We start from the raw sequence: 70,607 nt of genomic DNA on the forward strand, positions 1-70,607 counted from the left end.
GCTAGAACTATCAATCCCAGAGTGCCGTGCGAAGGGGCGGGCTCCCCGGGAGCCGCCGAGTGATTGGCGGGGGGAGGCATTTCCTTCCGGCGGGAAAGGCCCGGGAGGCGGGGACTAGGGTAGGCTTTCGGACGCTATTACCGGGTTGGGCGGGTTCGGCGGGCCGGGTCGGGGAGGGGTTTGTGGGTGAGCCCTGGGTCCCCCGCCCGCTGAGGAGATGGATGAGGATGGGCTTCCTCTCATGGGGTCAGGCATAGACCTGACTAAGGTTTGTAAAAGACGGAGTTGGACTTCGGCGACCTGGGAGGAGGATGGGGAAGGGACGCCGGGTTCCCAGAGAGACACCCCCCCCCCGCCGTGTCTCTTTGCTCAACCCTGGCCTGGGCCTGTCTTCCACCTCTCTCGGGAGGGAGAATCCCACAGTCCACATTAAAAAGGGGTCCCTCCCGAGCTGTCTAAGGGGGGCGGGGGTAATTTTCCTCTCCCAGCCTTCGCTTCCCGGGTCACGAGTCCCTATCCTCAAGGGTGAAGCGCTGGCGACACGGGCCGGTTCAGATCTCTAACCCTACCTCTTTTATTCGGCCCTTGAGTTTTTCTTGGGTTTGTGTTGCCTTTACCTGCGAAAGTTCATACCTGTGAATCCAGAGCCCATTCTCAAACTTTGCAGCCTCTGTCACCTTCGGACACCCCACCCCTACAGTTTAGGAAAACAAGTTAATGACTCTTGGCAGTACTTTCAATAACTCATCTCACACAGCAAAACGCCCCGTTATTAGTAATATCCAGGGGATAGCGTGGTGTACGTTCCTCCTGTATGGATCATGTTTATTTTTACGTGACACAGGTGCCAGCTATTCAACAGAAAAGAACGGTGGCATTTCTAAACCAGTTTGTGGTGCACACTGTACAGTTCCTCAACCGATTTTCTACAGTTTGTGAGGAGGTAGGTCCTGTGATACTCGTTTAATGAGTAGCCCAGATGTCACCTTGCACTTCTGAAGGTAACAAATGAGTAAAACAAGAATTACAACCTATGTATTCATGTACCATAACCTCTTGTCAACCAGTTATTATGTTAACATTACCTTAAATCCTCTTTGATTCTCTTACCATCATTTCTACAGCCCGTCTCTGCTGAATTAATTTTCTAGAAGCTTTGTGAAATAGTTCAGGAAGGTTTATTGTGGTTAAAGAAAGCAAAAGGAATTCCAAGATTTCACAGTTAAAGCCTTTTTTTTTTTTTTTTTTTTTTTTACGGTACGCGGGCCTCTCACTGTTGTGGCCTCTCCCGTTGCGGAGCACAGGCTCCGGACGTGCAGGCTCAGCGGCCATGGCTCACGGGGCCAGCCGCTCCGCGGCATGTGGGATCTTCCCGGACCGGGACACGAACACGCGTCCCCTGCATCGGCAGGCGGACTCTTAACCACTGCGCCACCAGGGAAGCCCCTAAAGACATTTTTTATTTTGAAATTGGTTATGTTTCTCTTACCCCAAAGATTACATTTTAAGTATACATTGTTTCAGTTTATATCAAAATTATTTTACATTGCTTGATCCAAGAGATAATGGGGAAGTAGCCTAGAAACATAACTGGGGCATCAAATATCATTATGGAAATTAAAAAAAATACTTTCTGCAAATGACTTGTGAAATAAGGATTAATTAACCCAGTTACAGGTGAGGTACAAGATCCAGGGACTCCTGTCTTATAAAAAGCTAAAAAAGAGAGTGGGGAGGAAAATGGGAAGCATGGGTTGAAATTGGGTTTAAGAAAGGAGAAAGGGGACAAGGAAATAGAACAACAGTTGTCTGAAACCAAAAGGTGTTGTTCTTTATCAGTCTTCTTTACCACTGGAGGATCATGTTAAACCTTAGGGCTCCATTTTGGTGTCGTGAACTTCCTGAGTGCTGAAGTTACTGTTTGCCATTTGACTGAGTATCCTCCACAATCAGGTCCTTGAATAGAGACTGTTCATAGAGGGGTGGTTGCTGCCTAAAAAGTGTGGGAGTCAAGATTGTTGTCATTGGGGACATTATTGTGTACTAGGAACAGGATACATATACATACTTGAATACTAAAGAGGACCATTGACTGTGCTCTGTCCATAGACTAGAGAAAAGCCCCACACTGGTATGATAGTATTTCTCTGTAGGCTTGCAAATTCTACTTTACAAAAGTTCAGTGACCCCTTAAAGCTAAATACCCTTTAAAGGATGCTTTATACAGAAATTAAAATGACTTCACTCAGAAGTCAAGGCCTGCTGCAGGAAATACCCTGAGAATACCCAGAGACTTCCCAGTCCTAGGCAGTCTCCTACTTTTTTGTACAATGTATGATGTATCTCCATTCCAGATGCATTTTGACTGGCACAATATAGGAATGTTCCCAAGAAGTTAACTAGTGAATACCAATTTTTGTCAGTTTAATTATTGTTAACTTATGCTTGTTAAGCTATTATAAAAGTCCTGTGATTAATTATTTTTATATGTATACCTTTTATTTCCTTTTTTTGTCTTTTTTTTACCTTTATTGGAGTATAATTGCTTTACAATGGTGTGTTAGTTTCTGCTTTATAACAAAGTGAATCAGTTATACATATGTTCCCATATCTCTTCCCTCTTGCGTCTCCCTCCCTCCCACCCTCCCTACCCCACCCCTCTAGATGGTCACAAAGCATTGAGCTGATCTCCCTGTGCTATGTGGCTGCTTCCCACTACCTATCTATTTTACGTTTGGTAGTGTATATATGTCCATGCCACTCTCTCACTTTGTCCCAGCTTACCCTTCCCCCTCCCCATGTCCTCAAGTCCATTCTCTAGTAGGTCTGTGTCTTTATTCCCGTCTTACCCCTAGGTTCTTCATGACATTTTTTTTTTTTTAGATTCCATATATATGTGTTAGCATATGGTATTTGTTTTTCTCTTTCTGACTTACTTCACTCTGTATGACAGACTCTAGGTCCATCCACCTCACTACAAATAACTCAATTTCATTTCTTTTTATGGCTGAGTAATATTCCATTGTATATATGTGCCACATCTTCTTTATCCATTCATCTGTTGATGGACACTTAGGTTGCTTCCATGTCCTGGCTATTGTAAATAGAGCTGCAATGAACATTTTGGTACATGACTCTTTTTGAATTATGGTTTTCTCAGGGTATATGCCCAATAGTGGGATTGCTAGGTCATATGGTAGTTCTATTTGTAGTTTTTTAAGGAACCTCCATACTGTTCTCCATAGTGGCTGTATCAATTTACATTCCCACCAACAGTGCAAGAGTGTTCCCTTTTCTCCACACCCTCTCCAGCATTTATTGTTTCTAGATTTTTTGGTGATGGCCTGTGATTAATTTTTTAAAACGAAGCAAATAGGACTTCCCTGGTGGCACAGTGGTTAAGAATCCTCCTGCTAATGCAGGGGACATGGGTTCCATCCCTGGTCCGGGAAGATCCCACATGCCGCGGAGCAGCTAAGCCCGTGTGCCACAACTACCGAGCCTGCGCTCTAGAGCCCGCGAGCCACAACTACTGAAGCCCGTGCACCTAGAGCCTGTGCTCCGCAACAAGAGAAGCCACCGCAACGAGAAGCCCGTGCACCGCAACGAAGAGTAGACTCTGCTCGCTGCAACTAGGGAAAGCCTGCGCGCAGCAACGAAGACCCAATGCAGCCAAAAGTGAATAAATAAAATAAATTTATAATAAAATAAAATAAAGCAAGTAATGCACCCCCCCAAAAAATAGGGAGAATGGGGGAAAATGAGATAATTCACAGTTGAGTCAAACAATATTCAGTTCATTCTGTCTTATAAATAATATGAGGTAGAGCCTTAGCGTATAGTTTTTGTTAGATACATTAATAAAAACTGCATGGAGACAGGAAAACTATTTTAACTTGTATAATGTTCCAGCTGTTGTTTTTGTTTAGTTATCAAAATCACTTCTGCCTTCTCATTAAGACAAAAGAAATTGAAATGTGATATGATTGATAGAGTAAGGGGCTCAAGTCAATACTTTTTATCTAACAGGCTTAGAGTCTAGGTGCTTGCTTCCCTGAGTTTTATCTTGGACTGCTGCCTCTATAAATGGCATAAAGAATTGACTGAAAAGCAGTAAGCCAAGGATTTAGCCCTTCACTTTGTATACCACAGTAGGGTGGAGAAGTATCTGGAGAGAGAGACTGTTCCAGGATTGTTAGCAGAGAAGGGCAAATACTCCATCCCCATACTTCTCATCTCCAGTTTAAAAAGTAAACAACAACAAAACAACCAACAAACATATCTGTGAAAGCAGCTTCATAGAGCTGCCCTGAGGTAGGGATAGCCCCGCACCTTTGTAGGGCCTAACAGTTTTCAGTGCCTGGGGAGTGAGTGTTACTTGCTGAAGACTAGATCAAATATAATAATCGTGTTTTGTTTATTGATTGCTTATGCATTATCAAGGCCTCGTGATTCACTCTTTCCCCCCTTCTATTCCTCTCTCCACTACCCCCCAAAACAGTTGGCTGTTTTGACTATATCACTATTTCCTATTTCTTCCTTGAACTCTAGAAAAAATTTTGTTGGCCAAAAATTCATGAAATTTAAAGATAGCTTATGCCTTTTTCTCCTTAATGGATGATAATCTAGGGTTGACTGTAACTCATTATTTAGAATTCATATTGTAACAGTTTGGATGTTTATGTCAGTTGTAGACTTTTTATCAATACTTGGTGTGATGACAGTAATATTTATTGTGTGCTTATTCTGTGTTAGGCATTGTACTGAGTGCTTTACATGTATTTAATCATCACAGACCAGCTCTTTGAGAGAGGTCCAATTATCTCTTTAGAAATACAGAAACTGAGATGTAGAGAGGCTTAAATCAGTTGCTTAGTCGTTTATTCATTCACTCACCATGTATTTGAGCACATAGTATTTATGGCTGCAGTAGCTGCTCTAACTTGCCCACAGTCACACAGCTAGAAAGTAAAAGAGCTGGGATTCCAACTCTGATCTATTAACTGGTAAAAACAAAACTGTCTCAGTCTTCTGTTCTGTTGCACCATGTGATCTGAGTATGATGCATATTTACATCATTTTCAAGGGAGAGACTGCAGTGTCTTCTTTAAAGCTATTTCAAAATGTAGTTTTTAAATTTGTATTCTCTTCTTTACTATGCCATGTCTATTTGATATAATGTCTTTTTGATATGATAAATTCCAAGGATATAATATAGGTATTCAAACACGAAGTGTCGTTTTCTCCCGAGTTAAGATCAATGTAGTTTTCCAAAATGGGTTGTTATTTGTTTATAGCACCTGTTAGACCTGTGGGCCTTGTTTAGTTAAAGCCTTAAACAAGAACCAAAACAACTCTTGTTTCCCTCAATAAAAAATGAACCTCAGTTATTACTTTTTGAACTGGAAGTGAACTGGAGGAAAAAGAAAACCTGGTAGGTTTTGGTTTGTTTTGGGTGGGTTTGGGGTTTTTTTTGAGGTGGGGGTTGATTTGGGGGTTTGTTTGTTTGTTTTGGTTTTGGTTTTGGTTTTTTCACATAATCTGGTTTGAACCAAACCCAAACAGTAACTTCAGTCACAGCTAAACTCAAACGGGAATTAAATTTGAAACCAATTGCTAGGGCTCTTCGTCACTAATACCGGTTTTAAAGTTCTCTGAGAAAGAGAAAAGTGAAGAACGTAGCTTTTTAAAAACTTTCTGGATACTGAGCCACTTTGTAACTCTTACAATGACTAGAACCAAGGTAGGAGAAAAGTTAGAAGACAGAGAAAGGAAAGTAGTTGAATCAGACCCACGTGGCAGAGTTACTTAGGGTCATCTCTTCTTCCCTCGCAAGTCTCCAGTAAGCATTTCTATTCTGGCCCTTATCAGCAAAATCTTGTGGCAGTCCACTGGGACTGCAAATTTTAAATGGAGGAAGGTGGAGGACGACACAAGGTCTATGCATAGCACAGGTAAGACTGAGCAGAAATTTAACCTTATTGTGAATCTTAAAAGTTAAAAGTACTCAATATCAATAAACAGGGCAGTCAGGTGTGTTATTTTGACTCAGACTTGTAACATGCCTAGAATACTGGGGATTTAGTCATTTTTTAAATATTCTAAAATGTTTCTTTTTAAAAAAATCTTTAGGTACAGGCAAAAAGTGCTGAGAATTTTCATACGACCTAAAAAAAATCTACATCCAGTTTTTAAGCCTACCATCAGACTTAACCTTCAACCAAATAATGTTTTGCTTAAAACCCTATTTTCTGCTACAACTTTTCCAACTGCTTTTATAACTTTTCCAACTGCTGGGTTTAAGTGTCAGATGAAGCTTAGTAAAACCGTGGATTGCTTCCCTCTCTGGTTCCCAGGACATATTCAACCAAAAGTGGTATACCAAGAGATCCATTAATTTAAAATACTGTTTCTCTTTTAAAGAACTGGATATGCAAATTGGATATTTTACAAACCTGAAATACCACAGTGGTTTTTTTTCCCATGTTCAACTGTTAACTCCATATTTTTTCCTTTGTCTTTTTTTTTCTCTTCAATAAAATGCACTGCCTTAGGAATAGGCAGGTGATGGATGCATCAAGAAGTTTTCAACTTATCTGACAAACTAGATACCTTGTATTTTCCCCTCTTGTCCCAAATCAAGGTATTTCAGGTTTGCTTTAAACCTTTATAAAGAGGATGGATGGGAAAGATTGTTACCTTTCTATTTCCTCTCTGCTGAAACTTTCAGAGGTGGGGACAGTTACTGTTATTGATCATGTTACTTATAATATATCCGTGGTCATCTACACTTCAGAGTAGTAGCTCAACCAGGGGACATTTGGCGGGGACAGTTACTGTTACTGATCATGTTACTTATAATATATCCGTAGTCATCTACACTTCAGAGTAGTAGTTCTCAAACAGGGGTCATTTGGCAATGTCTAGAGATGTTTTTAGTTGTCACAGTTGGGGAGTTCTTGTGGCATTTAGTGGGTAGAGGTCAGAGATTCTGCTAAACATCCTGTAGTGTACAGGATAACCCTTCACAACAAAGAATTAGCCAGCCCCAAACGTCAATAGAGCCAAGGTTGAGAAACCTACTTTATGGTGGTCTAGGGGTTTAGAAGGAAAATGCAGAAAACATAAACATCTTAGAAATGAGCTTCAGCAGCCAATTAATGAAGCCAGGTGTGTTTTGTCAAGTGACAGTGGCTTTCTAAAAAGTACATGTTTATGTGTGTTATAGCAATAATTACATGGGAACAGACTCAAAAACATTTATTATGCTGAATAATCTTTGAAAAGCAGAAGTTCTTAATTGTGCCATGGATCCTTTGGCAGTCTAGTGAAATGAAATTAATGTTTTTAAATGCATAAAATGTGTAAGATTACAAAAGATACCAGTTACATACTTAAAAATTCAAAATCGTGATATAGTGATATATCCTTTATTAAAGCATAAAGTTGTATAACAGGTAACATATTTAATATTTTAGACTCTCAAAAACCAGCTCTAGAGAAGATAGATAATACCTTTATGGATAATTTAAAAAACATGATTTATCCACAGCAAAGATCTTCCCTAGCCAAGAGGAAAAGCCTTTTGTTGATCTGATTTTCAGAAAATCATTTACATAGTGGTTCTAAATTTGGGGTATATGAACTTGGATGGGGGAAAAAATCATGTATATATATTTTTTTACCTTTAACTTAAATTTCACATTTTCTTTAAATTTCGTCAACAGAAATCACAACAGTATTAGGACCTATGACTCTCACCAATAGAAAGCACAGATTTTTTTTTATTAAATTACAGTTGTTTCAGATTTCTTTAGACTTCACAATTACCGTTGTTTCTAGATTAGATATCAAGAATATTCAGATAAATTATAACTAATTAAAATATATTGATGCTTAGATCAGTGTCTTTCATGTCTTGCATGAATAAATCATTCATATAATCTTGTTTTATTAAAAAACCAGGTCATTTCATTTTGGTGAGGTTTTGATAATGGTAGATGAAAGTAGGTAAAATGAGTGCCAAAGCAAAAGATTGACATACCAGATGAATCTGCATCCAAAAAAAATTGGGAATTAGTGCTCTGGAAAGTATAACTTTTTTTCCCCTAGCCTCTTTAATCTTCCTTATCAACAGTAGTTTTCTGAATAAACATTTTCATCCTTATTCCCTTATTTTCTAAGACTAGTATTTCAATCCTTAGCCTATCTTGTGTGGACATTTGAGTATCCATTTAAAGACAATTTATGATCTAATCCTGACAAATTTTTTTTTTTTTTTTTTTTTTTTTTTTTTTTTTTTTTTTTTTGCAGTACGCAGGCCTCTCACTGATGTGACCTCTCCCGTTGCGGAGCACAGGCTCCGGACATGCAGGCTCAGCAGCCATGGCTCATGGGCCGACCAGCCGCTCCGCGGCATGTGGGATCTTCCTGGACCGGGGCACAAACCTGTGTCCCCTGCATCAGCAGGTGGACTCTCAACTACTGCGCCACCAGGGAAGCCCCCTGAAAAAAATTTTAATACCTATCTTTTTAAATCCAGGTAAACAGCATCTATTTTAGGAAATTTGATCAGAAAAATTTGATTCCCGGTATTCAGCACAATAGCATCTTAGTTTTAGTGAGAAGCAGGTTGATCATTTATCAGCTTTGAATAACAAAAATTATATCTATGCAATACTCAGGAATTTTTCATCTTTTTAAAAAAATTAATTAAACTTTAATTTTTAGAGCAGTTTTAGGTTCACAGCAAAATTGAGCAGAAAGTATAGAGCTCCCATTTATTCCTTGACTCCTGCTCCCAACCCTTGTGCACAACCTTCCCCATTATCAGCATGCCCCACCAGCATGGTACATTTATTACACTCAGTTTGTTACAGTCTGCATTGACACATCAACACCAAGAGTCTATGGCATCATACTTTAACAAGCTGAAACACTTTCAAAAATATTTAGTATCTGGAGTTGGAGTGTGAGTTCAGATTATTTTACTTGTATAAAGACTCAGTTTTCTCATCTTTAAAAGAGAAATGCAAATCAAAACTACAGTGAGGTATCACCTCACACTGGTCAGAGTGGCCATCGTCAAAAAATCTACAAACAATAAATGCTGGAGAGGGTGTGGAGAAAAGGGAACCCTCCTGCACTTTTGGTGGGAATGTAAATTGATACAGCCACTGTGGAGAACAGTATGGAGGTTCCTTAAAAAACTAAAAGTAGAACTGCCATATGACCCAGCAATCCCACTACTGGGCATATACCCTGAGAAAACCATAATTCAAAAAGAGTCATGTACCACAATGTTCATTGCAGCACTATTTACAATAGCCAGGACATGGAAACAACCTAAATGTCCATCGACAGATGAATGGATAAAGGAGATGTGGTACATATATATAATGGAACATTACTCAGCCATAAAAAACGAATGAAACTAGGTTGTTTGTAGAGATGTGGATGGACCTAGAGTCTATCATACAGAGTGAAGTCAGAAAAATATCGTATATTAACATATATGTCGAATCTAGAAAAATGGTACAGATGAACCTATTTGCAGGGCAGGAATAGAGATGCAGATGTAGAGAACAGATACGTGGACACGGGTGGGGGAAGAGGAGGGTGGGATGAATTGGAAGATTAGTTTTGACAAAAATACACTACTATGTGTAAAATAGATAGCTAGTGAGAACCTGCTGTGTATCACAGGGACCTCAGCTTGGTACTCTGTGATGACCTAGACGGGTGGGATGAGGGGTAAGGAAGGGATATATATATATATATATATATATATATATATATATATATATATATATATATATATATACACACACACATATAGCTGAGTCACTTTGTTGTACAGCAGAAACTAACACAACATTGTAAAGCAATTATACTCCAATAAAAATTAATTAATTAATTATAAAATAAAATTGGCATCATAGGGACTTCCCTGGAGGTCCAGTGGTTAAGACTTTGCCTTCCAATGCAGGGGGTGCAGGTTCAATTCCTGGTTGGGGGGCTAAGCTCCCTAATGCCTCACAGACAAAAAACATAAAACAGAAGCAATATTGTAACAAGTTCAATAAAGACTTTAAAAAATGGTTCACAGGGACTTCCTTGGTGGCGCAGTGGTTAAGAATCTGCCTGCCAATGCACGGGAAACGGGTTCGAGCCCTGGTCCAGGAAGATCCCACATGCTGCTGAGCAACTAAGCCCGTGCGCCACAACTACCGAGGCTGCGCTCTAGAGCCCACAAGCCACAACCACTGAGCCTGCATGCTGCAACTACTGAAGCCCGCGAGCCTAGAGTCCGTGCTCCGCAGGAGAAGCCACCACAGTGAGAAGCCTAAGCACCGCAACGAAGAATAGGCCCCGCTCACCGCAACTAGAGAAAGCCGGCGCGCAGCAACAAAGACCCAATGCAGCCAAAAATGAAATAAATAAATTTATTTATTTTTTAAAATGGTCCACATCAAAAAAAAATTGGCATCATAATAGTTTCTACTTCATAGACTTGGTGTGAGATTTCAAATGATACTTGCATATACAGTGTAGCATACTAAGGTAAATGCTCAAATGTTTACAGTGATGATTATTGCTTAAAAGTACATATTTATATAAATATATTAAAACAAAAATGAATTTTTAATTCATTTTTTCTTTTTCTGTGTTCACTTATTTTAATCAAAACAATGTATGCATTTTAAAATAAGTTAGAAATTATCATTCACTTTACAAATTAACTTGCTGTGGGATTTCTGCAGTTACTAAGCTTCTGCAGTGAATTAAATGACTGATGTGTCAAAATTTAATTTCCGTGATTTTCAGGAAAGCATGTATAATTTGCAGAGGAATTTATCCATATGATGTTTTATAAGCCTGTGTTTATATTTGTATCAAAGCCTTATGTAAACAAATCCTAGAAATCAAGGTTAAACTTAACTTCAAATGCCATTAAAACTAGATTCTAATGTTTTATTTCTAAATTATATCTTTGTAGATATCAAGAATGCTCATCTAAAAAATAAGTGTCTTGTGAAGAAATACTAACTACTCTATGGTTGCTTTCAGTTTTCTCCCCCTCTAAATATGGGCAAAATGATCATTTCTTGGGGTGTTAAAATTCTGCTTATGAGTTAGTCAGGATCTTGATAATATCCCAGAAAGCAATCAGAATGCTGCATATCTGTCAACTAGTAAACTGGCCAACTGCTTGTAGGCTGTGTCACTAATAATGTTTAGGATGAGGGAGTTTTAAATAAATGTTCTTATGGATCATATTTTATGATGTTACTTTTATTTGTGTGGGAGTATATATATGGCTAATTTAATTGTACAGAATAACTAGAGCATGGTAAGCTCTTGGTTCTGGTTTATCTTGGATTTTGATGGTAGGTTGATTCCTTTTGCTTTTTAAATATTATTTCTTATTTTTTCTCTTTGTTTTAATTCTTTCCGACATTAACTACTCATCTTACAGTTTCATTCTTTTTTACTTTTCAAACTTGAAATGTTTGTATTTGGGACTAATTGTATATATTTATGTGTTTAAGTAATTTATAAAGGCAGATCCTGTTCCATTCTGTTTTGGGCTAATTTTTATTCTTGTGTTCTGTGAAGAATTCCTTCATTCAACAACAAATAATTATTAGGCTTCTGTTAAGTGTCCAGTACTGTTCTGGCACTAGGGGTATAACAGTGAATAAAAACCTTTGTCCTCAGAGGAGTTTACATTCTGGCCCCAATGATTGACTATGGCTCTGATAATGAGTTTGATAAGGCTGAAAATGTAACTTTTTCTTTTCTGTGAATACAGCTTTATAAAATAACCATGAAGCATGCTAATGAAGTTAGTAGAATACTTGAGTTTCCATTCTTATTCATATAAATAAGAGAGTAGTATATTAGAAAATCACAAATATTTAAACCATAGTTTTTATTATTTTCAAATCTGCCATTTGTTATCCTTGTTAACGGTTTATTTTAATCAGACTTTTTTTGTTTTTTTCCTTTGGACTTCATTCTTTTGTTTCTAATCTTTCTTTTCCAGAAACTGGCAGACCTTTCTCTTCGTATCCAGCAAATTGAAACAACTCTCAATATTTTAGATGCAAAGGTTTGTATTTCTGAATAATTTACAGGATAAACTTTGCTCTACACATATCAGCTTTCTCAGTCACACTTAACTTTAATTGCGTTTAGAGATGAATTCAGTTTAGCTCCTGCATCCATGAAGTGGTGCAGTGTTTTCTTTTGTTTAATTTATTATAATTGCAAAGGAAATGATCTTCATTATGAACCACTAACCGAGTCCGTTTAAATGTACACATGGGTCAAGGTTTCTTTCATTATTTGAATCAAAAGCATAATGAGTAACATGTTAACAAATTGAACTGTTACATAGCTTACTTCATTTGATGGAAAACTCACAATTATCTTAATAGTAATCATTGATAACACAGGAAAAATTATGTAAAACTTGACATGTCTCCAGAGCAAAATTTGGAGAAAATATCACCTATTTTCCATTTGTAAATATATTGAATGCTAAAGTAAAGAATACCAATTTTGATGTCAGAAATTACAAAAGATAACTTTTTATCTTATAACAGCAAAAATAGAAGGGTTGTTTTGATTTGAAGCTTGCAGGTTTTGTGTCCTTTTCTTCTATATAAAATAATGGAGATGCTAGTATATTTTTGTGACTTTGTCCTTTTTTTTTTTTAACATCTTTATTGGAGTATAATTGCTTTACAATGGTGTATTAGTTTCTGCTTTATAAACAAAGTGAATCCGCTATACATATGTGACTGTCCTTTTATCCAAAAGTTTGATCTGAAAAAATATGTATTGAATATTTATAAGGAAGTGAAATGACTAATATCTTTTAACATAAGGATCAGAATGTCTGGCTTGTACTTTCTACATCTTCCTGTGGACTTCAGCCAGTGTATTTCCCTCAGAACATTTCTTTAGCTTGTAATTTAGGATACTTGGCCTTGAACATGTTCAGGATAGTCTCCTAGTAGCCATACCCACTTGGAACTATTTGGGCCATAGCCACTGTGCTAAATACTGTCATCAGTCAACAGTTCCCAATGAATATTGCTGCTTCAGGTCTTATTACCATTGGTTTTTCATTATTCTTTATAATGAATATGTGTATTATTTTAATGTTTGTGGAATTCTTAAGTTAGAGTTCAAGGTCACAAGTTAAGTTGCCATAGGGACAGATTAACCTTAATTTTTTCCATGGCCATAGAGTTAATCCTCAAAGTTAGCCAAACATTTGACAAATGTATAGCATTGATATCAGGATGAAATCAGACAAGAGGGTTTGCATGGATCTTGCAAATCCAACCTGAAATGCTTAACCACTGACAACATGCTCATTTTTTGTGTATGAAAAGTAATGCATTTTATTTTAGTAACTTTCAGTGATGTTACTAAAGAAAAACAAGGAATAAGCTGTATCATACATTAAAATGTGGCAAGACTTTTCTCATTTCCCAGATATTCAAACTTAAAATGTGCTACAAAGCACTTTTTGAGGGGTAACAAAATATGTTTAATAAAAATCTTTTTACAACTTTGTGAGCTAGGTTTTCTTATCCCCACTTTACGGGTAAGAAAATTGAGGCCTAGGAAGAGTTACACAAGGTCACATATTTTGTGACTTAGACCTAGGCAATCTGACTCCAAATCCCATGCTCTCATTCCTTACACTAGGATTCCTTAGATTTTAAAAATAATTCCTGAGAAAGAATGGTGATATGCTAAATTAGATTGGTGATAAATTCTTCAAAAATATTTTATTTGTGAATGCCTTTCAGTTTTAAGTAGTTTATGGCATGGAGAATTTCAACCAAAGATGAGATTTTATAAACCTATTTCTATAGACTTAAAAACTTAAGACAGCTATTTAAACACACACACACACACACACACACACACACACACACACACACTTACTTAGAAACTTAGTGTTTAAGAACCTAATATTATCCTTATATACCAACATTAATTTTCTTTTCTCAGTTGTCATCTATCCCAGGACTAGATGATGTCACATTTGAAGTATCTCCTGTAAGTGTCACTAGGATCACAAATGAAACACATTCTGAAACCACTTCAGAGCAATCACAGGTAAGTATTTAAGTTCCAGGAAACATGAGTAGATATCTTGGTTGAACCAAATAGACCTAATCAGCAGGTTTGAAGAAAGAAGTTAAATAAAAATGTAACACTTTGAATAGTAATATTTTAAACCTTAAGATAGAAAATGAAGTTTGAAAAAAAGTTATTAGCTTTTCATTTGTTATTTTGAAGGGCTTCCTGAAGTTAATATTTTTCTTGCCTATAAAAAAAAGAAAACGTATACAGAACTAGGAAAAATCTTGAATATAATTGTTTTCTTCAAGTTCACTATGGAAGTTTTTTTCTTAGTTCTTATAAGAAATGTATCTTTTAAATGTTTTATTATAAAAACTTTCAAACATGAACAAAAATAGAATGGTGCAATGAATACCCAAATGTCCATTACCTGGATTCACCAGTTAAGATTTTGTTGCAAATGCTTCATCTTTTTTTGTCACTTACTGAAGTGAATTCCAGGCATCATGTTATTTCACCCCTGTATAATTCCTTGTGAAAAGTTCTGAAATTTTCTTGTGTAACCACAATGCCTTTATCATATACAATATAATTAACAATAATTCCCTGGTAATATCTAACTCCTTGTTGCCTGAAGTCTGCTCCATGGGCCAGCAGCCTCAGAATCACCTGAGGGCCTGTTAGAAATGTGGGATCTCAGGTTCTACCCCAGACTTACGGAATCAGAATCTGCATTTTAACAAGATTCCTATGTGATTTGTAGACTCTTGAAATTTGAGAGCTCTTGATCTAAGAAATACCAGTTGTCTTAAAAAGTGTGTTTTGGGAGTTGGTTTGTTTAAATCAACATCCTACTAAGACCCATGCTTTGTGTTTGTTTCTTATGTCTTAATATTCATTTATGCTCTGTATAAATTTAAATTTTATATGACTTTTTATTTCAAGAAATAAAAATTCTTTATTGTTTAAGAACAGATAATCTCTAGTGTATCTCAGTGAGGTATTAAAATCCAAAATAAAATAATCACTAAAATGGTGGTCTAACAAGTAATAACAAACAAGCAGACTTCCTATCTATATGGAATTCTGCATTTGTACCTGGAGGTACTTTTCACAGGATATTTTTTAGATCATGATGGTGTTGACCATGATGATAATAACTAAACATGTAAAGGTTTTTACTGTGTGAGGCATGCTAAGTGCTTTTTATAAATTAAGTCAATTCTCACAACAGCCCTATGTTTACAAGTATGTCAAATGAGGTACACAGAGGTTAAGTTACCTTGCTGAAGGTCAAACAGTAAGAGCTGGAATTTTAACCCAGGCAATCTGGTGTCAAGAATCCTAGCTCTTATGTGCTACACTGCACTGTCTCCAGCACCTGTGTTGAACTTGTTAAACATATTGAGTACATGTGGTGCAAGGCCCTGTGGGAGGAGCCATGTATTTAGAGATATTATGTATTTGGGGAATGAATTAGATGACTATTTACTTAATAATTAGATATTAGAAAATTTAACATCCACTTAATATAACAAATTCCATTATGATGGCCACTGGAATATATATAATATACAAGAGTAGATCCAGATGTTTAGAAGAGTTTAACTTCACAAGGTTTTTTCAGTTAAAGATGGACCATCCTTTCTCTAGAACAAGGCATGTGTAAAAAATATTAAATGTTTCCACCGTACCTAGTAATTATTATTTGGAGGATACTAACTGTCATGTGTTTCTATAAATTTCTAAAATGGTATCTAACTTTTAATATTAATTTTTCCAGGTGTTATTGTACATGCCATCTATAATATGTATTTTAAAACTTACACAGCTGTGTTGGTCTTGCCTATTTAAGGTCTCAAAAATTGATTATGAGTAATCACAACTGAATTATCTAAAATTCAGAATGACCTGATATTCTGGCAGTTTAAAAATAGTATATTAATTCATTTGGAGAATTTATGAAGTGTTGTTAGCTTCCTGAGTTTTAAAAATGTCCTAAAATTGTGTCTTGATTGGATTAATAAAATCAGCATGTTCAGCATGTTCTTAATATTGAAATCAACTTTCTAATTTCTTCTCCATTGTTTTTAGTTGGTATATTTTATGTAAAATATTTTGAAATGGACTGAAGTATTGCTTAACACAGAATTTCCATTGACATTACAGTCAACTCACTTATCAGATAAAGGATAATCGTGAACTTTTTTTTTAATCATCCATTCATTGCAATCTCCAATCTATTGATACATATGAGTCAAAGACCCAAGGTTTGCATGCGGATTTTTCTGCAACTTTAATTTCATGGTTCAGATCTTATCATTACTCACAATAGAACATCCAATTGTGCAGATTGAGATTAATTTGAGAATAAAATGAAGGACAGATGAGAAATATGAGAGAGGATTTGAGTCATTCAAATAGCAAAGGTGTAAGACCTGATATAATTAAACCTTGTTGAGGTCTTAGTTATTAGGCCAAAGTTAAAGGCTAAGTTTTAAAATCCATTGGTCTTATATGTAATTATCATTTGCTCCATTGTGCTACTGTATGAATTTATTGTTCCTATTTTTTTTTAAGCATACTTGGGTCTTGTTTGAATTTTTTATTTAATTAATGTTTTGGACAGTTTGTAATTATGTATTTTACAGATGAGTGTGTATATATACATATATATATACACACACATATACACGTGCGTGCACACTTTTGTACACTTGACACTGTCATACAACAGGAGTAACCTAAAGAATTTTTGGATGTTTTATTTGCTTCAGCATTTAAAAGAGATTTAATTTATATTTGAATTATCTGAGGAAAAACCTTAACATATAATTCATATTCTAAAAACTATGAATACTTAAAGATTTTTTTGATTTATTTACATTTCAGCATAGATATGTAGACATAAAATTGATTTTATTCAGTTAAGGAACTTACTCTTAAGGCTAACATAAGATAGTGAGTGAGAATTCACTAAGTAGACTTACTCTAAATGTTTAGGTTGATAGAAAAATCAAGAACTGTATATAGACAGTCCTAGCTTTGCACTTAAGTGAAGATAGGGTTCCAATATGGACAAGTTTCAGTTAACATTGTACCATGCGAAGTTGAGAACTGCCTATATGATAAAAACATTTTTGTCCATAAAGACCATTCCCCAGTATTCTTCATTATAAGTAGTAGTTTTTATAATGTTAATAATTTCATCAGTAGCTGAAATATATAAAAACATAATTTTGTCTGAGAAATGGGTTTCTCTTCCACAAGTTCTCCAGGCATTGCCTTTAAAGATGTTAGAATAGCCATATCCACGTAGAACAAGATTATTCAATGAATGAGGAATATAATTGTGTAGATGGTATAGATACCCAGAAAATCAATTTTCTGTCTGCTACAGTTGAACAATTGACAAATCAAATAGCTTTATTAGCTTTATTAAAAGTTGTATTAAAATAATAGGTCCATCAATAATTCATGTTTTATATCAGCACTTGGGACAAGTAAAGCAGAATTCTAATTTTTTAATGCCATGAATATATTTACATCTTTATGGAACAATATAGTGTTGACATTAAGTGTAACTTCCTCTGAAATCATATTTAAGTATTTGTAAATATTTGGAAACATATATCCCATAATTAAATTATTGGTAAATTTAGAAATGTGATTTATTTCTGATATTGATTGCTTTAGAATTATAAAAAGAAATATCCTTTTTAAGTAACATGATGGACCCCTTTTGTGAATTGTCTAAAGTTTTATATGCAATACTCTCTACAGCCGAACAGTTTACAAGACTCTGGACCACAGGAAAGTGAAGTAACACCAGAAAATATCTTAACTGTAGCCAAGGATCCAAGATATGCCAGATATCTCAAAATGGTTCAAGTGGTAAGCTAATTTGGTCTGTCTTCTCTGTCTAGCAGCCTCCTCTGAAATTCTTAACCCGGGAGGTTTCATTGTTATTTTTTTCAATCTGAGAAAACTGCTAAACCGAGTGACCAAGTTTTCTACTCTCTTACTTCTTTTCTATGTTTAATGAATACCCTGATAAAGAGTAAGCAGAAGTCAAATCTTTCTAATTAAAACTGACCTCACACTTCAAATTAACATACTTTAGTATAGATTTATGTAAATTTTTTGCGTTACGTAATCTTCGCAAATCTTGGATGTATCAGAGGAATGAAAGTGGACTGTTCACTTAGTAAATCGTACGGCTTTAGCTTAATTTCCTGTATGCTAACACAAATGGGTTTTTGTGTATTTTTATTCTGAATTTCACCTGTCAATATTTTGGTTCATAGAAAAGAGCATAAGTCACTTGGCCATGTAAGGTAATGCTTTTAATATTATGACTTGAGAATGTGTATTTTTTCTGAGAAATCCTTACATGGTATGATGCAAAAACATACAACACAATATTTGCTCTTCTATAACAGCAGAAGTTAATTTCATTCCTGTAGAAAGTCTTATTACAGTAGTTGAAGGAGCTAGCTGTCCATTTTTCAGTTGATCAAAAAATTAATGCTTCTGTAAAATTCTGTTATCAGGCAAAAGAAGGACTGATATTAAAGAAGAACAGTTTTGCTGTTCTTGGCATTATTTATCACCAAAATAATTTAAAAACTAAGACTGTCTGACAACCAGAAAGAGTGAATTGGCTTATTTAGAAGCTACATTGGTGACAATGGGGAGAAGAAAGTACATTCACTTTTTCTAGCTGTCAGAAGTAGCTGTGTCACTTTCAAAATTCTTCATGGACAGTCAAAGCTCTGGGCTTTAGGCTTTGGGGGAAAAAACAGACTTTGGGTTGAAAATATAAATTTTTTAAAATAATAAAAATAAAATAGAGCTAGTTTGAGTGTGAATCATGATAAATGAATTTTTAAAACTAAAACGCAGGAAAGCTTAAGCTAAGCTTAAAATATGGACTGTTAAAACTATGTCTTTGACACTTTCAAACAAAAGATGAAAAGTTTCAGAGTAACTCTGAAAGGCTTTTTATTTCGTCTCTTCTTGCCTAACCTATATAAAATAGGAAATGGGAAAAATCTACTTGATATCTATGACTGCCTTGAAATATTTGATAGAAGACCACATCTTAGGATAATTGTTATATTCTTAATACATTGCCTCTGACTTTACAAGAATTTGAAAAATCCTCATTTTCCTTTTCAGTATTAATCCACTGGCCTTTTATTCCACAAATATTTATTAAACACTTACCCTAAGGTACCATATTAGATATTGTCTAGATTTATTTAGCCAACTAAGGTTCCCAGACACCACTTGACATTTTTATTTTTGTTATTAATTACTTAGACAAATTTCATTGCTTTTCAGAATTTCATATATAATATATATCATATGTTTGCATGTATATATGTAAATATTCTTCATATATTTATTTTTCTAATCATGTAGCTTACCATCTCACTAGGAATAAAAGCCAAAGTCCTTCAGAGGCCCGTGAGATGCTATACAATTTAGTTCCCTAATTACCTTTCTAATCTCATATCTTCACTCACTCTGCTCCAGCTCTACTGTCCTCCTTGATGTTCCTTGAATAAATATATGGACAGTCGCATGTCTTGGGGCCTTTGCATCAGTTGTCTCTGCCTGAAACACTTTTCCCAAATATCTTTATGGTTTGCTCCCTCTCTTCCGTCAAATATTTGCAGAAATATTACCTTCTTTCTAGTCCCATTCCTTTTATTCCTTCCCTACTATATATTTTTTCATAGAACCATCTAATTATATGCAAAATACTACCTATTTTACGTACATTGTTTGTGTCTCTACTGCTCCTAGAATATACACCTTATTGTTTACTGCCCTATTCCCAGTTCCTAGAACCATACCTGGCACATAGTATTTACCTATGAATGAAAATGACGGTATTTTTCTCTATACTATTTTAATTTTTGATAGGTTTTGGTGATAGATTTCTTTTTTACACTAGCTGAGTGGTTTTTAGAGTAAAAAACTTGTTCAAGATATAGGTTTCTATTTCCCACTCTACTAAATGAGAATCTCTGCAGTTGGGACTCAGAGCCAGAGCATACGTGCTTTGAGAAATGCTCTTCTGATTAAGAACTGGTTAAAAATACTTCACACTGTTTCTTGTTGTTTTTTTAATAAATTTATTTATTTAATTTACTTTTGGCTGCGTTGGGTCTCCGTTGCTGTGTGCAGACTTTCTCTAGTTGTGGCGAGCGGGGGCTACTCTTCATTGCAGTGCGCGGGCTTCTCATTGCAGTGGCTTCTCTTGTTGTGGAGCACAGGCTCTAGGCATATGGGCTTTGGTAGTTGTGGCACATGGGCTCAGTAGTTGTGGCTCACGGGCTCTAGAGTGCAGGCTCAGTAGTTGTGGTGCACGGACTTAGTTGCTCCGTGGCATGTGAGATCTTCCCAGACCAGGGCTCGAACCCGTGTCCCCTGCATTGGCAAGCAGATTCTTAACCACTGCACCACCAGGAAAGCCCCTTTACAGTGTTTTATAACACCAAATAATTTTTATCTCAAAACATTTAAGAAGTAATAAATTGTTAGTTTTATTTCTTATTTTTTAAACTATCTAATTCTATAGCAGTATCTGGCACTTAGCTTTAGCCCATCCTTTTTGCTTGGTGTCACCATGAGCAGGGGTTTAATTTTTTCTGCCTCAGACTTTTTTATGTTTTTAGCCCCATTTCCTTGATTTTAGTCCTTTTTCTCCCTTCTGCCTTTGGTACGGGTGTTTCTAATTCCTGAACATTTCCAGTGTTCTGGAAGTACTGCTTCTTTGTGGTATCCTCCTCTTCAGGCACATGGACTTGGCCTTCCTTTGCTATGCTAAGTCATCATTCTTTTATCTGCTTTTAATTTCCATGTATTGTGGTTCGTGTATGCCTCTTAGTCATTAAAATTGGAGTTCGTGTTATTTCTTTTTGCCTTATTGTTTGGGGGTAATAATTTTCAAGTAGAAAGCAGGGACCGACATCTTTGCTTTGAAATTATAAGTTCATCCAAGTTAAACTTAATTTTATTGTTTTTAGTTCATCGTGCCAACCTGTATCCCAGAATCTTATTACCCAACTTTTGTTTCCTATTGCTCCCTGTCCTACATTTCATTCTTCAAACAAAACCACAAAACTTTCTCAATATAAGCTCCATGCTTTCCCACCTCTGAATCTAGATCCCCCCCTTCTCTTGACCACTGCATGTCCAAATTCTACTCATCTGACATGTTCCTATGAACACTTTCACTAAATTATCCCAGATTCAGAACCCACCAACACATAAAGCCAGAAGTCTCCCTTCATCTATCTGTCCAACCACTTTATCTGTATTTTTTCTCACTTCATATCTTGTTCTTTGATAATTTTAAAATATTTTTATCTACTTGTGTTGAAAAGGAAATGAGTGGAAGAACTATATCTTGATTGATCTTTGTATTCACTTTAACACCTTACCTAAAAAGGTGCTCAATCAATATTTGTTTTTTGGTTGTTGGTTTTTTGTTTTTTGTTTGTTTTTTGGTTGTTTGGGGGTTTTTTGGCCGAGCTGTGTGGCATGCAGGGATCTTACTTCCCTGACCAGGGATCAAACCGGTGCCCACTGCACTGGACTGCCAGGGAAGTCCCAATATTTGTTGAATGTACTATTTTATCCTGCATATTATAACTCTCTTTCTCAACTTTGTGTCCCCCAGAAATGTACAGATGTGCTCCTATTTCTTCAAGTTACTGATTTAAAATGTTTTGTAGAACCAAACCAAGAATAGACCAAGTAGAGGTCTCCCTCAAGGTTGATGTGAACCTGCCAATCTTTATTCTTTTGATGATAGTTATTAAGCCATCTATAAATCCACTATTTGTCCTGTTTCCTAAGAATATCATGAGTGACTGTCAAAATATCCAACCAGAGATGTAGCAACATGTTTGACAGTGCCCAGGATTGTCTTTCATTGGCATAGTCACTACTAGAGTTCCTATCACTTCTGCATCATCATTCAGTTCTGGCTTTTTGTTTAAATTTAAGTATGAAATCGTTAAATCAGTTCCCCTCATTGCTTCCTCTATTTGTTGGAGGATGAAATTTTCAACAGGGTAACTTAGGAATTTATCAGATGCTCTGATTTGAACAAAATTTAGCTGCCAGTACAGGTAAAGAGCTAATGTCTCCACACATCATGGCGGTATCTTATCCCTGTGCTTGTTTGCAACATGTTTTAGGAAAACTTGACCTAAATCCTGCTTCTGTTCAGGTGGCCAAAAAGTATGTTCCTTCTGATAGTACAACTATTGCCTTCTTTTTTTTTTTTTTTTTTTTTTTTGCGGTACGTGGGCCTCTCACTGTTGTGGCCTCTCACGGACCCAGCTGCTCCGCGGCACGTGGGATCTTCCCGGACCGGGGCACAAACCCGCGTCCCCTGCATCGGCAGGCGGACTCTCAACCACTGCGCCACCAGGGAAGCCTATTACCTTCTTTTAACCTCATTTAGGGATTCCTTTATCCCATGTTCAAGAATTTCCATATACATGTGTATGTATTGGTTTAAAGGTATCTTCCGCCTTCCATTATAAAACATTGTAAGATACTCCTTTCAAATGCCAGTTCCCATTCATGGATTCCTAAGTGTTAATCCCTGAGATTTACTTATGTTGAAATTTCAGGTTTGCTATATACGAATAGACACATACACACTTTTTTTTAAGCTATTGGATTTTTTTTCTATTTGTTTGTATCTCTTCTCTTAATCAGTACCTGATAGTTCTTTTACTCTGCTTTTCTCCCCTGTGGTGTTATTATTGTTCATAGTCTTACAGTTTTAATTGAGGAATTTTTTTATCCTTTGATTTCAGTTTAAAGCCCCTTGATCATACCTATGGGTCTTGCTAAGCATAAAATTTTGGTTCTTCTGAACTACTTAACTCTTTTCCAGGAGTATAATCATTCTAGTGTCATAAGTCATCACCTAAAATATTGATTTAGCAGCATCTGCATAGCTAGTTGTGTTTCCTGTATCTGTATTTTAACAACACTATAACTGTAAAGAACAAATTACGATACTACCCTGCTTTAGAAAATGCCTCACAGAAGTAGAGAAGAGTCATTAGAGACCCATTGCAATCTGTATTATTGAATCTTCCAATTTCTGTCATTGACATGGGAAGAATCTAGATAGCTTTGTATCTCTATACTCCAGGATAGTAAATTGCCTCCTGTTTTTTTGTGTTAGTCTTCTATGCTGTTTATTCTTCCAAGGTGATTCAGTTCCTTGAGAGTGACTGAGAACAAATAGGGTTCAGAGGAATATAGGTAGAAAGAAAAACAGATTTGATGTAAGAGCCTAACCCCAGCTAATTCTAGAGAGTAGCTTTATTAGAAATTGCCTTATCAATACTAGAAAGTGTTTCACTTTCCCAAAAAGATTGTAGATTTTCATTAAAATGCCCAATTTCTCTCAACCTCAGAGGGTGACTAAGGTTTCTCTTGCTTACCCACCACTAAAAATTTAGTTTTAGTTACTAACGTGGAGAAAGACCATATCAGCATAATTCATCAAATGAGTTCTGTTTTGTCTATTGGTATGATCTCAAGTAGTTTATGACCCACCATACCATTACTATGGATGCATGTTATCAAAGCTGAGTTTTAGAAGCCTGCATTCTGGAATTTAGGGAATTGTTTGTATCAACAAAAGGAAAGATAGCATGGTCTCCTGAAAACCTGTCTTTCTGAAAAAATCACTATATACCAACAATATAAAAATCTACTCCTAAGATCCCCCAAATAACCATTCTGTACCCAAGAGGGAATTAACAGTGCCACAAGTTCTCTCCGCTACTAAGGACAGTAATAGGATTTCTTTCATTTTTAATTGCCTTTATATTTTTGCCATTTAAAAATATGAGTTGCTGCTCCATAAGCAGAGTCTTTCTTATACCTGTAATTCCACATATGCTTAGTTTCTCATCTTTTTCCAAAATATAATATTCTTCCACTCAGCATCTTAATACTTACTAAGTCCTCAACCCTCTTGTAATCTTTTCTCTTCCTTCCTTCCTGAATTGTTATTTAGAACTATGTCATTCTCTCTCATAAGACAGTGAGTGTGTTTCTCAAGCACTTTCAGCTTCTCCACTTGTATAAAAGTTTGAATTTGCTGACTACCCATGTAGTGATCACTCACTTCAGATAGGAAGACATAGGAAGTCCTGTAACTTACAAACCCTGATGTTTTAAAAAAAAAATTGGGGCTTTCTGGGTATCAGGATGAACTACAGTCTTTTTTGGCTTTCTTTGTAAGCTGCCCTGAAAACTTCCTCTTCCTGGGTCCTAGATATCTCCTGGAATGTATTGCTTTTATATTTGCCTTTCCTCACTTGTCACATACCTGTAAATCTACTTTAGAGACTAGGTAATTAAAACTGCTTAATATAAACTCCTTTAAACAGAAGCCAACAAAATCTTTCAAATGTCACAAGTACCACTGCACAGAGAAATAAGCTGTGCCCTTCTTTTTGGTCTCTGTACCTTTTTCTGTCACCCCTGGATTACTACCTTCTGTGAGGTACAAAATGATTACAGTCCCAGGAAGTAGTTACCTATGAGACAATTTGAATGCCTCAGGGTACACACCAAGATCTTTACTTCGTACTTCTGGGATGCAACATGCTATATAGTTTCTTAGCTTTGTCATGCAATCCTGTGTGACCATATTCAGACCATATTGGCTCTTAAGGTCTCAGTCCCCTCAAACATAAATAAAATGATATCTAAAGTTCTCTACATTTATGATCCATTAATTGATCTCCAAATTTGGATCTCATTATTAATGAATGTTCCTGGAACACCTGCCGGCGTTTACTGGTTTTTTTTTTTTTTTCCTTTTAAAGCAAGTTTTACAGAAGATTTTTCAGTGAGTAATAATGTTGTGTTCCAAATATGGCAGGTAATTGATTCTGATATAATGTTTGTTGTCATAATAGTGCAGCACAAGTCTTTACTAAATTATATATTGCATTTATAACTTAACTGGAATTGTGTGCATAGATCACTTTTCCAACAGTTCTCCCCTTTTTACTGGCAGAGCTTGGTGAATCCTTTGCCAGTAATAAATTGTGCATTGGGAAAATTCGACTTCCACATTAAGAAGCTAATGACTTGTATTTTTTGAAACCATATTTGCCAAAACAGTCTCTTTGGACACTTAGTTTTTTTAAAAAGCTCTATTTTCTTTGGCTGGCTTAAAATGTGAATTGAATAATCTTGGTTCTGGTGGTTCTGATGCATCTGTTGCCAGCAGTGGATGTTGGCCTGGGGAAATGTGAGTTCCATTACCTAAGGAAAGAATCTTCAACTGATTATTAAAGATGTTCATCAAGAAATTATATACCTTGGACCTGGGGAAACTAATCAAGCATGAAGTGTAGAGTACTCTTTAGATAAGGTATAGTTTTTTAAGAGTAATTAAGGGCTTTAAAACCTTGTTTGGGACATGACCCACATGTGACTTCCCATGTTCTAGAGAGTTCCAGGGTAGGTTCCTCATCAGTGGTTGGCAGTATAGTCAAAAGGAGGGGCTACTGGTTCATATATAGACAGAGCTATGGAAAACACTGGTGCAGATTTAGTTTAACTTTTATATGCTATTTTTTATTTTTAATTCTGTAGGTATTTTAATATGTGTTTTGTTTATAATAGCTAAAGTTTACTAACCAGTATCAAGGTCAGTATTTTTTGACTACATAAAGGTTTGGGGTTAGACAATTTCCTCTGGTGTTTTAGCATCACACTGTTCATTGAAGGTAAAAGCTAGCACGTACAATGACTGATTTCCCACACATACGAATGTAGATAAAGAAAAGATACAGGCGAACATACATATCTGTTTAATTAGTTGTGTAATTTAGCCAGCTTTGAAAATTGAAAAGGGAAAATACTTTATCCTTCTCACTTCCATTTCACTATAAAAGAAGGAATGGTATAAAAAAGCAGAATGGTAAACTGCATGAGTAGTAACTTTGAGATGGCATAAGTGGAGATCAAGTGACCACAGTTATCCTGCTTCCTTTACATTCTATCTTGCATCAAATGCAAGAAGGATTGGATAGAGATTTTCCCTAAGGCAGAAAACAGTGACAGCTACCAATTGAGAGCCCCTGAGGTAACAGCCTATGCTTTGCCATGGCCTGAGTATCTGGAAAACCTAGAAACGGGTACTTTTTGTTGTATCTTTGGCAACAAACAAACAAACAAAAAAAACAAAACAAAAACTACCCAAGTTACTTATTCTTTGCTAAAGTCAGTGAACTAACCTCTAAGGAAACCATGTGTAAAGAATTATTATGCCAGGGCTTCTCCGGTGGCGCAGTGGTTGAGAGTCCGCCTGCCGATGCAGGGAACAAGGGTTCGTGCCCCGGTCCGGGAGGATCCCACATGCCGCGGAGCGGCTGGGTCCGTGAGCCATGGCCACTGAGCCTGCGCGTCTGGAGCCTGTGCTCCGCAACAGGAGAGGCCACAACAGTGAGAGGCCCACATACCGCAAAAAAAAAAAAAAAAAAAAAAAAAAGAATTATTATGCCAGTTTTCCAGATTATGATTTTTCAATATTATGGCTTCCTTTTGAATCCTTCCTGAGTTTCCTTGAAATTGAAAGTTAGGGAGGCCAGAACCAGTCATACCATGTACACATTTAAGGTTAAGAAGTATTGCTTTATGACGTACTTACCCTTTTGTTTATTCCTTATTTTACTTTTCTCATATGTTTTTCTTAGAGAGCAGTAAACAATAATATTGCTAAATTCAGGTTTTAAATTTCTTGCTTTCCTGATGTATTTGTTTTCCTGATTTCTTGTTTTCCTTAGAACACTGAAGGGAAAACACATAGTGGGCAGACCCTACAAAGTTAGATGGTTGTCAGTATCCATTTGGTTATATTATATGCACCTGCCTTGATGCTTATCTATTCCTCACATTTTCTTCACTAATACCACTTTTGCCATAATCATACTGCTCAGAATATTTTAATGCTTGCATATTTTCCGTTATAGCTATCCTTGTGTGGCATTCAATTGCCATGAAAGTACTTTTTTTAAAGTTTCTTTGCACCTCTTTTTTTTTGGCTGCGTCGGATCTTTGTTGCAGCGCATGGGCTCTTTGTTGCGGCATGCAGGCTTCCCTCTAGCTGTGGTGCACGGGCTCTAGAGCACGTGGGCTCAGTAGTTGTGGCATGCGGGCCGCATGTGGCATGTGAGATTTGGTTACCCGACCAGGGATCGAACCTGTATCCCCTGCATTGGAAAGTGGATTCTTAACCACTGGACCGTAAGGGAAGTCCCGCCATGCAAGTATTGATTTGAATAATTTGTTTATAGGAACTAGTTGTTTATCCATAACTGGGTTTTTTTTGTTTTTTTGTTTTTTCTGGTACGCGGACCTCTCACTGTTGTGGCCTCTCCCGTTGTGGAGCACAGGCTCCGGACGCGCAGGCTCAGCGGCCATGGCTAACGGGCCTAGCTGCTCCATGGCATGTGGGATCTTCCCGGACTGGGGCACGAACCCATGTCCCCTGCATTGGCAGGCGGACTCTCAACCACTGCGCCACCAGGGAAGCCCCATAACTGTTTTTATTTATGGTGCTTATAACCTCTGGAAAATATATACATATTTTGAACTGTGAACTTCAGGAGGGTTTAGAATTCTCAGTCATATTTGATGAATGGTCATATATCAACAAGCCAGTGTACACAGATGCCAGTCTCTCTTAGAGTTGTAGGGGGATATTTGGTTGCTGTATGAATTCTTTGATTTTTAGTAATGTATCAGATAATTTAAATTAATTTAAATAAAACAATTTAAAGGAGGAGTAAGTGCAACATAAGAGAATTCGGGCACAAAATAATCTTCTTTTAAAAATAATTCATAAGGTAATAAATTTAGGATGCTAAATTTGTCAAATTAGTTTTTCTTAAAACTGTGTATGAAGAGATTATATTTCTTTAGGAATTTATTCTCCATATCATATTTTTGTATCATCAGTATCATATATAAAGTAATTTAGATACTGTGTGGGACAGTTTATCTGAAACAGTCCTTTCAAGCCGAAACATTTAATTATGTATTTCAGTTTATTTATTTTGCTAAGTGCCAAAAAAATTTACTTCATCTGCCTTAAATTCATTATAACACCATAACTCTATGCACTTCTCCCCACAAAAGAAGGAAAAAGGAGTAGAAGTAAGCAATCAAATACAGGAGAGAGAACTTTTAGAGGGTAAGCTTAAGGTAGTGTTGAATTTAATAGGAATTTCATTTAAATGATATATAAAATGGAAACCAATAAAGACCAGGGGATTTAGCAGAAAAATATTTTTATCTTTTGACTTCATATCTTTCATTCCAACTAATTTAAACAACTCCTTAACTCTTATGATAGAAGTTGTGACAAAAGGAACAGTACATCGCTATTAAAGTTCATAAGGAAGCTTTTGAAGATTGCTAACAATGACAGTTTTTATACTTGCTGAAATGTGCGGTATAGTTCTTTTACTCTGAAACTGACTATAAAATTTTAGTTACCCAACTTTGATTTTTCGGTGCCCTTCTGTTTTTTTCCTACTGACCACCTTTGCCAGAAATAAGGGCCCTCACATAAAAGTTTTACAGATTGGTGAGGAGGAAATAATAGTAATGTAAATTAAGTAGTTACTTCATTAGATTTACTCTTTTTAAAAATATTGTGATTCTCACCTTAACTATAAATTAGTCTGTCTAAGATTGTGTAAATTAATGGGAGAAAAAGTAAAGACCAGAGAAGCAAATGAGCTATAATAAGGAAGTGGGCTCACCTCAGGTGGGAGAGAAGTGTCTTAGAGGTTTTAAAGACCATCAACTTGAGGAAGACATTTTAGCACCATATTCTGACAAGGATCTCAGTGAAAGCATTCGTAATGGGGTGGAGGCCTGGTACAGAAGATTATTTGTTTTGAATGGATCACAACATCATTTGTAAGTTAATCTTTTGGTAAGTATTATTTTACAGTTTGGAGAAAATGCTAATATGTTAACTATGTTTAAAAAAAAAGTACATTTCAAAATATTGAATTTTATTGGGAGAAAATGAATGAAAATTATCTATTCCTCTACTGGAGGATATCTACATCTTTTGTATTTATCTTAATACTGCAATTAAAAAAAAAAAATCTCCAGATGTAAATATATCTTACCAAAGTTTTTCATAATGTAAGGCAGCATCCTAACTTTTCTTTTCTTGTTCTTTTCCTAGCCCAAGTTCACAAATTATTTTTATTCAGTTGGTTAGTTAGACCATGTGCTGATGACCCATTGATTCATTGCCCTTCATTGTGGTTCTGAACCCACATGTAATGCCCAGTCTTGGTCATCTCACTTTGAGTAGGTCCCTATGGATCCCTAAGAGCATTTAATGAAAGACTCATAACACACCAGTTCAAACACATTGCCACTGTTGGAAAACTACTTCAAAAGTGAATATTCTGTGGTTTTGATCAGTAGAATCATCCTTATAGTTAAATACTAAGAATTCTATTATGTATAGCTTTTATTACCATATTTGCAGATATTTCATTAAGTCCTCTTTAATAGACACATATAGTAATAATGTTTTCAAAAACTGAACAAGATTCCATCTGAATTTATTATATTGATACTTTTAATTTAAGTAGCAAATTTCAAAATGATTTGCTATAGAAATTCTTTTAAAGTTTTTATTCCTGGAAAGTAAAAGTATAATTAAATTTAGAAAATTCTGTTAATACATATTTCAGAGAACAAATATCATTTGAGTGAAATGAGGGATAGCAAAGCTATAGTGTAACTGACATGTTTATAATGGAGTTCTAGCATTAATTAACCTATCATAGCAAGACTTTAAATTTTAGATATTATCTTTGCTTTATAATGAAGGGAGGAAAATGGGTCTTTCACAGCACCAAATTACTCTGAAATTAACAAATATTTGAGTAGCTACAAAGAAAATACCATGCACTTTTTTGGTCATTACACCTAATATTTATCATGTTAAAATAATATCCAGGGGAAAAATGAACACATGGGGAAATTGATACAGCTGTATTTTGAATTGTCTCATGACAATAGATGCCTCACTTTTTGAAATAATTTCTTTAAGGGTTTTTCTTGATAAGCATTTAGGTTAACTTTAGTTCCCATTTCTAAAAGGCACAGATGGAACTGCTAACATGTATTTATTTTATGAATAAAGTAATAGTAACTCCCTGGGCCCTGGTCATCATGGCCAGTGTCATTTTTGTCCATTTTATCATGTGATTTGTTCTTACATCTTTAAAGATATCTGATGGACAGTCAGTGAGAAATACTTTCTCACTGGGATACTAATCTCTTGAGATAATCATTGAAAAAGGAATAATTTACTGTTAGCTCCATAGAAACCACTGTATATAGTGCTAGTCAAGATTTGTGAGCTTCTTTTTTGCCCACATATTTAGGTTCAAATAAATGACCCTTGGTGGCAACAGTATCTGATATTGTAATATCAGAGTATAGCATTTTCTAAATCTGTACAAGTCATTAGTAATAAAGCTTCCGTTTTTTTTAGGTAGCCATCGTCCACTTTACAGTGATTAAGAGGTTTATTTAAATTAATTTTGTAGCCCTTCATGGAAAGCTTCCAGAAGGAGATAATTGAACATGTGATTGTTTTTGTTATGATTGTTCAGTAAACATTTATTATCTATTATATAGATTATTTCACCTGAAGATTTTATTCTAAATATAACACCTTACTAATATGATTCATAAAATGCAATATAGGTATTTTAAATATAGCACTGTTGAAAATCAGAAGGCAAAGAAATGGTTGAGTCCATTTCACTAAGTTAAAATTTAAATAAACGAAGCCTGATTGGAGGACTGGCTGCTTTTTTCCAGCCCATAACATCTTTCCAATTCCTACTCATTCTTTCTTCCTTCAAATAAAAAAAGTACTATCCACCTACCAACTCAATAGATCTTTTCTTTATTGTTTACCTAAGTAGGGAAAAAAACTTCATATTTTCCATCTTTCATAACTGTATTGTGATTCAAGCTCATAAACTGAGAGGAAAAAACTTGAACATATAAGGAGCATTATTTTTTTTAACATCTTTATTGGAGAATAATTGCTTTACAATGTTGTGTTAGTTTCTGCTGTATAAAAAGTGAATCAGCTGTATGTATACATATGTCCCCATATCCCCTCCCTCTTGCGCCTCCCTCCCACCCTCCCTATCCCACCCCTCTAGGTGGTCACAGAGCTGATCTCCCTGTGCTATGTGACTGCTTCTCACTAGCTATCTATTTTACATTTGGTAGTGTATATATGTCCATGCCACTCTCTCACTTCGTCCCAGCTTACCCTTCCCCCTCCCCATGTCCTCAAGTCCATTCTCTACATCTGTGTCTTTATTCCTGTCCTGCCCCTAGGTTCTTCAGAACCTTTTTTTTTTTTTAGATTCCATATATATGTGTTAGCATACGGTATTTGTTTTTCTCTTTCTGACTTACTTCACTCTGTATGACAGACTCTAGGTCCATCCACCTCACTACAAATAATTCAATTTCTTTTCTTTTCTTATATAAATTTATTTATTTTATTTTTATTTTTGGCTGTGTTGGGTCTTCGTTGCTGTGCACGGGCTTTCTCTAGTTGCCGCGAGCAGGGGCTACTGTTTGTTGTGGTGCGCATGCTTCTCATCGCGGTGGCTTCTCTTGTTGCGGAGCACGGTCTCTAGGTGCATGGGCTTCAGTAGTTGTGGCACGCAGGCTCAGTAGTTGTGGCTCGCAGGCTCTAGAGCTCAGGCTCAGTAGTTGTGGCACACGGGCTTAATTGCTCCGCAGCATGTGGGATCTTCCTGGACCAGGGCTTGAACCCGTGTCCCCTGCATTGGCAGGCGGATTGTTAACCACTGCGCCACCAGGAAATCCTTCGTTTCTTTTTATGGCTGAGTAATATTCCATTGTATATATGTGCCACATCTTTTTTTTTTAATGTCTTTATTGGAGTATAATTGCTTTACCATGGTGTGCTTCTGCTGTATAACAAAGTGAATCAGCTATACGTATATATATATCCCCATATCTCTTCCCCCTTGCATCTCCCTCCCTCCCACCCTCCCTATCCCACCCCTCTAGGTGGTCACAAACCACCGAGCTGATCTCCCTGTGCTATGCAGCTGCTTCCCACTAGCTATCGGTTTTACATTTTGTAATGTATATGTGTCCATGCCACTCTCTCACTTTGTCCCAGCTTACCCTTCCCCCTCCCTGTGTCCTCAAGTCCATTCTCTAGTAGGTCTGCTTTATTCCCATCCTGCCCCTAGGTTCTTCAGAGCCATTTTTTTTTTTAAGATTCCATACATCTGTGTTAGCTTACGGTATTTGTTTTTCTCTTTCTGACTTACTTCACTCTGTATGAGACCCTAGGTCCATCCACCTCACTGCAAGTAACTCAATTTTGTTTCTTTTTAAGGCTGAGTAATATTCCATTCTATATATGTGCCATATCTTCTTTATCCATTCATCTATCAGTGGACACTTAGGTTGTTTCCACGTCCTGGCTATCGTAAATAGAGCTGCAATGAACATTGTGGTACATGACTCTTTTGGAATTATGGTTTTCTCAGGGTATATGCCCAGTAGTTGGATTGCTGGGTTGTATGGTAGTTCTATTTTTAGTTTTTTAAGGAACCTCCGGAGTATTATTATTTTTAAAAAGGGAAGTCATTTCTATTAGATTGAGTAAGAGGGTTTTTTTCCCCTTCTAATCTAAAACTTTAGGAGAATTTCAACATGATTTTATAAAGGAATTTAGTATCTTGGCTTTCATTAACATAATAACAAATAAATGTAAATATTGGCAGTCCTATAAGCCTCCAACAGTTTTTGTGATATAAGAAAGTAGTGTTTAACTATTAGTGTTGCCATCGTAATTTCATTAGTGTGGCTTCTTTACACACTTTCTCCAGTGACGCAAATACAGACATGATTTTTTGGAACATCAGACTTATGGCTGCGTTTTCTCTTCTTCATTACTTATGTTGGACAAACTGCCATTATCACTTGCCAAAAATAATCCCACAGTTCAGTAGACTTCAGTTTTGAGGTCTCTCATGTCCTCCTTAGACCACCAGTAGCTTTGTCTCTTGGAGATCAGAAATTGGACACTTCTTTTTGATGTTTAACAAACCAGACTCCGTTTCTTAACCTCTAAGGAAGAATATAGCAAAACAACCAATTTTCTAAGCAACATCTCTGGAAACATAGCAGCAAATCTCTTTGGAATGCATCCTTTGGAACATAGGCCAAATTATTTTTGTATCGAGCTTTTAATCAGATTTGTATTAAGGTGATGATAATAGTAAAGTCTTTAATAGGGTAAGATATTATAGTTATATGTATTTTCCTTTATCTATATTCATATACAGAAATGACTAAAGACTCACCAAACTTTGGTAGTATCTGTATTCTTGTGATGTAACCAGCTTCAAGAGACTAAGGATAAAATATGGAGCTTATAGATTCAGGCTTCTCTTATACTGTAACCAATTCCATGAAACTAATGATAAAATAGGAAGCTTACCAAATTTCACCAACTTCCCTGTTCCCCAGTTCTCCCTTCCCGCCTACTGCCTCCCCCTCTCCAACCCCATACCACTTTCTCTGCTATATTTTAGGAAGCTTTTTTCAATCCTCACTTCTCCTCCCTTCTGTTTTCTCGGCTGTATAACTTATTTATATAACCTTTCCAATGATATCCTGTGGAGATTATGCTAAAGTATAATAAATAAATCACATAGTTGAGTTTGTCAAAAGACCTTGTACCATCAAACCATAGTTAATAAAAACTGAGAGGTCTTTTTAAAGTATGACCTTAACTCTTGCTCTTTTTACCATTTCTCCCTAGCACTTCAGAGTTTTTTTAATGAAATGTTTCAAACTCCTAACTTTCCCTGTTATACTAAAGAGTGGAGTGACATTTAATTATCAAGTAAAAATTCCAACCTTGTAGTTCAAGTAGTCAGCTTTCTTCTCTACTACTAAAATTAAATAATTTTGGGCTTCCCTGATGGCGCAATGGTTGAGAGTCTGCCTGCTGATGCAGGGGACACAGGTTCGTGCCCCGGTCCAGGATGATCCCACATGCTGTGGAGCGGCTGGGCCCGTGAGCCATGGCCACTGAGCCTGTGCGTCCAGAGCCTGTGCTCCGCAATGGGAGAGGCCACAACAGTGAGAGGCCCGCGTACCACAAGAAAAAAAAATTAAATAATTTTTATTACAAAGTTATTATTAAGTACATTTTATTTCAAAATCTTTCTTTCAAGTCTTAGCTCCAGATAATATATTTTTAAAGTGGTGCAAATTGTGATCTTGTGCTTACTTTATTCCAAATGTAAGAGTCTGTTCATGCTGGATGCCCCAAAGCAGGTAAGTGCTTGTTTTCTATCTTTCATTTATCCTTAAACCTCATAAGCTAACGAAAGATCCAGAGTTTTATCTTCTAGCTTCTTTGTCTTCTTCTTAACTTTTCAGAATACCTTAAAGATTGCCCCATGGAACAGTATTGCTTTCAGAAGTATGGTTTTCAAGAGAATTCTATGATGATGCATTTATTTTTATCCATCTAGTATTTAGGTTGCATTTAAAGTGTCTGTTGTTCGCAGACGTAGAGAATGAACTTGAGGACACGGGGAGGGGGAAGGGTAAGCTGGAACAAAGTGAGAGAGTAGCATTGACATATATACACTACCAAATGTAAAATATATAGCTAGTGGGAAGTAGCCGCATAGCATGGGGAGGGTGGGAGGCAGACGCAAGAGGGAGGGGATATGGGGATATATGTATACATATAGCTGATTTACTTTGTTATACAGCAGAAACTAACACACCATTGTAAAGCAATTATACTCCAATAAAGATGTTAAAAAAATAAATAAAGTTTCTTGTTATCGGAGTCTTAACAGATTATATTTTACCAATTTATAATATAAAACATAACAGTTATGAAAATGAATACATAGATGGGCCTGTAAATGACAGCCTTGCCTCTTTCAGGAGAGAGTCTTCCTGGTAACCCGTGAATTTGAAAAACAAAAAAACCTTTGCTTTCGCAGCCTCTTGTAACCTAGCAAGGTGTAGAGAACTTGGACTTTTTCTCTTCCATAGCCAAAATAAGAGATTATGCTTGTAGAAGGCATCTAATGACTCTTTCTACAACAGTTTTTTTTGGGCTTTTTTTTTTTTAAGTGAGGATTAAATTTTTAATACATTTTCTGATTTTAAAAATGAGGATTGTAGTTAATCTGAACTTAATTTGGCAAGATCTGTAACATTTCTGTGAGGATACATGGTCATTAATTTTGAAAGCTCTGCATATTGAATTTATAATCCATTTGACTCTCATATTTTTTACATATACTTGCCTGTATCTCAACACAGATTTATTGGATGAAATGTAAGATAAAATCAGCATTTTGGAGGGAAATAGCTGGACAAGTATATATTTGTTCTTTAAAACATTTTTGAAACAAGCTTATGTATGGATAGATTATTTGAAAATTTATATATATATTTCTGAGTCTTTGTGTTTTTTATTTTAAATAAGCTCCTATCCCCTCTTCAAGACTCACCTCAGCAAATTCTTTGCTGGTCCTCAACTCAGTCTGCCTTTCCTTGAGTCTAACCTTGCCCATTATGCAGGTCTCTGTTATCAATTTTATGACTGTACTGTGATCGTCTTTTTAACACATCTATTAGACTGTGCTCTCTGAGGGCAGGGGCTGATTATGTTGTTATTTTCTCAGCATAAAGCACTGTGCTGCCATTGTGGTGTTAAACATTGAGGTGTGGGAATGTGATATCAGAATTCTACCGCTAACCCCAGTAAGTTTATTTCTAACCCTGTAAGATCCCTGAGACCAGAAAACAGACAATGGACAGCTGCAGAAGAAAGCAAGGGAACCTTAGCTGGGTTAGTGCAGAAACTTCAGGGTAGGGCTCTGCGAAATTGGATGGGAGCATCAGAGCTCCTAAGGGGCCTCTCCTGTACCTTAGGTTCAAAACTGAATGTCACAACTGGCTAGTGACAAGGGAGGGCCAAAGAGAAGAGTATGCAACAGCGTAGAGAGGAGATTGAGCTTTTTCCCATGTGGACTCTGGCTCAGCTTACCCCTTCTGCACGTGGGATGAAAAGATATGAGGGAGAGGGTCCCAACCATGTGTACAGCCTTTTATAGCATGGTGACCCCACTTACTTCTGAAGGTGGTATAATCAAGGTCCTCAAATTTAACACATCTGATTAGTGTTTCCTCATCTTTTGGGGAAGAGGAGGAGTTGAGAAAGAGACTTGATTGCATCTTCTCCCCTTAAAGCTTTATAAGTGAGCTTTCAATAAATGTTTATTTATACATCAAATTAGTCCCCTTTTCAAGTCAATTTGTATTTATTTCTGACATATCCTCTTCTTACTGTTTTGATGTTCTTATCCTGAACTTTGAAATTCACATGTTCTCAATGTTTTTGTGACTTATACACTTCTAGGATTATCATTACATGGTGTTTGTATTGGTATAGAGAAGATGTGTAATATAATCCCAAGAGAGTTCTTGAATTCTGTTTGACCTTTTTGCATAATGTGTCCAAGTGAAATTGGACCGTTTGCTTATGAAAAGAACATTGACATAGCTATACTTAAGAGTAGAAAGCTCTGAAATCTTTATTTGAAAAGACATTTATTCATATTGTTAAGTATTCATGGCACCATCCCAGCCAAGGCCTTAATCATTTGACTTATCAATGTTTTCTTTGTTTTGATGATATAAGAAGAGTGAGAATATGATATCTGGCTTCTATCCAGCAGAATTAGTAATAGATAAACTCAAATGATTTAATCTGGGCTTATGTGGTACTAGATAGCACTGATTCCATTCAGTCAGTTAAAATGTATACCTTATTAGATTATTCAAGTGCCATGCACATACTAATATAAAAGCAAAATAAGAGCTATTTTAAATAATGAACCATCTAAAAGGAGGCTTTTTTTCCTGGCTTCTATTTTTTATTTTTTTCCAGTTTTATTGAGAAATAATTGACATACATCACTGAAAAGTTTAAGGTGTACAGCATGATGGTTTGATTCACGTATATTGTGAAATGATTACCACAGTAGGTTTAGTTAACATCCATCACCTCATATAGATAAAATAAAAAGAAAAGAAAAATATTCACCTGTGATGAGAACTCTCAGGATCTACTCTGTTAACACTGCTGTATGATATAAGGAAAAGTTATCTATAGTCATCATGTTGTGCATTACGTCCCCAGTACTTATTTATTTTATAACTAAGTTTGTACCTTTTGACCATCTTCCTCCAGTTCCTCCTACCCCCACCCTCTGCCTCTGGTAACCACAAGTCTGATCTCTTTTTCTATGAGTTTGGTTTTTTGTTTTGTTTTGTTTTTAGATTCCATATATAAGTGAGATCGAACAGTATTTGTCTTTTTCTGTCTGACTCATTTCACCTAGCATTATGCCTTCAAGATCCACCCATGTTGTCACAAACGGTAGGGTTTTCCTGTTTTTTATGGCTGAATAATATTCCATTGTGTATATATACACTCTTTATCCATTCATCCTTCCGTGGACACCTAGGTAGTTTCCATGTCTCGGCTATTGTAAATAGTGCTGCTATGAATATGGGGATGCAGACATCTTTTCAAGTTGGTGTTTCTGGGTTTTTTGGATATACTCCCAGAACTGGAATTGCTGAATCATATGGTAGTTCTATTTTTAATTTTTTGAGAAAACTTCATACTGTTTTCCACAGTGGCTGTACCAATTTACAATCTCACAAACAATGCGCAGGGTTTTCTTTTCTTCACATCCATGCCAGCATTTGTTATCTCTTGTCTTTTGATCATGGCCATTCTAACAGGCATGAGGTGATATCTCGTTGTGATTTTAATTCACGTTTCCCTAGTGACTAGTGATGTTGAGCATCTTTTCATGTATCTGTTGGCCATTCATATATCTTCTTTGGAAAAATGTCTATTCAGGTTCTTTGCCCATTTTTTAATTGAATTATTTGGTTTTTTGCTCGAGTTGTATGAGTTCTTTATATATTTTGGATATTAACCTCTTACCAGATGCATGGTTTGCAAATATTTTTTCCCATTTCATAGGTTGTCTTCCCACTTTTTAAAAAAATAAATTTATTTATTTTAGTTATTTTAGTTTTGGCTGCATTGGGTCTTTGTTGTTGCGCACGGGCTTTCTCTAATTGCGGTGAGTGGGGGCTACTCTTCGTTGCTGTGCGTGGGCTTCTGATCGCGGTGGCTTCTCTTGTTGCAGAGCACAGGCTCTAGGTGCACAGGCTCAGGAGTTGTGGCTCATGGGCTTAGTTGCTCCGCAGCATGTGGGATCTTCCATACCAGGGCTCGAACCCGTGTCGCCTGAAATGGCAGGTGGATTCTTAACCACTGCACCACCAGGGAAGCCCAGTTTTCCCACTTTGTTGATGGTTTCTTTTGCTGTGTAGCTTTGTAGCTACATGTAGCTTGATGTAGTCTCACTTGTTTATTTTTTACTTTGTCTCTTATGCTTTAGGTATGATTTCCATAATATCATTACTAGACCCATGTCAAGGAGCTTTCTTTCTATGTTTTCTTCTAGGAGTTTCATAGTTTCAGGTCTTACATTTAAGTCTTTAATCCATTTCAAGTTAATTTTTATGAGTGGTACAAGATATAGGGGTCAAGTTTTATTCTTTTATGTGTGAATATCCAGTTTTCCCAGCACCATTTATTGAGGAGACTGTTTTCTTCATTGAGTATTCTTGGCTCCCTTGTCAAATATTTGTTGCTTGGGTTTATTTCTCGGCTTTCGATTCTGTTCCATTGGTTTATTTGTCTGTTTTTATGAAGGAGGTATATTTAATAATTGAATTATTATCTTGTGTTCTTTGCTTAGGGTGTTCCAGTCATGGCAATAAGAAACAAAATGATATCAGAAGGACTAGACCCAGATCTTCTTGAGTAAGTAATTCTTCTAATATAATGATATTACTGCCAAGATGCTGAGTTTATCAGTGATAATAAAAATATTTCAAGCTCTATATGTTTTTCCTATACAGTGTTTTATGGTTGAGGAGACCACCTTCATAAACAGTGTCTCTGCTATGTTTAAAAAGTGAAAAATCTATGCTATGCTACTAAAACTAGCCTTAAGACATTTTAGGAGTGGTTTCAATAGATTGATGATGAATCTGTATATGCAAAAGGGATGGAATTTGATGACAGTTTTGTTGCACAGCAGTAATGTCTTCAAGAAGCAGTGCTCTTTTTCTTCCCATGCTACTTTTTTCCTCCCTCCCTCCCTCCTTCCCTCCATCTCTCTCTCTCTCTCTCTCGAATTATCTATAGTTTTTTATTTAAGACCTTAGTGTATAGGAAATATACTCTACATGATCTAGGTTGAGCCAGATGGGGAAATAAATAGAGTAACTCTAAGTCCACAGTAATGGTTATTAGAAACTAGATATTGTTTTGTATGAGTTTTATAAAAAAATTTTGAGAAATGCTGAAAATTTGTGGCTCAGAAATTTGACAGTAATTTACTCCATCCAGGCAAACCTGGCTACATAGCTCATCCTGGGTAAAATATATCGTAATGGATTATTCAGAACTAGTCTCCTTTGCAAATATCTAGACACTTGTAAAGAGTCTTTCCAGGTTGGGATTTTAGTTCACCCCTATGTATTTAACTATGGTAGCTATGCAGGCATTCATACTCTACTAGCAGTATACTTTGGAATTTTTCTTGGCTCTCAGCCCTTCAAGAAAATGTATGCATTTTTCCCTCATATATGCAATCTTTTCCTCATATTTTATCTTTCAAAATATGAAATTTAAGAATTTTTTAGAAGTCTGCAAGAACAGATTTCCCACATGTATCTCCATTTAGTATGTATTTCAGTAGCAAACAGTTCAAGTACAATGGTATAATTGGTAATTTGAACTAAAGTATCTCCAGGATATTTGGCATTTGCTCTGGAAATTGTTTCTGACACACTTTAAAAGCAGATGGATTGTGACATATACTTTAATGTGAATTGAACATATGGGTCCAATCCATTTTGGTACTCATTGGAATATATTTAACATTGACTGTGACCTCTTTTTTGCTTCTGGAAATACACAGTAGACCTTCTGTACTAACAGAGAGCTAAAATGACCTTTAAAGTCATGATTTTTCTTTCTAGAGAAAATGTAATAAATGGAAAACTAACAGCCCTATAAGCTATAGGGCCTATAAGCAGCCCTATAAGCCACCCTATAAGCGCTATAATCCAGTACCTTTACCCCCTACTGGCTTCACTTCATCCCCTGCCCAGCCTAAACCTACTTCATTATCCTTTACTTCAACCATCTACCCACACTAGCAACTTGAAAGTCACCCTTGATTCTGCCCTCCTCTCTACCCCTTAACATGTCAGTCACTGTGATTTTGTCTTTTTTAATCTCTCACATCTGACCACATGCCTCCATGCCATTGCTGTTTAGTTCAAGCCCTCATCGTTTTTCACCTGAATTATTATAATAACTCCTGATTGGTTTTCCTATTCTCTTTCAATCTGTCACTAAAAACTTAGTGGATCTCTTCATATAGTTCATCTGTTCATACATACAAATCTTTCTGTGATTCTCCACTGCCTTTAACATATAGCCTAACATCTTAGAATTGCAAATAAATGCTTTTATCATCAAGACTCTAGCTTCATTTCTTGCCATTCATCCATATCTCCCTATCTCCTGCAGCTGTAGCAAACTACTGGCAGTTCTCTGAATGTATCATTATCCTGGTGTCTTTGAATGTTTGTATTCCTCCCCATGGAACTTCCTTCCCCCATCTTAAATAGCCAGGCTGACTTCATATTCTTAAAGAGTCCATTTAGGTATCGCCATCTTAAGAAGTCCATGGATGGGACTTCCTGGCGATCCAGTGGTTAAGAATCCGACTTCCAATGCAGGGGATGGGGGTTCGATCCCTGGTCAGGGAACTAAGATCCCACATGCCGTGGGGCAGCTAAACCCATGTGCCACAACTACTGAGCACAAGCGCCACAACTAGAGAGCCTGCGTGCCACAACTACAGAGCCCACGTGCTCTGGAGCCTGCCACAACTACTGAGCCCATGCACCTCAACTACTGAGCCTGCGCGCTCTGGAGCCTGCATGCCACAACTAGAGAGAAGCCTGTGCGCTGCAACGAAAGATCCTGCGTGCCACAACTAAGACCCAACACAGCCAAAAATAAATAAATAAATAAATATTAAAAAAGAAAAAAAGAAGTCCATGGATGACAACCAAGGGGAGAACCCTCAGGACTCCCAGTACTTCCTTGATGTATCTCACTTAGCAAGCGTGAGGACATATCATTGTCTGTAAACGTTGAGAAACATTCAGTTGCAAAGTGGTGCCAAGTTTTAGGGTAGAATTCCAGTAACAGTTAACATTGTCTTAACAGAAAAGCTGTTCCTCAACCACAGCCTGGAGCCTGAATTCTGACCCATTACCTCATAAGTACATGCCATTGGTCACAAGGGGCGCTGGTTGGAATAGGGTGACTCACTGTAACCTATCACCACTACCACTAGAAAACCAGCTCCCACTACATTTAGCTAGATATAAGTGGAATCAATCACCTTGTTAAGGAGGAATTCTGGCACTTTGGGAATCATGTTTACATAAAAGTTAAGGAGCCTCGCTTTGAGGGGAAAGTCTGAGATGATAAAGGAGAAGAAAATGTGCCATCCAAGGAAAGAGTGTACTTTTATTTAGAATCGTATGTACATACTTAGTTAGCCTCAGCCAAGAGCTTTCAGTAAAGACTGTTCTTTTGTCTTTTAAGGTATAAACATACACTTTTTCTGTTACCTTTAGGTAGTAAGACAGATTCATATTACTGTAAGAAGAAATAGTCTAGATCTGTTTGCACTGAGCAAAGAGCAAAACTGAGGTTAATATAGAAATAAATACTGATCAGAAAATACATTGTTCTTCAGTTGGCTTGTGTATATAACAGTTTGGAAGCTGACAGTATGTAATTTTGCTATGTTTTTTTGTTTATTTTTTAACATCTTTATTGGAGTATAATTGCTTTACAATGTTGTGTTAGTTTCTGCTTTATAACAAAGTGAATCAGCTATGTGTATATATATATCCCCATATTCCCTCCCTCTTGTGTCTCCCTCCCACCCTTTCAATCCCACCCCTCTAGGTGGTCACAGAGCACCTAGCTGATCTCCCTGTGCTACGCAGCTGCTTCCCACTAGCTGTCTATTTTACATTTGGTAGTGTATATATGTCCATGCCACTCTCTCACTTCGTCCCAGCTTCCCCTTCCCCCTCCCCGTGTCCTCAAGTCCATTCTCTACGTCTGCATCTTGATTCCTGAGGTGGATGGACCTAGAGTCTGTCATACAGAGTGAAGTAAGTCAGAAAGAGAAAAACAAATACTGTATGCTAACACATATATATGGAATCTAAGAAAAAAAAGAAAAAAAATGGCTCTGAAGAACCTAGGGAGAGTACATAATTTTGAACCGAAACGGTTTACATGATAAGGGAGAAGAGAGCCTGGCTATTTTCCTTCAAAAATGACTATCACTGAATTTTAGAAAGTCTATAAAACTGAAGAAAATGCCTGATAATTACCAAATAAATAGTATTTGTTTGCTACTTCTGAGTGATTATTTAATATTCTTACAAATCCAAGTTTTTGAAAATAACAATAGTGCTTATATAACCAAGAATTAGTTCTGTTTAGCTTGTAAAGATTAGTAGAAAAAAAATACTGTGAAATCAAAAGATATGTGAAAGAGTATCATTTTCACCATCATACTCAACAGAGTTTAAGGGGAAAGAAAATGGAAAATTTTAAATTTTATCTGTTTTAGAAATATAGAACAGGTAAATCATGCCTTATAAATTTTTTCAATCAATGCCTAGATTTTTCTTACCAGAAAAAAAAAATGTTTCTCCCTATCCTGTTCTATGCTTACATTTATGTCCCATAACTAAGGTTACTATTATTACCTAGTAATTACTACTTTTACCACTCCAACATAAATAGACTAGCCTCTGGACCTGTCCATCAAGAGACGAAATTCATGATGGTTAAGGCTCAGGCTAAGGCAGACTTTAGAAATGGTCTACTTGCTGGGGTCCGGATTCTGCCCTGCCACTTTCTAGCTATATGACCCTGCACTAATTACCTAATCAATCTGTTCATCAGTTTCCTCATCAGTAAATGGGAAATAGAAGAGTTCACCCTTTATAGAGTTGTTCAGCCTGAGTAAGAGAATGATGTAAGCACTTAGCACAGCTCTGAACAAGCAGTAAATGTTCAGTAAATGTTAGTTGTGATTTATGAATGTTTTAACGGAGGAATCTATAGCAAGTTCTAAACAATTGGATTTACCAGGCTTTTGGATCCCAACTTGTTTAGAGTACTGTCGTTGCCTGTGCACCACTGTGTTCTCAACAAAGACATATTTAACGTACACAGAGTAATTATCCTTTTCAGTTATACTCTGTGTTTTCCCAAACTGAAAAAATCTATATTTTAAACTTTGTAGTAAAGAACAGACTTCTGGGGCTTCCCTGATGGTGCAGTGGTTAAGAATCCTCCTGCCAATGCAGGGGACACGGGTTCGAGCCCTGGTCCGGGAAGATCCCACATGCCGCGGAGCCACTAAACCCATGCACCACAACTACTGAGGCTGAACTCTAGAGCCCGCGAGCCACAACTACTGACCCCGTGTGCCACAACTACTGAAGCCTGTGCACCTAGAGCCCGTGCTCTGCAGCAAGAGAAGCCACCACAATGAGAATCCCATGCACTGCAACAGAGTAGCCCCCGCTCACCGCAACTAGAGAAAGCCTGCACGCAGCAACGAAGACCCAACACAGCCAAAAATAAATAAATAAAATAAATATAAAAAACAAAAAAATAGAAATAAAAAATAAAGAACAGACTTCTGAAATTGAAATTTAACTGGTCACACTCTTAATATTAGTAGGAGGGTGCAGTTTGTAGCATACTGATTTGGCTAAAGAAGGCAAGTTACTTTGCAGGCTTTAAACAGAACCAGCTCAGCTGGCATTTGTCCTGGACTTATCTATTCAAAATACATTTATACCCTCCTCCAAGCCTGTGGAATGACCATGACTATCGTTGCCAGAAATAGAAGTAACCACCTCAGCCTACTTGTCACTGAGACAAGAAGAGATTCATTAGTGTTAACCAAACAGATACTGGAAAGCAAGAAAACTTTATTTAATTACATTTAAGGCATATCCAGCAGATTTTCCTGCCCTCTAATGGAATACCTTATCTGCCAATGATCTTCGTCTGTCTCCTGCTACAGAACAATATAATGGATTAAAGGTTGGGTTTTGGCTGGTTAAGGATAGAATTGATCTCAATTCCCTATTTTGGAATTGTTCAGCACGCCTAGAGCTCGTGCTCCGCAACGAGAAGCGATCGCAATGAGAAGCCCGTGCACGACAACGAAGAGTAGCCCCTGCTTGCTGTAACTAGAGAAAAAGCCCACGCGCAGCAACAAAAGACCCAACGCAGACAAAACTAAAATAAATAAATTTATTAAAAAAAGAAAAAAGCAGTTGTGGTCTTCCAATGTCTAGCAAGCAAGAGATAGAGAGTTGTTGGAAGTAAAGAACCCCAAGATAAACAGCAGAAACCCATCTTACCTAGGATGGCTGGCTTTCTTTTTCTTTATGCTATTAGTCATTACATTGTTTCTCTGGCTGTGGGAATCTGCCACAGATTCCCACAAAGGGCAGGACATACCTGTCTTGATGGGCATTCAGAAATGGAAAGACCAAAGTATGTGTAGTTTGAGTAAATGTAATACTGAAGTAAGTCTTACTGGTTACTGTGTAATATCAAAGTCAAAATTGTCTTTTTTTTTTTTAACTATACCAAATGTCTTTATGTAGTCACTGCAATCTCAGTTCAGGAATTCAGTATTTTGCTATTTCCTTAAGACCACTTATTGCCATTGCATAGAGCTCTGAGAACAACCCTAATTGACAAGTCTAATGTGACGTTAAAACTTTGTATGTGCTCTAGTTGATATTGAAAAGTGATTTGAATGATAACCATTGCACCCTCTCCCCACAATCCTCCTACTCAGCAGTAGTTTTACTAACAATGTTTTTGGCACTTAATCTGCTTTAAATTCAGCTGTTTTAAATTTTAAAAAAATGAAAAATATCGTTAAACTATTTACCTACCTAAATGTTTTTCCAAAGAATGTTTATGATGTTTGGTGTCCTTAAAGTGGCTGTGGTTTTAAACACGAATATAAATATCTCTTTAATGACAACAAATCATACCAATGATATTTGTATTTTAAGACTCATTTTATGTACAGGATCAGAAAAACTAACTCAAACTAGCTTAAGCAAAAAAGGAAAGTTATTGACTCACATACCTAAGAAGTCTAAGTAGGACAGAATCAGGGGTGCAGCGCCATCAGTACTGGCTGGTGTTCTCTCTCACCTGGCACCTCTGTCCACCTTTACTCCTTGGCATAATCATCCACTTCTCTCCTACTGCTGATGAGCTTCCTCCTGGAAAACAAGGAATTAGCAAATAATATTTGCTTTATATTGTAAATGGTTATAATATTGCTAGTTTTTGCCAACTGAAAGGAAAGAGAGCCCCTTTTCCATAATCCAAGGCTCATTTCTGGGGAAGCATTCTGATTGTCCATGCTTGTGTTATGAGCACTCCCTTGAATTGATCTCTTTCCAGGTAAAGAGATTCTTCTGACCTGCCAGGCCTGGATTATGTGACTGTAACAAAGAAAGAGTATAAGGAAGGGATGAGAGCAATAGGGATTGTGGTTGATAGCCTTATTTATTCCCATAAATGAGAGAAAGGTGACAAATAAAATGTACACAGCATCTGGTATGCTAAAAAGTACTGATTTGTATATGGTTAATACTTCCTTCTCCTTTCCTTTCTAAACTTTGGCTCACTTTTAGTTGAGGTCAACCTAGTAACTTCTTTGAAAATACTTCTTTTTAAACAAATTAAACTTAGTAAAGAGTTTAAAGTTAAACTTTAAAAAATTTTGCTTTTACTAAGACTTTTATTGATAACCTTGATGCCACAAATTATATAAATATGCTTATTAAAATGTAGCTACCAAGCTAGTGTTTTTTACTGTAACTACTAAAGGTTGAGATTTTAGAAAAATATATATGACAAATCATGAATATACTTATGACTTTATATATTTTTCTGCATTTTGCTGATATACTCTTTTTTAGTGATTCACTTATATGTTTAAACTATTGAGAGGATTATGCAGTCTTCATTTTCAGATTTTAGTAATGAAGTGTAGCCAGTAGTTTAAAGTAGCAACCTTTTTAAACATATCTTTAAAACTTCTTTCTATGAAGAAACTTACAACAAACATTTCATATATATATATATATATGCATATATATACATATATATATATATTATATATGGTCAAGCAAGAGCAATTCTGATCATAACATAAAAAGCCAAATTTCTGTTCCCCCTAAGAATATGAATATCCAGTCTGGAAATGATGTTCTGAGTTTTATTATTACATTAACATTTGTAAAGTTTTTATAAGTTATAAAATGCTTTCATATATTACCTCATTTGAGTCTCATGATTTTTGAAGTTTTTCTCTTTTATGTACAAAAGGAACTCTAGTGTGTAGCTTTTCTTTTGTTTTCATAGCAATTCCAATTCAAAATAGCTTTAAATTTCTTTTCTTTTATTTATTTATTTTTGGCTGCTTTGGGTCTTCGTTGCTGTGCACAGGCTTTCTCTAGTTGCGGTGAGTGGGGGCTGCTCTTCGTTGCGGTGCATGGGCTTCTCATTGCGGTGGCTTCTCTTGTTGCAGAGCATGGACTCTAGGTGTGTGGGCTGCAGTAGTTGCAGTGCACAGGTTCAGTAGTTGTGGCACACGGGCTTAGTTGCTCCGCGGCATGTGGGATCTTCCTGGACTGGGGGTCGAACCTGTGTTCCGTGCATTGGCAGACAGATTCTTAACCACTGCGCCACCAGGAAAGCCCTAAATTTATTTTAAAATCAATGAGGGCAAACAAAAAAAGTATTGGTGAGAATATGAACCTTGTGCACTGTGGGTGGGAGTGTAAAATTATGTAACTGCTATGGAAAACAGTATGGCAATTTCTCCAAAAATTAGGCATAGAATTACCATATGATCCAGCAATTCCACTTCTGGTTATATACCCAAAAGAAGTGAAAGCAGGGACTCAAACAGATACTTGTATACTGGTGTTCATAGCAGCATTTTTCACAATAGCCCAAAGGTGGAAACAACCCAAATGTCCATCCACAAGTGAATGGGTAAACAAAGCGTAGTATGTGCATACAACGGTGTATTAGTCATCCTTAAACTGGAAGGAAATTCTGATACATGCTGCAACATGGATGAATCTTGAAGACATGAGAAATGAAATAAGCCAGTCACAAAAAGACAAATATTACATGATTCCACTTATATGAGCTACTCAGAGTAGACAAGATCATAGAGACAGAAAGTAATGGAGTGGTTGTCAGGGGCTGGAAGGAAAGAGAAATGAGGAGTTATCATTTAATTGGTACAGAGTATCAATTTTGCAAGATGAGAAGAATTCTGTAGGTGGATAGTGGTGATGATTGCACAACACTGAGTGTATACTCAACACTACTGAACTATACACTTTAAAATGGCTAAGATGGTAAATTTTATGTTACGTCTATCATACCACAATAAAAGAAAAAAAATGAATAAGGACAGAGAATAACAAGTGTTGACAAGGATATGGAGAAATTTTAACCCTCATATTCTGCTGGTGGAAATGTAAAATGGTGCATCCACTGTGGAAAAAAGTTTGACAGTTCCTCCAAAAGTTAAACATGGAGCTACCATATGACCCAGCAGTTCCACTCCTAGGTTTATACTCGAGTATTGAAAACATACATACACACAAAAACTTGTACACAGGGCTTCCCTGGTGGCGCAGTGGTTGAGAGTCCACCTGCTGGTGCAGGGGACACGGCTTCATGCCCTGGTCTGGGAGGATCCCACATGCCGTGGAGCGGCTGGGCCCGTGAGCCATGGCTGCTGAGCCTGTGCGTCCGGAGCCTGTTCTCTGCAACGGGAGAGGCCACAACAGTGAGAGGCCCGTGTACCGCCACAAAAAGAAAAAAACTTGTACACAGATGTTCCTAGCAGCATTATTCATAACATCCAAAAAGTAGAAATAACCTAAATGTTCATCAGCTGATGAATGGATAAGCAAAATGTGGTATATCCATGCAATGGAATAATATTCAGCCATAAAAAGGAATGAAGTACTGATAAATGCTACAACATGGATGAACCTTGAAAACATTATGCTAAGTGAAAGAAGCCAGACACAAAGGCTGAATATCCTTGATCCTGTTTATATGAAATGTCCTGAATAGGCAAATCCATAGACACAGAAAAGTTGATTCATGGTTGTCAGAGGATGAGGGTAAAAGGAATTGGAGAGTGTCTGCTAATTGGTTTTGGGTTTCTTTTTGGAGTAATGAAAATGTTCTGGAATTAGTGGTAATGTTTTTACAACCTTGTGAATATACTAAGAAACACTAATTTATACAATTTTAAGTGGTGAATTTTATGGTATGTGAATTATACCTCAATTAAAAAATAAGTGACTACTTAGGTGTCCATCAACAGATGAATGGTTAAAGAAGATGTGGTATATATGTCCAATGGAATACTACTAATCCGTACAAAAGAATGAAATTTTGCCATTTGGATGGACTTGGAGGGCATTATGCTAAGTGAAATAAGTCAGGCAGAGAAAGACAAATACTGTATGATATCACTTATACCTGGAATCTAAAAAACACAGCAAACTAGTGAGTATAACAATAAAGAAGCAAACTCACAGTTATAGAGAACAAACTAGTGGTTACCAGTGGAGAGAGAGAAGGGAGAGGGACAATATAGAGGTAGGGGATTAAAAGGTACAAACTATTACATGTAACATAAATAAGCTACAAGGATATATTGTACAGCACAGGGTATATAGCCAATATTTTATAATAGCTATAAATGGAGTATATAACCTTTAAAAATTGTGCATCACTCCATTGTACACCTGTAACTCATATAATACTGTACATAAACTATACTTCAAAAACAACGAGGGCTTCCCTGGTGGCGCAGTGGTTGAGAGTCCGCCTGCCGATGCAAGGGACACGGGTTCGTGCCCCGGTCCGGGAAGATCCCACATGCCACAGAGCGGCTGGACCCGTGAGCCATGGCCACTGAGCCTGCGCGTCCGGAGCCTGTGCTCCACAACGGGAGAGGCCGCAACAGTGAGAGGCCTGCGTACTGCAAAAAAAAAAAAAAAAACAAAAAAACACAAACGAAATGACTACTTAAGATTCCTAAACTTAGTTGTGTAATTTCAGTGAAAGCTTACATTTCATATAACTTCTCCCCACCCTCCACCTATTGCCCATGCATGACCTAACCTCATCTACTGTTGTACCCCAGTTACTTTACACCCTAGCTACTGAAAGACTTACAGATCCCAAATGTACTGTGCTGCACCATTCCCATTTTTTTCTTTACTCAGAATACTCTCATCCCCACTTACTCCCACATTTTCTGTTTCTGCCAAATTCATACCCATCCCAAACCCCTTCACAAGTGTCTCCACCTCTCTGGAGTCTCCTGTGACCAACCCTAGTAGAGTGAACTACCTTTTCTTTTCAAACAAGTGTAGTTAGTACAACTATATTTTTGTGTGTCACACTGTATAACAATAATTTGTTTGCATTTCTGTCTCCCCCACTAAATTACTAGCTTCCTCAGAGCAGGAAGTGCTTGTTATTCATCTCTGTACCTCCAGCACCTAACACAGTTCTTGGCAAGTAGTAGGTGCATGATAGATGAGAATAATAATAATAGATAACCTTTATTTAATATACTTACTATGTGCCACATATTACTCAGTATACTTTACATTTAGTAATTCATCTTAATCATCACAACAATCCCATCAGTCAGTTGGGTACACAGTGTGGTTAAATAGCTTCCCCAAAGTTGCTCAACAAGTACATAGTAAGGCTAGGATTGAAACCCAAGCAATCTAGCTCCAGAGTCTGGGTTCTTAACCACTATGCTATATAGCGTCGCATATATTAAAAAATGGTTACACACAAAAATTAATTTTATAATTTCACTCCATTCTAGGCCTAAGCTGCTTTTATCATTTTCTTAAGTAGCATTTATGTTAGGGGAGTTATGTACATTGTTTTATTTGTTTGAGTTGCCATAGATACTAATATAATTTTGAAGTAGTATTCAAATAATTTTCTCTGGTAATGTTTTCCTTTTTAATAAAATGAACACAGTAAGGAATCATGTATATAGCAAAGAGAAGTTTACTGGGGACTATGTGCCCAGTATTTATGCCCACTACTTTTAGAGTTCTTGCTTCTATGGAGAATGATGAAGACTGTGGTTCTGTGTTAGTATTTTAGGCAGATGGAACATCAGTCAAAACCTATAAATGCTGGGACTTCCCTGGTGGTCCAGTGGGTATGAGTCTGTGTTCCCAATGCAGGGGGCCCAGGTTCAATCCCTGGTTGGGGAACTAGATCCCGCATGCATGCTGCAACTAAGAGTCCGCATGCCGGGGCTTCCCTGGTGCACAGTGGTTAGAATCTGCCTGCCAATGCAGGGAACGTGGGTTCAAGCCCTGGTCCGGGAAGATCCCACATGCCGCGGAGCAGCTAAGCCCGTGTGCCACAACTACTGAGCCTGTGCTCTAGAGCCCGCAAACCACAACTACTGAAGCCTGCACGCCTAGAGCTGGTGCTCGGTAACAAGAGAAGCACTGAGATAAGAAGCCTGCACACCGCAACGAAGAGTAACCCCTGCTCGCCGCAACTGAGAAAGCCCGCATATAGCAATGAAGACTCAACACAGCCAAAAATAAAATAATAAATAAATAAATAAATTTATTTTTTAAAAAAAGGAGTCCGCATGCCACAGCTGAGAAATCCATATGCTGCAACTAAGATCCCGCCCACCACAACTAAGACCTGGTGCAGCCAAAATAAATAAATAAGTAAGTATGTGCATACATACATACATACATACAAACAAAACCTATAAATGCTGTACCCAGCTTTAAAGTTTTATTGTACTGAATACATGTGACTTCCTCACAGGCATCATCTAAAATTGTGCAGCAGAGCAAACGGGGTTATGTTTGACGCATTGCTAGGAAGCAATGCTAGCATTTCTTCTGTTTCGTAGCATGACAGATATGATATTAAAAAGTATACATCAAAACTCAGCCATAATTTACAACTAAAGGTAAATAGGAGACTACATTTTCTTATTTTAGTAATAGTAATTATATTTGTGGCAAAGAAGAATTTTATTTGTTGGTGTCCTAAATCTTTAATAAGAATCAAGGAGCCTGAGGGAGAAATAAGTCTTGTAGCTTTTTTATTAAAACAGAGTAGGTATATTATTCTTCCTTTCCCTCTTAGTTTCCCCAAGTATACTTTATTTGCTTAATTTACTTCCTTGGTTAGATTGAATAGGGCCTGAGTGTTAGTGCTGCCATACTGATTAAATGATTTACTGACAAACTCTGTGGAGCCTATCTAGTTGACTGTTTCAATGACACCATTAAATTTCATGTAGTTTATTATAGCACATCTATGCAAAGCTGGAGTTTAACCATTCTCACATTTTCTTGTGCTTAGGGAACCTTCAAGACATTATTTTTACCAACTCATTCTTCTTATATTCTTTCTCTGATGATAAAACATATAAGTGAAAACATTCAGCAGACATTAAGAAGCTTCTTTGACAGGCACTCTCTTCCCCCGCAAAATTTCCATATTGCCTGTGTTTCTTAATGGCCATTCTTGAACTCTCTTCCATTTTAAAACTGCTCCCTGCAGCTTTCCTGAACATGAAGATTTTCTTTTTCTTTCCACTTCTAGCTTTCCTTTCTCTGTACCTCGTGGACACTTGGAGGCTGCAAGGATTTAGCACTGGTCATGCCAGCCTCTCCAGATCGCATCTCTGTCTGTAGTTGGGTCTCCATGGTAATGAGAAGCAGAAAGTGCTGAAGTAGCACACTGTGTAAGGACTGGCAGGAGAAAACAGTGCCATGGCCTGTACAGGAATAGCACTGAATCCCCGTGGTGCTGGAGAAGCCAGCGAGAAGCACGCTGTGGCAGAGAGCGGGAGACTCAGTTAAGGACGCAGATTTGGCAGATTTATTAGCAGCAGTATTCTAGGATGAACCTAATTTACAGTTAGTGCTTTTTTTCAACTGGAAAAAACATTAAATTTTTTTTCCTTATCTTTTAGGAGGCCAGATGCTCCAGTGCCTGATGGTGAAGGTGAAAAAAATATAGAAGAAAGTTCAGACAGCGAATCTTCTTTTAGTGACTAAGCTTAATGTTGATAACAATTACATATACATGTGTTGGTGCACATTTACATTCTATAAGAAAGAGAGCCTGAACTTTAACTCTTACTCATAAAAACATCAAATGGCTACATATCCACCACCAAGCTTCCTCTATGTTAAAAACTAAATAAATAAAACATTTATAATAAGCTGGCAGTATGTCTTGTTACCAAAATAAAGGACGCTGAACTGAAAAATAGAATAGCCTAAATAAAGTACTCAGAGTATTTGAGGGATGCAATGAGCATCTAAAATGAAGTCAATATGAGTTTAGTGATCAAAAATAGACTCAATGCAAAGCAAAAAAGTGAATTTGGCTAAATGAATTATTCAATTTTTGTGAATATTTTAGCATGAAAAGTATTATGTACATTTGTATCTTAAGAGTTGTTAAAGAAATTTCTGGCAGAAAGTAATACTGGATTGAAATTTTCTGTGACAGCTGGAAGCTTATGTATCATATTTATTGTGGATCTGGAACTTATTGGTAGTATTTATTAGCATGTAAAGCTTTTCACAACTTGGCCATTAGTTCATATACTATCAAAGTCAGATATTCTTATTATATTTATCTTCAAATAGAAATTGAATTGAAAGTAGTTTCAGTGTGGTTCAGAGTGAGCTGATAGCAGAAGTTGACAAAGGGATGTGATGTGGGGCAAAAGAAGTGTTTGCTGCTGTCTACCCCTTGCCTTATTCAGAATTGAGTCCAGTGTTAAGTCTACTCCATTACCAGATCTTCAAAATGATTACCAGCCACAGTCTGTAGAAGACTACACAGGAGGATTAGTGAGACAAGCTGTAGTTCCTTGTGCTACAACTGAACTCAAGGCCAAAACTCATATCCATCATCTCTTTCCTGCACCACCCATTAGAGATTTTCCTTGCTCTCTTCCAGAAATTCAGCAGATCTAGTTTGGTTGAGTGACCCAGACCTTCATCCCTTCAGAGATAGGCCTTGGTTACTTTGCCCCTTTTAGGCTATGATTATCACATTTGTCTGTTTGCTGTTCACACCAGGCATAGAAGCATCAAGAATCACCCCAATGAATCGCCTGAGTTCCAGACACATCCTCCTTGTTTCATTTTGTAATTGTAATCCTAGCTCTCCATGTTAACCAACATATTAACTCCCTTTTCTTGCCTGTTGTCCCACAGACATGAGCAGCCCAACAGGATCAGTTTGGCAGCAGTAGCTTCAGTTCTGTAGAAATCTTACTGTGCTTCTTTTTTTTAATTAATTTATTTATTTACTTTTGGCTGTGGTGGGTCTTCATTTCTGTGCGAGGGCTTTCTCTAGTTGTGGCAAGTGGGGGCCACTCTTCATCGCAGTGCGCGGGCTTCTCTTGTTGCGGAGCACAGGCTCCAGACGCGCAAGCTCAGTGATTGTGGCTCACGGGCCTAGTTGCTCCGTGGCATGTGGGATCTTCCCAGACCAGGGCTCGAACCCGTGTCAGGCAGATTCTCAACCACTGCGCCACCAGGGAAGCCCCTTACTGTGCTTCTTGATAGAAGTGTGCTAGCTTTTTCCTCTTCCCCTGTCTAGGAAACAGGACCTCCAATTCAGCAGAGCCAGGGCCAGTCCTATTTCTATCCTCTTGGCTCCTAGACCCATAAATTCTAGCAGTTGGGGACATGGAATTACATACTGGCCTTTGGTATAGTGCATGTATCACTTCCTAGAAAACAGCACCCCAGCCCTGCAGGCTGTATCTCTCAGCTGGTGTCTAAGCAGATGCTGTAATAGTCCATTTCATTGTTCTGTTAGATTGACTGCTTCTGGATAATGCTGCATATGATAGGATCATGGATCCAGTAATTCATGTTGCTCTTCATTTACTACCAAATAGTTCCTCAATCTGAGGTAATATAATTCAAGATACCTTACTTGTAATAAGCAGGGTTTTTTTTTGGCATTCTCCATTCTGTAGACTATCAGATAGTAATGATGACTGAGGTACTGATGAAAGGGAAAACAAGCCTGAATTAAGAATACAAATTAATTACAATAGAAAAGAATTGCTTCCTCCTCCAAGGTGGAAGGAAATTAATGTAAACAACTTTCTTCCATGTGGCTAATTCATCTCTTGAAGGAGTGTTACGAGTCATTGGTTGCTGCTGCTGACAGATCACGTGTTCAACAGTGACATAACTCCATCAGCCTTAGACAAAGCTCAAGCTGTCGGGTGCATGCCTACCCTCTATCTCTGCCATCATGATTACTTCACTTTTGGGTTTGTTGTGTAAGCCTGGAGTGGTAAAGGGCAAGGCTGGCTGAAATCTACTGAAGAATCATCCTGTCCACCTAATCTTTGCCTCCTCAGGTTAGGGCTCTTTTATTAACATTCCATGATACAAAAATCTACACACTTTTCTATAATCAAGACTGTGTTTATCCTTAACTCAGGCCACATCTTTTTCCATCACTGTGATTGACCAAGTGTACTGTTTGAAGCTCTATCAGGAAGATTTTTCATTTTTCCCTTACCACTGATCCCTTCCAGGCACCTCTGAGCGGAGACAGTGTGGAAGCCAGCCATTTCTGGCTCACACCAAGATATCAAGCTGGTCTACCCATGAACAAGACCCACATTTTTCCTTCTCTGTCATCTGGTATGTTAATATTGCAGAAATAGCCTTACTTCTTCACTTCTCCCTGTCTCCATGCCATTTCCCATAAAATTTTCACTGCCTTCCCACTCTGCGTGGAGTTATTCTGCCTCACCTTTGGACTCTGAACTTAGCCATGTGATTTTCTTCGGGTCAATGGAATGTTAGCAAATTTGATCCAAGCAGAAGCTTGAAAAATACTTGGGTAATTGGTCTTGCCTTCTCTTGTGCCTCTGATATAGAAACATGACTGGGATAGTCTGATGGAGAATGAGAGGTGTGTGGAGCAGAGCTAAGCTGTTCTAGTCACAGAGCAGCCAAACCCAAGACGGGAGCAAGCCCAGCCAAGATCAGAAAATCTGCCTAACCAGTTCCCAGCTGGCCGTAGATGCCTGAATAATACATGCTCACTGTTGAGTCTCAAAGTTTTTTTGGTTATTTATTACATAGCATTATTGTAGCAATAAATACTGATAAAACTGACCATAGGGGATTCCCCATGGATCATAGGAGTAGGTTGAAGGAGATGCATTAGTCCATGAGAGGTAAATGATACGGGAATCTAGTCTATTTGTCCATGTAACTTACATGTGCCCTCTGGACTTGCTCAGGCTTGATCCCAGATGTATCATTTCCATCAAAATAATGGATTGTTACTGTTACTGTCTGGCCCTATGATATGATGAACCTGATAACACCTAGCTCATGACGGGCAGCTCCAATTAATAACTTGATGTCATATATAAGCAGGTTCTCAATTTCTGCCAGGCACAGAGACATGCCAAGGGTTGCTTTTCAAACAATGATGAGGCAGGCCTTTGTTCCAGAACCTAATGTCTGTACTGTTAATCTTCTATTGGAGCTTGCCAGAGATGCTATACAGTGTTCTACCACAGATACTTGTAGCATCAATGGATAATCAGTCATATAGTCTGAGCAGGAGGTCAGCTCACATCACAGCCTGAGCCTGCAGCAGAGTCCTCTCTCTTGCCCTGGGCCCCACTTGAAACTAGCAGCCCTCTAACTCTCCCCATAAGTGGGTGAGAGCAGGATTTAGCTTCAAAAGTCAAAGTCCCCAGCACTGTACCTTTTTCTTAATGGTAGAGGGTGCAAGTTCAGTAATTTGTCCTTCACTTGGAGGCATGTCCCAGCATCCTCCAGACCATTGGACCCCTAAAATCCTCAGGGGTCCAAATCTTCCATCCTCTGGCTTGTGTGTGTCTTACAGAGCACAAAGAGTCCTTTCCACTTCCTCTTCATTAAATCTGATTAGCCTGATTTACCAATATAGAGGACCCGCATGAGGTTCTATGGAATAACAAGATGAACAAGATCCCTGCAGACTACACCATGGGAGAGAGGGTAGGAGAGTTAACATAGCGCTGTGACAATAGGTTAACCTGCATTGTGCTATCCTTCCCATGTAAATATAAAGTCTTTTGATGTTCTTAATGATTGAAAAAGTTTGTCAGATCAGCAGCCACGTACCATGCCAGAGTTCGCATTGATATGTTCTGGGAAAAGAATGCACCACCTCTGCATTCCTTAAGTCTTTGAAAGTGGTACTGATCTCTGCAGTTCTACTCAGAGTACAATATTTGTTTTGGTTTACTATCTTGGCTGGGGTGGAGGGGTGCAATTTTAAGGATTTCTGCTTGATCCTCCCCATATAATGGATTTTATTCCATAGGGCAGGGAACAAATGTGAAACTGTTAAGATTTCAAGTATGCACTTAGAGACCAGGGAAATAGCCACAGGGTCCCATCTGGATCAATTGAAACTACTGTAAGATGGACTGGAACCAGGACTTCATTTATTACGTGGCATCCGTAAGCTCCCACTTTAACTGAGGGACAGTGATGACATTTTAGATCACTCGATATCAAGTCTATTCAGCACGCTCTTATCCAACTACCTTTGAAAGGATTGCATTGTACAGTTACTTTAATAAGTGGCTTATGGTACTTTAGAGAAAGTGGGCAGATATTTATTCTATATGCTTGTAGTGGCATAAGTAGCATTTTTCAAAGGGCATTGGCCTCCTTTTCAATTGATGGACATGAAATGATAGTTACAGGATAACACTTTTGCATTATAGCAGTTGACATTAACTTTCTGCTTTCTGGCTCTTGCTTTTTTGGATAAAACTGCACCCTCGTCTACTGCCTTCTACCTTGAACATGAGTTACACTGTGCTCCCTGAACACCAAGGAACCTTGGTTGCCACTTCAGCCTTGCTGCCACTTTGCCAGTGATGGTTGGAATACCACTCCCTGCCTCCTGCCATTATAGAATTCTATCATCTCAATTAATATAAGAGAGCCCAATTCTGTGGCATCACTTCCTACTGTGAATCCTGGTCTAGATACCACTAATTTTCTCAAATATATCGTTGCCATTCTCATTAGTACAATCTTTATTGCCTTAGTAAAGAGAGTGTTCTCTGGGCTCTTCCTGGGAAAATAATAGGTTGGTTTTCATGACACATGACATAAATCCATTCTAACATTCCCACCTCTCTGAGCCACTGACCTCTTCTTCATTACTTTGACAAGGCAATTCCAGCGTCTCCATCTCATTTAGTGTAGGCCACGAAGATGCAAGAAGCCATCCCAACAGCCTATTAACACCAAGTGTCCTTGCCAGGATGTTACATCTTGAGTCATAAGAGAGTGCTCCCATGTCAATAAACTCTCCTCTATCCAGTCTAATATTCTGCCACTCTGGTCCAGCACATTCAAGATCTATTCCCACACATATTCTTTAAATTCCTGCCAGTAATGATTAGCCAGTTCCTAAAATTCTTTCAGTAAAGCTATCTCTTCCCAGATCAAGAACTATATTTTCTCTCTCAGCTAAAACTTGGCATTAGTTATTCTTCTCATGGCAATGGGAGGAAACAAGTTCAATCTTGAGGTAGTAAGAGTCATCTTACAAGACATCTACTTTAGGAGAACACTGTGTGTGGTCTCCAGGTAAGGGGAGGCTGCTCTCCTCTAGAGAGGGAGAAAGAGCTGCTTTGGCTGGTGTGGAAGTTTCAGAGAAAACCAGGAATTCAAGCTCCTCAAGCATATCCACCCAAATTTTCTTATCGCAAGTCTCAGTCTCTCTCCTCAGATACCAGGGCTGTGACACTAGCAAAGGAGACTTGTGGAGGTTGCACACTTTATCTCCTTTGCAGCTCTGCCACCCTTACAGTTACACTCTGAGCTTTTCACTACAGAAGTCCTATGGCTAAGGAGATAATGGTCTCTTTAAATACTGCCAAGGTGACCTTTTGGCTTTCAGTGTGCCCTAAGATGAGAGTTGGCTGATCTGAGTTTGTTACTTGCTTCCTTTTTTCAAGGCTTCCAAGGCAGATAACAAATGCTAACCAATTCCACAATCCTTTGCCCCCCAAACCATTCTAGTGACAGAGCTACTGGATAACCCATTTCTTCTTATCCCATTCCATCACAGGTGAGATTCCTAGGCATTGTGATGCAGACCAGGGATTACCACCATCCTGCTTATCCTAGCAATAAGGTAAGTGATCCCATTCCAGAATCCCATCCTAATGATCTGCTTTCAAGGATCACTCTCATACCAAAGTCATATGTTATATTCCTCCTAAAACAGACCTTGAGACAAACATTTGGGTGCAAGTAGATGATTTGTGAACTTATCCCAGGAAGCAGGAGTAAGAGAGTAGGAAGAATGAGAGAGGGAAGAAAATGTAACACAAGGATATTATGAAGATTGCCATTGTGAATGCTTGGGAGTTGATTCCAGGACCAGCACCTCTTTAGAAATGAGCAGGTGCTTCTCAGAACTGTCCACAAGAAGGACTAGAGGCTAGATCATGTGTCCACTATCCCTGGACCCATTGGTTGAGGACATTTCTCATCTACACTTAGGGGATACATTTGCATTTAGGCCTCGGGGGCTCCCATGGCCTAGAAAAGGACACTTTGTCAGTAAGTGGAGAGATGGGGCGCTCATATAAGATAAGTTATTGTCACTAAAAGGTGCGTCTCAGATTGAGGTGAACTGTCAACTACAGCTGTGGCTGAAATCCAAGATGGGCCTAGAGGAAGAGTTGCAGGGCACCACTAGAAGCATCAACTACAGGTTCCAAAACACCAATCTTACCTTTATTTAAAATGTATAATTTTCTTCTTCGATATAAAGACAAAGTGGATGGTAAGCCACACTCAAGATTTCCAGAACTTTTTCATCAAAATTTTTAGTTTTAAAAGTCTTCCAAGAATGAGCAAAGGATAAACAATGGCTAAATCTATATAGTATGTTGTAATTATAATATGATTTTTAAAGGTTTCCTTTTAAACATACGCCACAGAGTTCCTCTGTGAAACTTTTATATCTGAACTAGAGCATGGCTCCTGTTAAAGAATAAATTGTGTCCGTGTGCTGGTGAAGAGTGCCCAGACAACATAACGTTCAATAAAACTGCTTTGTTTCTGATCAAGTTCTTCCCCCAAACAAGCTTGATTTCCAGAATTCGTGAAGAACTTAAATTCCACAATTTAATCCTGTGCTTTAAACAGCTGCTGCAATGATGCCAAGGTGTCTTTTCAAGAACATTCAATTTTACCTTTCTTGTTAGTAAGATTAATAAACAATAGGAGTGATACTAAAGCAAGTGTCACTCTGACTTTGATTTCAGATAGATAGCTTTAAATAAAACATTTATGTTCCTTTGGAACATGGAGTGTAAAGATTTTATCTGTGACTCCATTTCTTCTCTTCCCCAAACAGTATTACTTTCAATTGGCAGCTACAAGTAAATAAATTTGGAAAAAACTCATTTTACAATATCTACAAATTATTTACTAGGCATCTGGGTATACTTATGTTTAAATTAATATAATTAGATTAAAGCACCTTAAAAGTAAATACTTTGTTTCACAGTTAACATCGCAAACTTTTTTTTCACAGTAAGTCCTAAGTATTGGAATAATAGCATTCTAGAAGAAATCTTAGCAAAATGTCTAGTCTGATTGCCTCATTTTTACCAGTGAATGAATTGAAGCCCAGAGGAGTCAAATGATTCCCTCAAATGTAAGAAAGAAAAGAGGTTTATTCATATAAACAAAAGTGCTTAATCTATCAGTAATATTCTTATCTTAAATATTAATACTATTAGTTACTCATGCAAAAGCAAATTACTTAAAATTTCAGTAATCTTATTAAAATTTCACATTGTAATCTTCAAAATAGAGTTGTGAAAAAATTTTTATACTTAAGGATATTCTAATATCAATATTTCAATTTTTCCACATATTAAAATATGTGACCCTGTGGCAATCAAATAAAGCTACTTCTACATTTTCTTAGGGACATCTTAACCATACTGGTTTATACATTGCTCTACTGTCATTCTAGTTTTCCAAATCAAACCTTAGAAAATTCTAAGAACCTGGCAGTATAGTTTTTTTTTCATAAATTTATTTATTTTTGGCTGCATTGGGTCTTCATTGCTGTGCGCGGGCTTTCTCTAGTTGCCGTGAGCAGGGGCTACTCTTCGTTGCTGTGCCTGGGCTTCTCATTGCGGTGGCTTCTCGTTGTGGAGCACGAGCTCTAGGTGCACGGACTTCAGTAGTTATGGCACGTGGGCTCAGTAGTTGTGGCACATGGGCTCAGTAGTTGTGGCTCGCAGGCTCTAAAGCACAGGCTCAGTAGTTGGGGCGCATGGGCTTAGTTGCTCCGCGACATGTGGGATCTTCCCAGACCAGGGATCAAACCCGTGACCCCTGCATTGGCAGGCGGACTCTCAACCACTGTGCCACCAGGGAAGTCCTGGCAGCATAGTTTTTAAATGGCCTATGTAAACACACAGTACCTAGATAGCAAAATTTTTTAAACCCCAAGGGTAAAATCTGTAACAAAATTCCATGAAAGATACAAACTATCAAAAATCACTCCAAAAGAAATAAATAATTTGAACAGCCTTATATTTACAGAAGAAATTGAACTTACAGTTAAAAACATTCCCATAAAGAAAACTGGACACCCACATGGATTCATTGGTGAATCCTACCAAATATTTAAGGAAGAAATAATGCCAATTCTACACAAACTCTTCCAGAACACTGAAAAGGGAAAACTACCTCTATGAGACCAACATTAATAGGATACCAAAAGCAGACAGACATGACAATAAAAAAAAATTATAGACTAATATCCTTCATGGAAAACAGAGGTAAATATTCTTTAAAATGTCTTAACGAATTGAATCTGACATCATAGAAGATGTACAGATGTCCAATAAAAATATGAAAATTGCTCATTATCATGTATCATTAGGGAATTCCAAATTAAAACAACAATGTCATTATACCACATACCTATTAGAATGACTAAAATCCAAAATACCGATAACACAATTCCGGGAAGGATGCAGATTAACAGTAACCCTCATTCATTGCTGATGAGAATGCAATATAGTACAACCCCTTTGAAAAACAGCTTGTCGACTTCCGGGGAAGATGGCGGAAGAGTAAGACGCGGAGATCACCTTCCTCCCCATAGATACACCAGAAATATAGCTACACGTGGAACAACTCCTACAGAACACCTACTGAACACTGGCAGAAGACCTCAGACCTCCCAAAAGGCAAGAAACTCCCCCACGTACCTGGGAAGGGCAAAGCGGAGAGATTCCCGCACAGAGGATCGGTGCCGACCAGCCCGAGAGGCCTGTCTGCTCGCCCGCCGGGGCAGGCGGCGCTGGAAGCTGAGGCTTGGGCTTCGGTTAGAGCGCAGGGACAGGACTGGGGCTGGCGGCGAGAACTCAGCCTGAAGGGGGCTAATGCGCCACAGCTAGCCGGGAGGGAGTCCAGGAAAATTCTGGAGCTGCCGAAGAGGCAAGAGACTATTTCTTCCCTCTTGGTTTCCTGGTGCGCAAGGAGAGGGGATTAAGAGCGCTGCTTAAAGGAGCCCCACAGACAGGCGCGAGCTGCGACTGAAAGCGCGGAGCCCAGAGACGGGCGTGGGACGCTGGGGCTGCTGCTGCCGCCGCCAAGAGGCCTGTGTGCGAGCGCAGGTCACTGTCCATGCCGCCCTTCCGGGAGCCTGTACAGCCCGTCACTGCCAGGGTCCCGGGATCCAGAGACGGCTTCCCTGGGAGAACGCACGGCGCGCCTCGGGCTGATGCAACGTCACGCCGGCCTCTGCCGCTGCAGGCTCGCCCCACACTCCGTGCCCCTCCCTCCCCCCCGACCTGAGTGAGCCAGAGTCCCCGAAGTGGCTGCTCCTTTAACCCTGTCCTGTCTGAGCGAAGAACAGACGCCCTCCGGCTACCTACACGCAGAGGCGGGGCCAAATCCAAAGCTGAGACCCGGGAGCTGTGGGAACAAAGAAGAGAAAGGGAAATCTCTCCCAGCAGCCTCAGAAGCAGCGGATTAAATCTCCACAATCAACTTGATGTACCCTGCATCTGTGGAATACATGAATAGACAACAAATCATCCCAAATTGAGGAGCCAGGAGTCAGTGCTGTGCCTCTGAGGTGGGAGAGCAAACTTCAGGACACTGGTCCACAAGAGACCTCCCAGCTCCACATAATATAAAACAGCAAAAATCTTCCAGAGATTTCCATCTCAACACCATCACCCAGCTTCACTCAACGACCAGCAAGCTACAGTGCTGGACACCCTATGCCAAACAACTAGCAAGACAGGAACACAACACCACCCATTAGCAGAGAGGCTGCCTAAAATCATAAAAAGTCCGCAGACACCCCAAAACACACCACCAGACGTGGACCTGCCCACCAGAAAGACAAGATCCAGCCTCATCCACCAGAACACAGGCACTAGTCCCCTCCACCAGGAAGCCTACACAACCCACTAAACCAACCTTAGCCACTAGGGACAGACACCAAAAACAAGGGGAACTACGAACCTGCAGCCTGCAAAAAGGAGACCCCAAACACAGTAACATAAGCAAAATGAGAAGACAGAAAAACACACAGCAGGAGAAGGAGCAAGATAAAAACCCACCAGACGTAACAAATGAAGAGGTAATAGGCAGTCTACCTGAAAAAGAATTCAGAATAATGATAGTAAAGATGATCCAAGATTCTATTTCCAAGATCCAAAATCTTGGAAATAGAATAGACAATATGCAAGAAACAGTTAACAAGGACCTAGAAGAACTAAAGATGAATCAAGCATCGATTAAAAACACAATAAATGAAATGAAAAATACTCTAGATGGGATCAATAGCAGAATAACTGAGGCAGAAGAACGGATAAGTGAGGTGGAAGATAAAATAGTGGAAATAACTGATGCAGAGCAAAATAAAGAAAAAAGAATGAAAAGAACAGAGGACAGTCTCAGAGACCTCTGGGACAACATTAAACGCACCAACATTCGAATTTTAGGGGTTCCAGAAGAAGAAGAGAAAAAGAAAGGGACTGAGAAAATATTTGAAGAGATTATAGTTGAAAACTTCCCTAATATGGGAAAGGAAATAGTTAATCAAGTCCAGGAGGCACAGAGAGTCCCATACAGAATAAATCCAAGGAGAAATACACCAAGACACATATTAATCAAACTGTCAAAAATTAAACACAAAGAAATCATATTAAAAGCAGCAAGGCAAAAACAACAAATAACACACAAGGGAATCCCCATCAGGATAACAGCTGATCTCTCAGCAGAAACTCTACAAGCCAGAAGGGAGTGGCAGGACATAATTAAAGTGATGAAGGAGAAAACCCTGCAACCAAGATTACTCTACCCAGCAAGGATCTCATTCAAATTTGATGGAGAAATTAAAAGGTTTACAGACAAGCAAAAGCTGAGAGAGTTCAGCACCACCAAACCAGCTTTACAACAAATGCTAAAGGAACTTCTCTAGGCAAGAAACACAACGAAGGAAAAGACCTACAATAACGAACGCAAAACAATTAAGAAAATGGGAATAGGAACATACATATCAATAATTACCTTCAATGTAAATGGACTAAATGCTCCCACCAAAAGACACAGATTGGCTGAATGGATACAAAAACAAGACCCACATATATGCTGTCTACAAGAGACCCACTTCAGACCTAGAGACACATACAGACTGAAAGTAAGGGGATGGAAAAAGATATTCCATGCAAATGGAAACCAAAAGAAAGCTGGAGTAGCAATTCTCATATCAGACAAAATAGACTTTAAAATAAAGACTATTAGAAGAGACAAAGAAGGACACTACATAATGATCAAGGGATTGATCCAAGAAGAAGGTATAACAATTGTAAATATTTATGCACACAACATAGGAGCACCTCAATACATAAGGCAAATACTAACAGCCATAAAAGGAGAAATCGACAGTAACACAATCATAGTAGGGGACTTTAACACCCCACTTTCACCAATGGACAGATCATCCAAAATGAAAATAAATAAGGAAACACAAGCTTTAAATGATACATTAAACAAGATGGACTTAATTGATATTTATAGGACATTCCACCCAAAAACAACAGAATACACATTTTTCTCAAGTGCTCATGGAACATTCTCCAGGATAGATCATATCTTGGGTCACAAATCAAGCCTTGGTAAATTTAAGAAAATTGAAATTGTATCAAGTATCTTTTCTGACCACAATGCTATGAGACTAGATATCAATTACAGGAAAAGAGCTGTAAAAAATACAAACACATGGAGGCTAAACAATACACTACTTAATAACGAAGTGATCACTGAAGAAATCAAAAAGGAAATTAAAAAATACCTAGAAACAAATGACAATGGAGACACGACGACCCAAAACCTATGGGATGCAGCAAAAGCAGTTCTAAGAAGGAAGTTTATAGCAATACAATCCTACCTTAAGAAACAGGAAACATCTCGAATAAACAACCTAGCCTTGCATCTAAAGCAATTAGAGAAAGAAGAACAAAAACATCCCAAAGTTAGAAGGAAAGAAATCATAAAAATCAGATCAGAAATAAATGAAAAAGAAATGAAGGAAACGATAGCAAAGATCAATAAAACTAAAAGCTGGTTCTTTGAGAAGATAAACAAAATTGATAAACCATTAGCCAGACTCATCAAGAAAAAAAGGGAAAAGACTCAAATCAATAGAATTAGAAATGAAAAAGGAGAAGTAACAACTGACACTGCAGAAATACAAAAGATCATGAGAGATTATTACAAGCAACTCTATGCCAATAGAATGGACAACCTGGAAGAAATGGACAAATTCTTAGAAATGCACAACCTGCCAAGACTGAATCAGGAAGAAATAGAAAATATGAACAGACCAATCACAAGCACTGAAATTGAAACTGTGATAAAAAATCTTCCAACAAACAAAAGCGCAGGACCAGATGGCTTCACAGGCGAATTCTATCAAGCATTTAGAGAAGAGCTAACACCCATTCTTCTCAAACTCTTCCAAAATATAGCAGAGGGAGGAGCACTCCCAAACTCATTCTACGAGGCCATCATCACCTTGATACCAAAACCAGACAAGGATGTCACAAAGAAAGAAAACTACAGGCCGATATCACTGGTGAACATAGATGCAAAAATCCTCAACAAAATACTAGCAAACAGAATCCAACAGCACATTAAAAGGATCATACCCCATGATCAAGTGGGGTTTATTCCAGGAATGCAAGGATTCTTCAGTATATGCAAATCAATCAACGTGATACACCATATTAACAAATTGAAGGAGAAAAACCATATGATCATCTCAATAGATGCAGAGAAAGCTTTCGACAAAATTCAACACCCATTTATGATAAAAACCCTGCAGAAAGTAGGCATAGAGGGAACTTTCCTCAACATAATAAAGGCCATATATGACAAACCCACAGCCAGCATCGTCCTCAATGGTGAAAAACTGAAACCATTTCCACTAAGATCAGGAACAAGACAAGGTTGCCCACTCTCACCACTATTATTCAACATAGTTTTGGAAGTTTTAGCCACAGCAATCAGAGAAGAAAAGGAAATAAAAGGAATCCAAATCGGAAAAGAAGAAGTAAAGCTGTCACTGTTTGCAGATGACATGATACTATACATAGAGAATCCTAAAGATGCTACCAGAAAACTACTAGAGCTAATCAATGAATTTGGTAAAGTAGCAGGATACAAAATTAATGCACAGAAATCTCTGGCATTCCTATATACTAATGATGAAAAATCTGAAAGTGAAATCAAGGAAACACTCCCATTTACCATTGCAACAAAAAGAATAAAATATCTAGGAATAAACCTACCTAAGGAGACAAAAGACCTGTATGCAGAAAATTATAAGACACTGATGAAAGAAATTAAAGATGATACAAATAGATGGAGAGATGTACCATGTTCTTGGATTGGAAGAATCAACATTGTGAAAATGACTCTACTACCCAAAGCAATCTACAGATTGAATGCAATCCCTATCAAACTACCACTGGCATTTTTCACAGAAGTAGAACAAAAAATTTCACAATTTGTATGGAAACACAAAAGACCCCGAATAGCCAAAGCAATTTTGAGAACAAAAAATGGAGCTGGAGGAATCAGGCTCCCTGACTTCAGACTATACTACAAAGCTACAGTAATCAAGACAGTGTGGTAATGGCACAAAAACAGAAAGATAGATCAATGGAACAGGATAGAAAGCCCAGAGATAAACCCACGGACATATGGTCACCTTGTCTTTGATAAAGGAGGCAGGAATGTACAGTGGAGAAAGGACAGTCTCTTCAATAAGTGGTGCTGGGAAATCTGGACAGGTACATGTAAAAGTATGAGATTAGGTCACTCCCTAACACCATACACAAAAATAAGCTCAAAATGGATTAAAGACCTAAATGTAAGGCCAGACACTATCAAACTCTTAGAGGAAAACATAGGCAGAACACTCTATGACATAAATCACAGCAAGATCCTTTTTGACCCACCTCCTAGAGTAATGGAAATAAAGACAAAAATAAACACATGGGACCTAATGAAACTTCAAAGCTTTTGCACAGCAAAGGAAACCATAAACAAGACCAAAAGACAACCCTCAGAATGGGAGAAAATATTTGCAAATAGAGCAACTGACAAAGGATTAATCTCCAAAATTTATAAGCAGCTCATGCAGCTCAATAACAAAAAAACAAACAACCCAATCCAAAAATGGGCAGAAGACCTAAATAGACATTTCTCCACAGAAGATATACAGACTGCCAACAAACACATGAAAGGATGCTCAACATCTTTACTCATTAGAGAAATGCAAATCAAAACTACAATGAGATATCATCTCACACCAGTCAGAATGGCCTCATCAAAAAATCTAGAAACAATAAATGCTGGAGAGGGTGTGGAAAAAAGGGAACACTCTTGCACTGCTGGTGGGAATGTGAATTGGTACAGCCACTATGGAGGATGGTATGGAGGTTCCTTAAAAAACTACAAATAGAACTACCATATGACCCAACAATCCCACTACTGGGCATATACCCTGAGAAAACCATAATTCAAAAAGAGTCATGTACTAAAATGTTCATAGCAGCCCTATTTACAATAGCCCGGAGATGGAAACAACCTAAGTGTCCATCATCGGATGAATGGATAAAGAAGATGTGGCACATATATACAATGGAATATTACTCAGCCATAAAAAGAAATGAAATTGAGCCATTTGTAATGAGGTGGATGGACCTAGAGTCTGTCATACAGAGTGAAGTAAGTCAGAAAGAGAAAGACAAATACTGTATGCTGACACATATATATGGAATTTAAGGGAAAAAAATATCATGAAGAACATAGGGGTAAGACAGGAATAAAGACAGATCTACTAGAGAATGGACTTGAGGATATGGGGAGGGGGAAGGGTAAGCTGTGACAAAGCGAAAGAGAGGCATGGACATATATACACTACCAAACGTAAGGTAGATAGCTAGTGGGAATCAGCCACATAGCACAGGGAGATCAGCTCGGTGCTTTGTGACCGCCTGTAGGGGTGGGATAGGGAGGGCGGGAGGGAGACGCAAAAGGGAGGGGATATGGGAACATATGTATATGTATAACTGATTAAATTTGTTAATAAAAAAAAACAGCTTGTCATTTTCTTACAAAGCTAAACATAGTTTTATCATACAGCAAGCATGCTCCTAGATATTTACCCATGAATATTTATAGCAGCTTTATTCATAATTTCCCAAACTGGAAGTAACCAAGGTTTCTTTCAATAGGTAAATGAATAAATAAACTCTAATATATATATACAATGGAATATTATTTGGCAATAATAAGAAATGAATTACCAAACCATGGAAAGACACAGAGGAACCTTAAATGTATGTTTCTAAGTGAAAGAAAGCCAGTCTAAAAACGCTACATGTTATGTGATTTAAACTATATGACATTTTGGAGAAGGCAAAATTACAGAGATAGTAAAAGATCATTAGTTGTCAGGATGTGAGAGGAGGGAAGGTAGGACTGAACAGGTGAAGCACAGGGCATTCTTAGGGTAATTAAACTATTCTGTATGAAACTATGATGATGGACACATGCCATTATTTATTTATCAAAACCCATAGAACTATACAACACAGAGTGAACCTAATATAAACTATGGACTAGTTAATGATAATATATCAATACTGGTTCATTAATTGTAACAAAAAATTGTTTTGTTAATTATAACAAATGAGTCACTTTAATGCAAGATGTTAATAATAGGGGAAACCGAGAGGGTGGGTTGTGGAGTGTGTATCTGAAATTTCTATACTGTTCGCTCACTTATTCTGTAAATGTAAAATTGTACTAAAAAATATTTTTTAAAAAACAATACATTGGACTTCCCTGGGGGTGCAGTGGTTAAGAATCTGCCTGCCAACGCAGGGGACACAGGTTCGGGTCCTGCTTCGGGAAGATCCCACATGCTGCAGAGCAGCTAAGCCCGTGCACCACAACTACTGGGCCTGTGCTCTAGAGCCCACGAGCCACAACTACTGAGCCCATGTGCCACAACTACTGAAGCTCGTGTGCCTAGAGCCCGTGCTCTGCAACAAGAGGAGCCCACACACTGCAAGGAAGAGTAGCCCCCGCTTGCAGCAACTAGAGAAGGCCCGCATGCAGCAATGAAGACCTAACGCAGCCAAAAATAAATAAAATAAATTTTTAAAAAGCAAACAAAAAACAAAACAAAAAAACAATACATTATGTCCAAGTGGAATTTATCCCAGGAATGCAAGGTTGGATTAACAGTAAATAATCAATTAATGTAATTTATCATATTAACAAACTAAAAGAAAAATCATCTCAATAGAAAGCACATTTGACAAAATTCAACATCCATTCCTGATCAAAATTCTCAACATAATAAAAACGAACTTCCTCGACCTGATAAAAAGTGTCTACAAAGACCCTACAGCTAACATTACTTAATGGTGAAAGGCTGAATACTTTTCCCCTAAGATTAGGGAACAAGACAACAATGTCCACTCTTACCACTTCTATTCAACATCCTACTGGAGATTCTAACCAATAAAATAAGGCAAGAAAGGAAATAAAAAGTCATACAGATTGTAAAGAAGTAAAACTATTTTTACTCACAGATGACATTATTATCTGTGTAGACAATCCATTGGAATGTATAAAAACATCTACCAGAACTAATGAGTCAGTTTAACAAGGTTGAAGGATACAAGATCAATATACAAAAATCAATTGTATTATTATATACTATCAATGAACAATTTTAAATTACCATTTAAAAATTACCATTTAAATTACCATTCAAAAACCATGAAATCCTTAGGGATAAATCTACCAAAATATATGAAATACAGGTATTCTGAAAACTACAAAACATTGCTGAGAGAAACTAAAGAAGACCTAAATAAATAAAGTGATTTACTGTGTCCATGGATTGGAAGACTATGTTGTTAAGATGTCAGGTCTTACCAAATTGATCAATAGATTAAATGCAATCCAATACAAAAATCCCCAAAAAAAGCTTTTTGTAAATAAAAATTGACCAACTGATTTTAAAATTCATTTGGAAACGCACAAAACCTAGAATATCCAGAACAACTTTTAGAAAGAACAAAGTTGGAGGACTGAAACTACATGATTTCAAGAGTTACTATAAGCTACAGTAACCAAGAAAGTATGGTATTGGTGTAAAGAGAGACATATATCAGTGGAACAAAATAGAGAGTCCAGAATTAGACCAACACATACATGGTGCTAATTTTCAACAAAGAAACAAAGGCAATTAATTCAGTGGAGAAAGGACAGCACTTCAACAAATGGCG

General features: G+C 37.6%; 1 protein-coding gene across 2 annotated transcripts; it reads left to right on the forward strand.

The window, feature by feature from the left end:
- Positions 1 to 217: 217 nt before the first annotated feature.
- WASHC3 (WASH complex subunit 3) lies at positions 218 to 52,844 on the forward strand (the record flags this gene model as incomplete). 2 transcript variants are annotated; one of them, XM_079714384.1, is made up of 7 exons in its annotated part: positions 218 to 268; positions 845 to 943; positions 12,050 to 12,115; positions 14,038 to 14,145; positions 17,896 to 18,006; positions 39,126 to 39,190; positions 52,635 to 52,844. In XM_079714384.1, 7 exons carry the CDS (start codon positions 218 to 220, stop codon positions 52,717 to 52,719), a joined length of 585 nt encoding a protein of 194 aa, XP_079570510.1. In that variant the 3' UTR covers positions 52,720 to 52,844. The 2 variants fall into 2 exon arrangements, with proteins under 2 accessions (XP_079570510.1, XP_079570511.1); XM_079714385.1 differs by having other exon boundaries at positions 17,899 to 18,006.
- Between the last annotated feature and the right edge of the window lie 17,763 nt (positions 52,845 to 70,607).

The sequence above is a fragment of the Hyperoodon ampullatus genome (genome assembly GCF_949752795.1).
Source record: "Hyperoodon ampullatus genome assembly, chromosome: 11".
Lineage (NCBI taxonomy): Eukaryota > Metazoa > Chordata > Mammalia > Artiodactyla > Ziphiidae > Hyperoodon > Hyperoodon ampullatus.